The following is a 72,089-nucleotide window of genomic DNA, read 5'->3' as shown; positions in this document are numbered from 1 at the left end:
TTTTTTATTATTTGAGAATATAACAACATATTTCTATCAAAACATTCTTATGTAACAAATGTTAAGCCACAGCATGATAAGGACATCAGAATATTCCATCCAAAGCCAGGTACACTAAGTATTACTTGATATAAAATGGGCTATTTTACTATATTTTATTATAAAACAAAAATGTAATAATTATTAAGTATGCCATGGGATATCTATAAAAATCATAATTAAGTTAGCACCTTAAAATTTTGAAGTGTATTTTAAAATATTTTTATCCTTTTTGTTTTGTTTTGAAGCTACACATCAAAACTTTTAAAGATCATACAATGAAAATGGACCATAAATGGACATGGATCTAAAACCCAGTCTATACATCAGGTAACTGAGCAGGCACAGCTGCACCAGCACAAAAGGATGTGATATACCTCAGCGGAACGTTTGGCAATGTACAGAGGTCTGTTGCCCAAAGGTAATAAGGAAACAAAACAGGGTAAATAAGAGATGTTCTTATTTGATTCAAGCATCTTCTTCTGTCAGCAATTCATTTGAGGGTCTAGGCTCCTTTAATAAAACTTTGTCAATGTTAAAGATTTGGCTTTCTTGACCAGGTATCTAATGGGATTTACTATGGGGGTCCTAAGGGCTGGATAAGATTTTTTTAAATTTTTGGTCCCGTATCAAGATTATTTGTGGTAGTTTATAATCTCCTTAATGACTGGGAGTTGCTGCTTTACTGGTTGTGTAATCTCCAGTTACGCATTTCAAACAAACAACTTTTCAGTGCCTTCAGAGGTCTTGACCCTAAATTGAACATTAAATTTTTTTCTTCATGGAAAGATATGTAGGGCAACATTAACAAGTGTCATTGTTCTAACACATTTATTTAATTGAAATCATTGTGTTAGTGCACTGTTCTGTAAAATCTGTTAAGCTCTTCCCAACACATATACTGAACAAAGTATGAGTGATAACATTCCCTTCGTAAAATATGTAGGGTCCTTTTAAGATAATACTGAGCTCAGATCTGACAAACTATAGCTTTCAAATGTTTTATGATAAAAAATAATAGCTGTGAATTTAATGCAATCTTTCAGTCTAAGACATAACATCACAGATTATTGTGAGAGCATGTTTTTGTATGCATGTGTTCGAATTTTCATGATTGAATATTCTATTTAATTTACTATAGTATAAATTTGATTATAGGGCAACTAGTTCAGTAAGTTATCTAATATACTTGATAATCTGTTGAATGTAAAAAATTCTGTTTGCAATTTTGTGTAGTTAATAATTATTTTCAAGTTATTTTAATATTGTAAGTTTGGAAAACTGTAGTAAACTTAGAAATGCATAAAACACTAATAGTACTCATGGAAATTAACACACTATTTTTTTTTTACTTATTTATGAGCAAAAATTGATTTTCATTAAAGGAAATCCTACCTAAAATAAATAGTAAAATTGTACAATGGGAATATAATCAGCATCCTGATATAAGATTATCATTGCTGGCTATCTGGCTGACCTTAGAATACAGTTTACAATTTTTATTTTTCTCTCTGAAAAGATCTGTCAGAAGTTAGAGGCACACAATCAAATTACCCAAGGTAGTGATGGTTGATTATAAGGATAGACATGAAATAAAGAAACAAAAGAAATCATGTCAGCAGGCACAGAGCTAGGTCTTAAGTAGAATATTAGGGTGAATCCTTGCGTTTCAATATATGATAGGAAAGACCAGGAATCCTTTGGTTGTGCTGTCTTGTCTGTCACCCATAAGAAAAGACATCTGTTTTTCCTTATTCTCAAGACTGTCATTCTAAGGACTGATGTTCTCAGTACTCTGTTATTCTATCTAATTTTCTTTTTCTCTTTTCTATATCTTCTTCTACAATGACTACCATTCTTTCAAAATGATCTCTATATCTCTATCTGTCTGTCTGAAATTTGGGCTCCTATCTAAGTAAGAAAGATATTAGTTCAATCAATCATCATTCAGTATAGAACCCAGTATAGAAGTAATGTACAGCATTTACACTCGAGGTCATCTCAAAAATTAGAAACTTTCAATATTTTCTAACCTCTAGGGGCATGCCTTTTTTTAGAGTGTGAACCATCGGTCAATAAGCTGAGGCTCTTGAAACGTAATCACAGGATGCAAAATGAAACCAATTTTTCTTAAGTGTCAATATCTGCAATCACTTTCGTTAGAAGGAAATTAGAAGTCCAGGAGACACTTAAGAGCTTCTTCAACTTTTCTCTACATACCAACAACACTCACCTATACTTGTTCCTTTCCACACTTATTATACATTGCTCCCTGTATACTCATAAAACAAAAATATTGGGTCTATATACCAAGCATTGAACTAAGTATTGGAGATATAGCACTAAAGAGGAATAGCTCATTCCTTACTCTCACAAAGTGTACACTCTATTGGGAAAGGCTGATATATAATTAACAACACAGTTGATTATTTACTTAAAATTATTCTACAGGTTATGTTATATATACATTATGTTAGGAGAGTGCACAAAAGGAAGAAGCAAGACTTTTATGTGGAAGAGGTGTTTTAATGTGAGTTCTGAAACATTAGTAGGTGTGAGGGAGTGAAATTTTCAAGTGGTGTCAGATAGGAGCAAAGACCCTAAACAAGAAAGGAGAGTTGATATATCAAAATCATTGAGAAACAAAATAAAGATAATGATGAGAAAGGCAGAGTGCACATGTGAGGCATGCTTGTATGCTTGCAAGTGTGTACAAGATGCTGATATGAAAGAAACTAAGTAGACAGAAGACAGAGCACACTGAAAACACCATTTAGATAATGTAAATGATTTTATTTTTTTAACCACCAATAAAGCCTAAAGATAACTTCAAATAAGGAGAAGATATGAACAGATTTATACTTAAAAAAATCAAAATAAGAAAAATTAGTATTGATGAAATGTTATTATCTAATCAACAACTCATATTCGAATAGTCCCAATAATATTTTTTAGAGATGTTTTTCCCCCAAATCCATGATCCAATCAAGGATCACACATTGCATTTAGTTGCAATATATTTTTATTCCCCCTCAATTTGGAACAGTTTCTTATCAGTTCTTTGGTTATTTTTGCTTTTGTTTTTGTTTTCTGACTTTCATATTTTTGTAAAAGACTAGTTATGCTGTAGAATGTCCCTCAGTTTGGTTTTGTCTGATGTTTGCTCATGCTCAGATTCAGGTAATACATTTTTTGGCAGAAACGCCACAGTCACGATTTTTACTTCTCAATGTACCATGTCAGAAGATGCATGGTATTGGTTTCTCTTAATATTGATGATGGTAACTTTATTTGGTTAAAGAAATCAGGAGAAGATAACAAATAATTATATAAGTAAAAGTAAGGGAAAATTGTATATAGACGTCGATATTTGCAACATATTTATCATTTTTAATCCTTTCTGTAGATCCATCTTTCCATTCTGAGGAACTTCCTTATGCTTTTCCTATAGTACAGACTTCCTGGGGACTAATTACCTTAGTTTTGCTTTTCCTGAAATTGTCTCTATTTTCCTGAAATTGCCTATATTTATGGAGGATGATATCACTGGATATAACATTCTAGTTTGATAAGATATTTTTTTTTCTTTTCACATTTTAAAGATGTTCTTACCTTAGGCTCTGGCCTCCATTGTCCCTGATAAGAAGTCAGATTTTAGTTGTATCACCTTTTATTTCTCCTGTAGGTGCTATATAATTGCTTTTCTCTGGCTATTTTCCAGATAGTCTTCTTTATCTTTGATTTTTATTAGTTTGACTCTGACAGACATAAGTGTATTTTTGTTGGATTTATCTTGCTTGAGATTTACTGAGACTCAAACATTTAAGTGTGTGTGTGTGTGTATGTGTGAATCAAATTTGGCAAAATTTTTTCCATTATTTATTCAGATATTCTGACCTAATTCTTCTCTTTCCTCCAATCACATTCACATTATACTGCTGGTTATTTTCTTCCTGTCCTTGAGACTGTTTAATTTTTTAAATAAATGTATCTGTTTTTCATATTGAATGATTGAAACAAAGACCCCTAGTCCTTCTTTAATACTTAAAGAAAATGGCACATTACCTGAGATGTATATATTGTCTGTAACATGAAACATTATAATCTATACCACCATAAAAGAGATAAGATGCATCACTACCCATTCAACCTTAATATACTATTGATTGTAAGATGCATCCCAACTTTAGAGATATTAAGATCTGAGAAAAAAAGTCTCTCTGGAACTAAGGAAATCCTGTATTTTATAAAAAATATTTTAAAAGTAGTATAATGGATAAATTACTTTATTTTTATTCCCTGCAGAACCCTAGTTTTGTTCCAGAAACTTTAATTATGTAGCCATGTGACTCAGGGGAAGCTGATTTTGATTATCCTGAAGTTAACCATGGTAATTTCATCTCCCTTTTCAGTGACTGACTGAGGGACCCAGGTTTAATCCAGTTAATAAAAGATGTTTCTCAAGGGGCTGCTACTGATTTGGAAGTTTCCTTTTGCTAAGTTGAACCAATCAAACTCAAGGAAAGACTAGTTTTTGATAGGAGAAGGAATTTTCACATCATCTGGATATGCTCAAGAAATTATGTTGCAGCTACCAGCCATTTTGCAAATCAGAAGGGAAGCCAGTCTGAGGACCTAACCAACACAGAGAGATGGACAGAGAAATGGAGTCTGTATCTTGACTAAACCAATGCCTGGAGACCACTATACATTTAGGTTACTTACCAATATGTTTCCTTATTTTTTAGGTCAGTTTGATTTAGAGTTTTGATTATTTATATATGAAAGCACTCCAGCCAATACACTCTCCAAGCTAAAACCCAGCATCTCTAGGCTGGAGGTTCATTTACTTCTGACATTTTAAATTGACAACTATCTTCTCACTTTGTCTTCTCAGAAATTGGATCTATCTTTGCTTTCCTGATAACCACACCCTGACCTTACCCCAAATTTGCTGCCACTATCTCTCATTCATCCAGCTAATTTTCCATGACTCTGGCTGACCTACCTATCTTTTTCTTTATCTTTGCCCACTGTTGACAGTATACAACTCCTCTTCCTGAGACATGGCCTAGATAGGATTGTTCAACTGAAGTTATTTTGTATATGCTGGCAATAAATCATACTAATGATAAAGAGCTCAAATCTGGATGAAGCATAACAGTGTATTCTCATACTTGCTTTCCCATTTTCAGGGAATCCAGCAATTAAATATATCCTTTGTTAGAATTGTCCCTTTGATGTTACCCTTTTAGGGGTTTCAGAAAACACTTAACAATATTAAAATTTCTTGATCTAAACTTTATCTTATATTTTCAGTCCACAATTGCATTCATGACTAAGTGACATTTCTGTTTCACTTTTCTGTTTAATTCTACATTGTTATGTTATTTCAACTCTTTATGATCATATATTTTTTTTAAGAATGAACATGTATTCTTATAGTCTATAGTTTCAGGAGGAGACAATTTTTTTTTTTTTTTTTTTTTTTTGGTACGCGGGCCTCTCACTGTTGTGGCCTCTCCTGTTGTGGAGTACAGTCTCCGGACGCGCAGGCTCAGTGGCCATGGCTCATTGACCCAGCCGCTCTGCGGCATGTGGGATCTTCCCAGACTGGGGCATGAACCTGTGTCCCCTGCCTTGGCAGCTGGACTCCCAACCACTGCACCACCAGGGAAGCCCTGCACCCTCTTTTCTATTTGCCAAATAGAGTGCTAAGGGTAATAGAGGGAGATGGAGTTTTTGGAGGTGCTCTGGTCCTCATTTGCATCCAATATACCCTGAAAACATTAAAATATTTTGGGTCCATCTTATCTCCTGTTGCTAACACTCATGGACCACAGCTGTATCCCCCTACTCTATGCATACCTTCCTCTTGGAATGTGTGCATGTGTGTATATATCTGTATGTGTGTTATTGGATGTGTTTGAAGGCAGTTTTAGGTGACAGGTGGGGGAGGAAAGAGGAGAAAAGTCAATGCACTTCTTCCCTGAACGTTCTGTAGGCAAGAGAATTGTGACATTGTACCAGTTCATCTCTAACTAGACACACAGGTCAATTTTAATGGCAGAGCTGAACGCAATAAACCTCACTGTCTTTTTAATTTCTTTGCCTTGAACAAGAACCATGTCTTCTGGTGTCCTCACATCCATAATCTATATTCTCAAAATATCCTTTTTATGACATAAATGTATATCCCGATTTCCTCAAGGCATAGAATACTCCAAAGCACAGACTTTTGAAACTTATAATTTTTGTTACCTCATAGCAGTCCTTGACATAAATTTCAAATGGCTACTTTAATTTAAAGAAAAAATATTCTAAGTATTCTCTTTTTCTGATGTGTTATTCCTTTCCTGGAACAATAAACATAAAAATGCCTTAGATGTTACCTGATGGTAGGAGGGGGTCACTGATGAACAGAAGGTACAAGAAAAACACTCATTGATTATTGTAGCACAATATTACTTCATTATACCAATACTGATCTCCCCACTCTCAGTATTTCTGCCTGCAATAAGTTTCTTGCACCCATATATTTAAACAGAAACACCTATGATTGCCATATTTATCTTCATAAAATACCACTCTGGTCTAGTTATCCAACTGTTCCTTTGTTCCCCATTTTCTAGAAGATAAAGTTCAATAAATAAATATTGTCTATAAGTAAATATTTATACCCCCAACATCCTACTTGCTCTTTTTCTTCATCTATCTTAAAGTCCCTAATCTTGAAAATACCTCAAATTCTTTTCTTCCCTGCTGGCTTTTTGAATCACACCAGCCAGCAACAATTTCTTCTTACTGGAAACAACAGTAATGATTGCCTACATCAAAACTATATCTCTTAGGTATAGCCTGTCTTGACTATTTCTATTTTTATGTTCTTATAGCTTATGAAAATAATTCTCTAAAGCACATGTCCCAAGTCTGCTCTTATCTTACTGTCTATATCATGCTTTGCACTGAGTAGCCACTTGAATAACTGTTATTTGATAGATTTGTCTAAAACCTTAAGCAAATTTATTACAATAAAACCAGAGAAGACTTTACCACTTTTGTTCCCTAATTATTCTGGCCATTCAATCAGTTTTTTTAAAATACATAATTCCACTTCCAATCTGAGATAAATATTTGAAAACAGAACAAAGAATTAATAACCATTCACACCACTGTTTCATTTGCTACTCCAATCAATAAAAAACATCACAAAATAAACATAGAAAAAAATAGCCTAACTATCAAAAACTTCTGCAAAAAAACAACCAATAGATTATTAGTCATCTAGAACTGAGTATGAGTCATCTAGAACTGATCACTTCTTGTCTTAGAAAGGAAACTTTTAAAAGTACAGTGTTTTTCAATGTCCCTTAGGTAGGAATATGAAAAAAGTTCATTTGAGTCTCTTTTTTATGTCTCCTGTTGTATAACTGAATAATGCAATGATGAATATTGAAACAAGAGATGTACCCATAATGGGTAAATTAGTAAAAAAAATCTGCTGAGGTTGAGATATTTACCTTCTCTTTGGTGATTCTATTTACTCCTCAGTCCTCATATGATGATACCATAACAATAATAATAACAGCAATGACAACCAATTTTAGAACAGCTATTCCAAATTTAAAATATGTTGTGCTAGCAAATCTTCATGGTTATTAATACAATATTAATTGAATTTCATGTAATAATTCATCATTCTTGCATTTTGTTACATATATATGTAACAATTTTTGATCTTTTTGGACCTCATATTATGGAGTCCAAAGATCAAACTCAGAAAAGAATCACATGTATTAATAACTGTGGAAGGTATAAGATTTTTTTAAACATCTTTATTGGAGTATAATTGCTTTACAATGTTGTGTTAGTTTCTGCTGTATAACAAAGTGAATCAGCTATATGTATACATATATCCCCATATCCCCTCCCTCTTGCATCTCCCTCCTACCCTCCCATCCCACTTCTCTAGGTGGTCACAAAGCACCAAGCTGATCTCCCCCTGTGATGCAGTTGGGGAAGGTATAAGATTCTGATTAAAAAATTTTCCTGTGACAGACTCAAAAACTAAACAATTCTCATAAACACTGTATTAAATTCAAAATTAGTCACAAGTATGCTATAGAATAAGATTTGGAAATACTAAGACGAATTTCAAGTATGTTAATTAGTGTACATTAATATACTCAAGCTGTGTCAACTATTTTAGGTTTGCAAATATGGACTTCATATTATTGCTGAATGTTTTATGATTACTGGGTAGAATATTTAAGTTGAAATCACACTCAGCTAACCATTGGAGTGACATATCTACGTATCACATATCCAATATACAAGGACGATATTGGTAGAATTCAATTTGAATGCATGAAATTGGAGGATACTTAAAAATATTCAAATGAAGACAGCCAGCCAACCAGCCAGTCAAATAGGGAAGACAAATCTGGTTTTATATGCAACAAAAAGTCACTAAAGATGAGGGATGTGTTTATGGAAATATGGACATACTAGAAGCTATCCTTATTTAGACACACTTCATTTCCAATTCAAAAGTATATACACATAGAAATGTATATGTGTGTGTGTGTGTGTGTGTTTAGTGTATAAAATTGTTGCTTCATTCCTCTCTGAGAACCATAAAACAGAATGGTTTCCTAAGGCAACTAGCTGGGACAATAAAATAAGCATAAAACAAAGGCTACACAAACGTAGATATACAAATCAATTACATTCCTCTCTATATATTCATCCATTGACCCTCAGGAAAAGATATACATATTTTTAAAATGGTAACCTGTTTAATTGAAATAAAATGGCAGAAGTTACTATGACATGGATGGGAACAATCATATCTGTTTAAAGAATTAATCTGGAGAGTTTGATTTCCATTTGCATGGAATATCTTTTTCCATCCCTTCAGAGGGAACCTACCTCAACATAATAAAGGCCATATATGACAAACCCACAGCAAGCATCATACTCAATGGTGGAAAACTAAAAGCATTTCTACTAGGATCAGAAAAAATACAAGGGTGTCCACCCTCACCACTATTATTCAACATATTTTGGAAGTGCTAGCCACAGCAATCAGAGAAGAAAAAGAAATAAAAGAAATACAAATTGGAAAAGAAGAAGTAAAACTGTCACTATTTGCCAATGACATGATACTCTACATAGAAAATCCTAAAGATGTCACCAGAAAACTACTAGAACTAATCAATGAATTTGATCAGGTTGCAGGATACAAAATTAATGCACAGAAATCTCTGGAATTCCTATACAACAACAATGAAAAATCAGAAAGAGAAATTAAGGAAAAACTCCCATTTACCACTGCAACAAAAATAATAAAATACCTAGGAATAAACCTGCCTAAGGAGATGAAAGATTTGTACTCAGAAAACTATAAAACACTGATAAAAGAAATCAAAGGTGACATAAACAGATGGAGAAATATACCATATGCTTGGATTGGAAGAATCAACATTGTGAAAATGACTATACTACCCAAAGCAATCTACAGATTCAATACAAAATATCAAATATCAAATACCTATCAAAATACCAATGGCATTCTTCACAGAATTAGAACAAAAAATCTTACAATTCATATCGAAACACAAAAGACCCTGAATAGCCAAAACAATTTTGAGAAAGAAAAATGGAGTTGGAGGAATCAGTCTCCCTGACTTCAAATTATACCACAAAGCTACAGTAATCAAGACAGTATGGTACTGGCACAAAAACAGAAATATAGATCAATGATACAGGATAGAATGTCCAGAGATAAACCCATGCACATAAGGTCACCTAATTTATGACAAAGGAGGCAAGAATATAAAATGGAGAAAAGACAGCCTCTTCAATAAGTGATGCTGGGAAAACTGGACAGCTACATGTAAAAGAATGAATTTAGAACACTCCCTAACACTGTACACAAAAATAAACTCAAAATGCATTAAAGACCTAAATGTAAGACCAGATACTATAAAACTCTTAGAGGAAAACATAGGCAGAAAACTTTATGACATAAATCACAGCAAGGTCCATTTTGACCCACCTCTTATAGTAATGGAAATAAAAACAAAAATAAACAAATGGGACCTAATGAAACTTAAAAGCTTATTCACAGCAAAGGAAACCATAAACGAGACAAAAAGGCAACCTTCAGAATGGGAGAAAATATTTGCAAATGAAGAAACTGACAAAAGGTTAATCTTCAAAATATACAAACAGCTCATGGAACTCAATATCAAAAAAACAAACAATCCATTTAAAAAATAGGCATAAGACCTAAATAGACATTTCCCCAAGGAAGGCATACAGATGGCCAAGAAGCAAATGAAAGTTGCTCAACATCACTAATTATTAGAGAAATGCAAATCAAAACAATGAGGTATCATCTCACACTGGTCAGAACGGCCATTATCAAAAAAGCCAGAAACAATAAATGCTGGAAAGGGTGTGGTGCAAATGGAACCTTCCTACACTGTTGGTGAAAATGTAAATTGTTACAACCACTACAGAGAACAGTATGGAGGTTCCTTAAAAAACTAAAAAATAGAACTACCATATGACCCAGCAATCCCACTACTGGGCATATACCCTGAGAAAACCATAAATCAAAAGAGACATGCACCATAATGTTCACTGCATCATTATTTACAATAGCCATGACATGGAATCAACCTAAATGTCCATCCACAGATGAATGGATAAAGAAGATGTGGCACATATATACAATGGAATATTACTTAGCCATAAAAAGAAACGAAATTGAGTTATTTGTAGTGAGGTGGATGGACCTAGAGTCTGTCATACAGAGTGAAGTAAGTCAGAAAGAGAAAAACAAATATTGTATGCTAACACATATATATGAAATCTAAAAAATCTTTAAAAAATGGTACTGATGAATCTAATTTCAGGGCAGGTATAAAGAGGTAGACAGAGAGAATGGACTTGATGACATGGGGTGGGAAGGCAAAGCTGGGGCATCAACATATATACACTATCGAATGTAAAATAGTTGGCTGGTGGGAAGCAGCAGCATAGCACAGGGAGATTGGCTTGGTTCTTTGCGATGATCTAGAGAGGTGGGATAGGGACAGTGGGAGGGAGGCTCAAGAAAGGGGGGATATGGGGACATGTGTATGCATATGGCTGATTCACTTTGTTGTGCAACAGAAACTAACACAGTATTGTGAAGCAATTATACTCCAATAAAGTTCTATTTAAAAAAAGGATTAATCAGTATAAAACACTCTACATAAAGTCTTAAACAATGGAAGGGTATGAAGAATTGAAAAAAGTTAATTTAACTGAGGCATTCAAATTGGATATAAGATAGTGTGTTTTAGATGACTTCTGAATTTTACTATATGCAAGTTTCTAAAAATACACCCCATTCTGGACTGCAATAAAGTTATATGCATTAGATGGAGGCAAGATTTCTAAAGGGACTCTTTACTAATCATTCTTACTCCAGATCCAATTAATGTTACATTTTCAGTTGAAGGCAATGAGGAACAAGACCTCTCCTTCAAATATTTATCTTATTACACAGGATAATTTTTCTCCTTTTTATTAGCTCTTGGCAAGTAGTTTCTTTGTTAATTAACTCGTTCCTTGCATGCACATTTTAATATGTAGAATGAATGGTATATGATTTGCATTCCACTCATGTAAAAGTGCTTTCATTCATTGCCTCACCATATTATCAGAATTATGCTGTGAGATAGTCAGGGCTGGCATTACAATCTTCATTTTACTGATAAAAGACAATGAGGGGCAGACAGCTGACTTGATTTCCCAAAGATCACATGGTGAATCAGTGATGTGACTAAGGGAACTTGGGACCCCTAAGGGTACTCTTTCAAAGTACTATCTAAGTCTAGGCTATGAATATGGAGATGAATTTAAATTGTTCCCTCTGGGCCTCATTCTCTACTCTGGAGTATTTGAGTCTCAGATAATCTGTTAAACTCTTCTGAAAATGATTATATATGGCACAAAGAGGCAATAAAATATAGTGTTATATCTCTTTGCTACCATATCCATAAACCACAATTATCATTATTTACTTACTATTTTCTTTCTTCATTAAAAAAGAATACTTCACTCTCCCCTACATAATATTCAAGGTATCAACAATTTTATATACAAAAATATATGTTTGTCAGTATAGGAGTATTAGGGTAACTAAAACAAGAAATCTGACTCAATTACTTATTACTTCTGTGTTTCTGGAAAATAATTTAACCTAAATCTTAGTTTTTATATGTTATTTAAAAATAATAAAATCTCCCTTGTGTAGATTGTTTAGATTATTAATAATATATGTCAGGTGCCTGGAACATAAAAGCTGCTCAGTAAATTGTCTTAATTTATTTAAGTCTTTGGTTCTTCTTCAAATGATATGTTGGTTTTATTAAGCTTCTTTCTTCTAGCCATTGTTATTACCATTCTTATAATAATTACTTATTCATTTCCTACACTTTAAAAGCTTCCCAACCTGGCCTTTTTTTCAAGTCTTCTTCCCCTCAATGTATCTTATAAAATGTCTTTTAAAATTCTATCATGTTAGATGTATTCTAATTTTTTTTCCTCTACCTTACAGTAAATATAAATTCCTTATTTTCTGGTACCCAAGATATTTCATAATATGACCTTCATGTAAATGCCAGGCTTATCAGTACCTTCACCCCTGCACATCTTCCTCTTCAAGCAAGTGAATCTTTTCACATTTCTATTTTTCTAATTTCTTTTTCAAGTAATTCTCTAGCTTTAAAGTAAGTTCTAAACTATAGGAGAGTAATAGCCTCTTCAACAGTCTTTCTCTTCAGAAATGACTTGAGCTTTCTTGGCCCTTTAATCTTGCACAAAATTTGAGACTCAGATCATCAAGTTCCAAAAATAACACTGTTGGAATTTTCATTGGAATGGCATTTATAGATTGATTTGGGGATGAATAATTTCTCTATAATATTAATTCTGATTATCCATGATGGTATATGTCCATATTTATTCATTTTTTTAAAAATATACCTTGACATAATGAAAATTGTTTTCTTATAAAGGCCTTAAATATGCTTTATTAAATATTTTTAGATGTTCTGTTACTGTTATATATAATGTCTTTTTAATACCTGTGTACAGGTATTTGCTATTGGTGTACAGAAATTTATTTTTGTATTTTAATCATATATCCATCCAGCTTCTAAATACTTTTATTATATTCAAAAATATGTCTGTAGATTACTTTGACTTTTCTAATTAAATGATTATAACATCTGCATGTATCATTAGATTGTATTGCCTTCTTCCAATTCTTATTCTTTCAATCATAGTTTAAGGACCCCAACACAATATTGGACAGAATGTTGATAGCATTTGTCTTAGCCAGGGTTAACTCAGGAAAACAATTAATTTATTTGTGGAGAAAATCACAGGGAATAGGAGCAGATGAATGATGAGAGTAAAATGTATAAGGAGGGAAGGCCTATGCAAGGGTGAGTAATTGATTGATCACCTCTGTGACAATAGAGGCTTGATTATCATCAAGATTATATGAGATACTGTGAAGATTGCACCTCACAATAGTTCACTTGATAGAAGAGAGGAGCATTTATGGTCTGACTCCTGTCCCACATTGACCAAGAATTATCCATGAATTAGTAATCTCTCATTCTCCCAGGCTGCATTTACATAGATGCCAGTTAAATTTCTATGGTTCTCTCAAGTCATGGTGCTAGGAAAATCCCAAGACAGAAAGTGAAAAATGTGTGGGGTAACTGAGACAATGTATTGTCAGTTTATACCACGTGAAGCTGATTGTTATGATGACTAGAGTAAAAGGTGAGCCCAGAGGATGTGAGGCATGGTGTAAGTATCTAATACAATGGACATCTTTGTCTTAATGGAAGCAATCTCAATGTTTCTTCTCATTGAGGATGAGGTTTGCTCTAGTTTTCTTATACCTTTTATCATAATAAAAAGTCCCCTTATATTCTTAATTTCTTAAAAATCTTCATCATAAATGGGTATTACATTTTAAAATAAATTTTCTGTATATGTAGGGATGATCATATGATTTTTCCTTTTAAATCATTTAATTTGTTGGATTAAATTTCTGGATTGTCGAATACTAAATTACCCTTGCATACCTGGGATAAAGCCAAGATGGCTATAGTATATTATGTTTTGTTTGGGGGGTTATTTCTTAATATTTTCTTTAGAATTTTTTTTGAATCTATACTCGTGAGTGAAATAGACTTATAATTGTCCTTTTCTGTATAGTTTTGCCTAGTTTTTATATAAGGTTGACAATTGTCTCACAGATGCCATTGAAGGGTATTCTCTACTTGCCATTTTCTTGGAAGAGATTGAACAAACTTGGCACAATGTTTTTGAAAATTTGCAACAAGTCATCTTAAACTTTCTGAGCCTAGTGTTTTGTTTGTGGGAATATTTTAAACTAGTGTTTTCATTACTTTCATGCTTATAGAATTACTCATGCTATTTTTTTTCTTCTTGAGACAATTATAGGAAGACATAGTTTCTTAAGAATTTTAATTCAATCAAAAGTTTTCAAAATGATTGGCAAAAATGTTGGTATATTTTATTACTCTAACGAAGCATCTTTTATTACTAGCCTTATTTATTTATGTCTTTTTGGTTTCCTCTTGGTCTATTTTGCTAAAATATGTCTTCCTTTAAAAATTTTTTTTCAAAGATCTAATTTGACTTTGCTGATCTCAGTGGTAACTTGGTTTAAATTTTGGTAAATTTTGTTGTACTTTTACTACCATTTTCTAATTTGTTTAAGCTTAATCTATTTTTCTTCTTCTAATTTATTATGGTAAGATCTTAGCTCATAAATTTGGAAGTCTTCTTACTTTCTAGTAAATGTAGTTAGAGCATATATTTCCCTTAAAGTGTTTGTTTTGTTGCACCCTACAAGTTTTGATATATAGAGCTTTCATTATAATTTCATTACTGGTATTATAATTTCTTGTTGATATCATGAGCTGTTTAGCAATATGTTTTCACAATTTCTAAATATGTAGGGTTTTTCCATTTATATTTTGTCATTAACTCCAAACTTAATTACACTATGATCAAAGATTATCATCTTTTTTTTATTAGTTTCAGCTTTATAACAAAGTGAATCAGTCATACATATACATCTGTTCCCACATCTCTTCCCTCATGTATCTCCCTCCCTCCCACCCTCCCCATCCCACCCCTCCAGGCGGTCACAAAGCACCGAGCTGATCTCCCTGTGCTCTGCAGCTGCTTCCCACTATCTATCTACCTTATGTTTGGTAGTGTATATATGTCCATGCCTCTCTTTTGCTTTGTCACAGCTTACCCTTCCCCCTCCCCATATCCTCAAGTCCATTCTCAAGTAGGTCTGTGTCTTTATTCCTGTTTTACCCCTAGGTTCTTCATGACTTTTTTTTAAAATTCCATATATATGTGTTAGCATACAGTATTTGTCTCTCTCTTTCTGACTTACTTCACTCTGTATGACAGACTCTAGGTCTATCCACCTCATTACAAATAGCTCAGTTTCGTTTCTTTTTATGGCTGAGTAATATTCCATTGTATATATGTGCCACATCTTCTTTATCCATTCATCCAATGATGGACACTTAGGTTGCTTCCAGCTCTGGGCTATTGTGAATAGAGCTGCAATGAACATTATGGTACATGTCTCTTTTTGAATTATGGTTTTCTCAGGGTATATGCCTAGTAGTGGGATTGCTGGGTCATATGGTAGTTCTATTTTTAGTTTTTTAAGGAACCTCCATACTGTTCTCCATAGTGGCTGTACCAATTCACATTCCCACCAGCAGTGCAAGAGTGTTCCCTTTTCTCCACACCCTCTCCAGCATTTATTGTTTCTAGATTTCTTGATGATGGCCATTCTGACTAGTGTGAGATGATATCTCATTGTAGTTTTGATTTGCATTTCTCTAATGATGAATGACGTTGAGCATTCTTTCATGTGTTTGTTGGCAGTCTGTATATCTTCTTTGGAGAAATGCCTATTTAAGTCTTCTGCCCGTTTTTGGATTGGCTTGTTTGTTTTTTTGCTATTGAGCTGCATGAGCTGCTTATAAATTTTGGAGATTAATCCTTTGTCAGTTGCTTCATTTGCAAATATTTTCTCTCATTCTGAGGGTTGTCTTTTGGTCTTGTTTATGGTTTCCTTTGCTGTGCAAAAGCTTTGAAGTTTCATTAGGTTCCATTTGTTTATCAAGACAGTGTGGTACTGGCACAAAAACAGAAAGATTGATCAACAGAACAGGATAGAAAGCCCAGAGATAAACCCACACACATATGGTCAACTTATCTTTGATAAAGGAGGCAGGAATGTACAGTGGAGAAAGGACAGCCTCTTCAATAAGTGGTGCTGGGAAAACTGGACAGGGACATGTAAAAGTATGAGATTAGATCATTCCCTAACACCATACACAAAAATAAGCTCAAAATGGATTAAAGACCTAAATGTAAGGCCAGAAACTATCAAACTCTTAGAGGAAAACATAGGCAGAACACTCTATGACATAAGTCACAACAAGATCCTTTTGGACCCACCTCCTAGAGAAATGGAAATAAAAACAAAGATTATCATCTTTATTATACCTGTCTTTGAAATTTTGAGACTTTCTCTGTGACTCGTAAAAAGTTTGCACGTGTGCTTGAAAAATGCCTCTCATTGATTATTATATGTAGAACTCTGTGTCCATTAGGGCAAGCTTGTTGATTATGTTGTGGAGATCTATATACCTCCTGTTTATTTAGATTCCTTAACCATCAGTAAATGAGAGGTATGTGTTGAAACTACAACTAAAATTGTAGATTTGTCAATTTCTCCATGTATTTCCCCAATTTATGCTTCATTTATTTTGACGTTATTTTATTACATGTATACATGCATATAATAGCTCTGTATTCTTGGCTAATTGAAATTGGATCATTAGATAGTGAAACTCTCTGCCTCCATAATTTTGTGTCTTAAAGTATATTTTATCTAATAGTAATATAACTATTTTGTTGTGCTCATATTTGTGTGAAATGTCTTTAATTCTGCTTTTCCCTTCAATTTTTGCTTATCCTTATTTTCTAGGTGATTCTTATAATTAGCACATAGCAAGATTTTGGTTGTTCTCCACAATCTGTCAGAATTTGTCTTTGAATCAATTAAAAATTTCCATATATATCTATTACAATTACTGATTTATCTAGACCTGTAACTATCATCTTATTTTTGCATTATGTCCCATTTTTGCAACATTGATTTTTTTTTTTACTTTTTATTTGAAGTATAGTTAGTTTACAATGTTGTGTTAGTTTTTGGTGTACAGCAAAGTGATTCAGTTATATATATATATATATATATATATATATATATATATATATATATATTCTTTTTCAGATTCTTTTCCTTATGGATTATTATAAGATATTGAGTATAGTTCCCTGTGCTATACAGTAGGTCCCTGTTGGTTATCTATTTTATATATAGTACTGTTTACATATTAATCCCAAACTCCTAATCTATTTCTGCCACACAAATAATCCCCTTTGGTAACCATAAATTTGTTTTCTATGTCTGTGAGTCTATTCCTGTTTTGCAAATAAGATCTTTTGTATCATTTTTTTTTAGATTCCACATATAAGTGATATCATATGATATTTGTCTTTCTCTGTCTGACTTTCTTCACTTAGTATGATAATTTCTAGGTTCATCTATTCAACATTGATTTTTAATACTTTCTTTTCTAATTGACAACTATATCTCTCTTTTAATAAAATTAGAAATCAGCATATTTTCACATTTCTTGTTCTCCTTTCCCCATTTCCTCTTCTGATTTAAATACTGCATTTAAGACTTAATGAGTCTCTCAGCTATAATTTTTTGATACTTTGTATAGCTAATAGGTTTCTTTTTATTATGCTCTCACATTGGAATGACAATCTAAACTTGTTTCTTCTAAGAGACTTGTTATTTTGCCCTCTGAGTTCATTTTCCTCATAAGTATCAGCTCCTTTTTCAGGCAATGAGATTTAAGGAAGGCTAGAACCCAGTATTTGTCAGTTTGATAAATCTAGAGGTGTGGCATAGAAAAAAAGAAGCGTAGAAACATCTATGAAAACCAGATTCAATCACTCCCCATCTCATAATAGAAACCTTCATATCAGGTGTTTACTCTCCACAGCCCAGAAGGAAGAAATATTCACTTTTAAACCCTGTTGTTTTGAAAAGAGAAGTCTAGGGAAGCAGTTGATTGATGTCAGGTTTTCTCAGCTCCTCAAAGCACAGGTTTTCTCCTATAGTTACCACAATTATTCCTAATATACCTGGACCCCCATGTGGGTTCAAGCATTCATTGTTCCCAGGCGATGGTCAAGGAGAAGCAAGAGCAAAATTCCAATAATCCTTACCCTATTTTGAGCTCAGCAGTGCTTGACTGTCTCTGGTTCCCAGTCAATACCCTCCACTCACCAGTTTAAAACCTCCAGTCTCCCCAGGGGGTTGTCACACTTTTCTGCATCTTTTCTGCTCAGATTCCTCTGAAGCCCACCTTGTGGAAAGAAGCCAGCAGTCATGCCAGCTGAATCTCCTAGTCAGAACTTGAACTCATATTCACTCTTCATTGAGATTTGTGGCTATATATTTTCTTCTATCTGGCAGGAGGATGTTTAAATTTCCTGTTCCCCTATCATCCAAAACTAGTGACTCTGATGGCCAGTTAAATCTAAGACCACTGAGAGCAGATACCTATATATGAAATCTAATTAATCTCAATCATGGCTATCAGCAGGTAATGCCTTGATGGATCTACCAACTCTCTTTCTACTAATTTGTGACTTACTGTATGCAATCTCCTAAATGTCCAGACTACAGTCATTATATTTATGAATAATTGTATCCACAATTAAATTGATGGGATTATATGTATTTATTTACATAATTATATGTATAATACACAAATAATTATATATTTACACCTATACCCACATACACACACACACACACACACACACACACACACACACATTCTCTCTTCTACTAGAATATAACCTTCAAGCAGCCACGGATTTTTATTTGTTTTGTTCTATGCTGGACAGTGCCATACCTAAGGGGAAGAGGGGAAGTGGAGGGAGTGGACAACCTCCATGGGGACAATTACTTTATCACTATTATTATTTAAAATTTCCAGCACACCATGATGATAAAAAGCAAATTTTAGTTGAATTTATTGTTTTAAAAATCTCTACTGACAATGCATCCCTTATTGCTTGTACTCACCGCTTACCACTAGTTCCTGACACATCACAGGTGTCCTATAAATGTTAATTGATTGAATGAATAAATGAGTCTAAGGTGTTCCATGAATACCTGACGAAAGGATGGGAGGATGGATAGGTAGAAGAGAGAGTAAATGAATAAGTGTATTCTTGTCTGCAGAAGTAAATGAGTGAACTCCTTCAATATATTTTGACATTTTTCTTTAGACTTAGGGATTCTGATGTCTGATCCCATGTGCAGGGTAAAGATTGCTCTAATAAGAGAACAAATACTCTCTAAATATGTTATTCCATAGGAAACTGTCCCTTCCAACCTAGAAGTTAGTACAAAGTAAATGCAGGCAAAGGACACAGAAAGAAAAAAAATAATATCCATTATTTTAAAAAATGTAGTAAGAAGCAATAGAAAAAGGAAGGCCTATGTCTGAATACACATAGGAATAAAATCACATTTTTTTTTTCTTTTAACAAGAAAGAAAGCACATAAAAGAGAGTAAAAGGTAAGGGCAAACGTTATAAATAGCGTTGAAAATAAGAAAATGAAAGCAAGGGAAATGGAATACCATGGTGAAGGATAGGAAGAAATAGAATGCTTAAGGAAAGAATAAAACAAGCTAGCAAAGAAGCAGAATGTAAGCCTCTGATTGTATTTCATTTATAACTGTTCTTACATTTTATTATATTTCTCTGGCAGGAGTCCCACATCTCTTTATGTCTGAAGGAAAGGGATGGCAGAAAAATGTTGCTCTGGGGACTAGAGATTTATTGCCTTGTACACTTAGTGTTAGGCTGATTTTTTTTCTTTAAATTACATGCCACTGTCATGTTCAAAATAAAAGCTTAAGATGGACTGCATGCTATGTATCACCATAAAGACTGTTTATTGAGTGAAAAACTAATGCAAACTTGATTTTATTTTGAGCAAATCAGAAACTACTGAGGTGATACCAACTTCTATACTCTTTTTATTTTATCTTAACTGTGCCTCCATTGAATGATATGGAATAGGTGATTTCTTCAGTAAGTGAAACATTCTATGGGAAATATGCAAATATAGCCATTTAAAGCCTGGGTTTTGAATCCAAACAGACTTGAATTTATAGCTCAGTGACCTTGGGCAAGTTATTTAAGTTATCTAGCCTTCAGTTTTCTTAGGTGCAAAAAGACATAGTACTAAGAGCCTTTACTTCATTATGGTTGTTATGAGGATTACATATTATAATGTAAAGTTCTTAGCACAGTGACTGGCAGGCATTGAAAGTAATGAGTACTACTATTATTATTATTATTATAATTTCTTTACCATTCTAAGATCTTCTTCAAGAAAAATTAATTGAATCTTAAGTAAAAAAATTACATTCTGAGTTAAACCAGCCAATGAAAGGGAAAATACAATCAGCCACTTCCTCTATTTTTATAGCTAATTGAATGAAAAGGTATATTGATTATACTTATTTTATTGCCTATATGTATTTTTTATTGACATATATTTGGCATATAACATTATATTAGTCCCAGATATATTGCAAAATGATTCAATATCTGTGTATATTGCAAAAGGACCACCAGAGGAAGTATAGTTAACATTCATCATCATACATGGTTATAAATATTTTGTCTATATTCTTGTCTATATTCTTGATGCTCTGGCATTTGGGACCTTGATCCTGGAGAGACTGCCCCTCCCAGGTCTAATTAAATCTTAAAGCTAACAAATGACTCCTCTGGGAGTGTGTATTTGATATACAAACTAGCCAACCAAGAGCCCTATCTCCAACCATCTTCTTTATTAAACTCACACACCAGGCTAATATTTCTCCTGTCCTAAATCTCCCCAGGACCATGTATAAGACACCTAGCGACCACCTCTCAGGACAGAGCCAGACAAAATTATTCTAAGAGTTCAATCTTAAAAACTTTCTCAACATTCCTACCCTGCTTCACCCATATCATCCTATGAAAACCACAGTGAAGGCTCTGGGCCATGGTTTCCCCTCTCTCCCCTCTGCCTCCTGACCAATGTTGGTCTTTCCCCATGTGGCCCTGGGTGGCATGTTGTGCCTCCTATTTCTAGGAATCTGTAAATACAAACTTCTTTCTTCAATTATTTCCACATCTGCATGTCTTCCTACATATGATTAAAACAAATCCCAGGTACGTTTTAACACAGAAGGAAAGATAAACTTAGCACTGTCTCATTCAGGTAAGGATTCTGCCACCATTGGTCTCAAATCTCCCTTATTTTGAAATCCATCTTTTTCTTTTCTTTTTTTTTTTGCCAAGCCACATGACATACAGGATCCTAGTTCCCCTACCAGTGTTCCCATACAGTGCCCCCTGCAGCAGAAGCATGGAGTCTTAGTCACTGGACCAACAGGGAAGTCCCATCCCATCCTTTTTATAGCACCTTCTGCCCATCCTGAGACAGATCCAGTAGCTACTTACCTTGAGAGCCCTGTCTTAGCTTCTTCAATAACCTCTGTGCCCTGGTTCAGAGACATCTTTCACACAGATCCTATGTCATTTTCCTCAGCAAGTTCCTCTCCTACTTAATATTCCTTTAAGTCTGCTGACAATTTTTTTTTGCTTTTATTTTTAGAAACTTCACCTCTATGTAAGCCACTCTCTGAAAGAGCTTCAACCCAAAACATGACACAGTCTTAATCAGATCTCAAGCTCTGGGACCTGAAAATTCCCTACTCTGATAACAACCTCTATGCTCTATTTTCTTTAATTTTTTTCACTTCTAGTTGGAACTTCTTACACTTTGAATGACTTGTCCCTTGATTTCTCACTTTCCTTGTAGTAAATACCATGTCTCTGTTTTGACTACGTATTTCTCCTTTATCCAACTGAACATCATGATCAGACATGTTATTGATCCAAGCACCTCAAAATCCCAGAATTTTCTATCCTAGAATTTTTCTATCAATCTTGATGCATTACAAGCTTCATTACCTGCCACTTAATCTTTACTTCTGAGCTGCTACACATTTATAGAGTATATTGACATAATTTGGCCAAAACAAATAAAAGCAGCCAGCTTAACTGAGCTCCCCTATAACTTAGTAATTATTTAATCATTTCTTATTGGCTCTCTTATTTATTCTGCACAGTAACTGGCTTATAACATACCCATAATTTTCAATTCTCCAATCTAATTTGCAGATCCTTTATCTTCAGCAGCTATTCTTTTCTCATCTGTTAAGAATGGTGTTCTAAGGTTACTGTCTTCAATTAAAAACATATATATATATACAGAGTGAAGTAAGTCAGAAAGAGAAAGACAAATACCATATGCTAACACATAAATATGGAATCTAAGAAAAAAAAGTCATGAAGAACCTAAGGGTAAGACGGGAATAAAGATACAGAACTACTAGAGAATGGACTTGAGGATATGGGGAGGGGAAGGGTAAACTGTGACAAAGTGAAAGAGTGGCATGGACATATATGCACTACCAAAAGTAAAATAGATAGCTAGTGGGAAGCAGCCGCATAGCACAGGGAGATCTGCTCGGTGCTTTGTGACCACCTAGAGTGGTGGGATAGGGAGGGTGGGAGGGAGGTAGCTGCAAGAGGGAAGAGATATGGGAACATATTTATATGTATAAACGGATTCACTTTGTTATAAAGCAGAAACTAACACACCATTGTAAAGCAATTATACTCTAATAAAGATGTAAATATATATTTTCCCTCTCCTTTTCTTCCACTGTCTCAATACCCATATTCTACTTTAATCTGCTTCCCTCACCCTCCATGAGACCTGTGTATCAGCTAAGACTCTTTCAGCAACAAGTGATAAAAACCCAATTTAAAATTTAGGGAATAATAAGAATGCATAGATTCATTTAAATAAAAATCCGACAGGTGTAACAGGTTATAGGAATAGTCAGACACAGGGACTAAATTTTGCTGTGAGGACTTTGTTTCTCCTCCATTTTCTTACTGTGAGTTCTGCTGCATTGAATTCATTTTCAGTCCCCAGATAGAGGACCCAAGAGACCAAGATCATTTCAAACTGTCACCAGATCTAGGGAAAGAATAAGAGTCTACATCTCTTTTTTGTTTATAGCTCAAACAAGATCCCAAGAACTGGGTCTCAGTGTCTCTGATATGATAGATTTTAGATCATGTACCGCTTCTAAATTAATCTCTCTTACCAGTTGGAGAAGTGCTTGGGTGATCAGATGTGGATCCTATTCACCTGGAATTAGGGAATGCAAGGAATGAAGGGGATATGAAATCAGCTCCACCATAATCATAATGACCAAGAACAGAAGGGTAGACTTTCAAGATGAAATTGGGAAAGAAGTGGGTCAAACAACACTATATGGCCAAAAGACAAAAATTAACCAAGATACTTGACTCTGTCAAATTCTTCCCTTCTCTACATGTTTTCTGACCTCTCTCCTTTATACAGGACCTCATTATAGGAAAAAAGTAATTAGACTCTGTCTCTCTTTGATATCCCTTTGTAGTATAGTCCTTTCTTTTACCTGAAAGCCTTTTGCAAATGTTGTCAGTGTCCCCATTTTTGTATCACTGGTGTGTCTCTAAACGATTACATTCTGATTTCTCTGTTCTTCAATGTAAACTGATATTATCAAGTTTTATTAATAAATTCATTCTTGGCATTTCAAGAGGCCAATTTATTAAATAATGCTTTCCATTTTGGCTTTATGATCACACCTGATTCTTGAAATTCTGTCTTTCCTTAGCCACCAAGACATTGAAATACCTCACATCCCTAACAGCTATTTGATAAATTTTCCTCTCTCTCTTATTAGCATCTTTTTTCACTTTTCAAAACTTGAAATGTAGGAAATTATATAGGGGAGGCTTTTTTCTCTTTTCCTATATTTGTCCCTTCATTTATTCTCTACAGCTTCAAATATCATTTTTCTGTTATAAATCAACACCCACATTACCTATCTTGTCTCTTTGTGTTCTCCGTCTAGCCCTCCAAGTTTATAAATGTGTTTTAAGATCTACCTCCTTAATGTCTCTGCCATGTTAAACTCAACTTGTGCTCAAACCAAATTTATCAGATTATCCCCAAAGACAATTTTACTTTCTCTATTGTTATTGTGATGCTCTTGTCATGTTGGTTATATAGGTTACAAATTCTTTAATCAAATAACCCAAGATGTAACATATTTTCTAAAATAGCAAGCACTCAAAAATGTTTGCTAAATTGAATTCTTGATTGTATACTTTTAATGTTCCATCAATTATTTTGTCAAGTTTTATACATTCTGTGGCTGAAATATTTATCTTTATCACTACTGCTCCATTCCATAGATACTTCTATATTTCCAGACTTCCTCATACCTCAGTTCAATAACTTATTACATAGTCTCTGGCCTCATTTTTTTTTCACCATTTCCAAACTTTATGCTATGGCTAGATTAATCTTTGAAGAAATTAGGTTATAATTATGAAATACCCTCTATCCAACAAAACTTGTACAATTAAAAACCTTCTATTCATCACTTATCACATAAAATTCAATCAAAATATCCTAATATTTAAGTGCTTATATGATAATTACTGCTATTATCCTAATATACCTGGACTACTTATTATTTCTCAGAACCTATGTTCCCTAAATATTTGGTCATCGTTCATTTTCTTTTCTTAGTTAGATAGCCATGAGTGAAAACTTCATTCTCAGATGGAGAATTTTGTTCATACCTCTAAGAGATCAAATATTGCCTGCTATATCAGTAAACAACAGATGTCATAATCATCAGCGATTGCAGCCCTCCAAAAGTGATCTGGTGAGGCCTGAGGGAACTCAGGAAGGAAATAAAGAATACCTGCCATATAGCAGCCATCAGACTGCAGCCACTCCCTAAGGTGAGCCCTGAGGAAACTCAGGGTGTGAAAACACAGGATACTGGCCCCAGATAGCTGAGATACATATCAAAAGAATGACTTCAGTGAGCCCAGACTGTTGCAACTTCCCATACAAAGAAAAGTGATAAATTCCTTAGCTTGAGATATCCAGTTTTCTCTTATTAACAGTAATCATTTTTTTTCCTTCTACCTGCCCTTTATTTCAAAATCCCTATATATCCTACCTCTCCCCTCACCTCCTGGAAGCCATTTTCTCAGGGTTACTTGAGATGCTGCCTCTGGGGCTTGAAGTCCTTAGTGTGTCCACCCAATAAAACATAACTCTCAACTTTTAGGCTGGCATTTATTTTTTAGTCAACATCTCTATTAGAGTACTTACCTTATTCTACATTTTGTTTTAGATATTTTTGTACATGTGTTATCTGTTCTCCTTGAATCCCATCTTTTTGAGGGCAGAGGACATTTCTGATTTATCATCCTATCTCCCATAGTATCTTTCTTAATGCCTCAAAAAAAGGAGTTTATAAATAGGTATGGAATAAATTTTATGCTTATAATTTCAAATATTCCCATTTTGCAGTATCATTGCTTTGCTTTAAAAAGTTGTCTATGTTTTACTAAAAAGCACTATTATTAAATAGTGATGACTGCCTAATATTTTGTATCATTTTTATCATTAATTATCTAGCCATTTTCCAATTCTCCCCAGGGAAATTTTGGGGAAAAAAACCGACATCCTTTCACTACAATGTCACGTGGGATTTGTCTATTTCTCTCTAGAGAAATTTATTTTTTCTTCAATACAGCAATTAAAGAGAGAAGCACACATATTCCTTATGCTTAGGTGAAGCACCAGTCTCCAGATCTCAGGCCAGCAGTTTGATCACAGAACTCAGAAGTCTCCAGCCACACAATATTGTAAATAGGTGTCTGTGGAATCCTGAAGAACAAAGCTAAATTGGTAAAAGTCATCTACCTCAAGACAAGTTGGGCTGCTTTCTATTCTGCTTGTTCAGCCAAGAAGCATTTGCTTCTTAAATGAAACGTTAAGTAACCACATTCTGAGGAATGTTCCCTAGAGGTAATCTTTATGAAAGACTTTACACAGAACCTGATAGCATCCCAAAGCTGTGCCAACCCAGGAGTTACTCACAGGCTATTTTTCTCACAGGCATTTTGTTTGGTGCAGTAGTTAAAAAGAAGACAGTGTGTGAAATCCTGAGGGTGTAATCATGAGGCATGATGGGGTTTCAGGGTTGAGACTGAATGAGAGGAAGTGAAAAACAGAAAGAACTATATAAATAAAAATGCTTTGGCTTTAATGGGAGTTACCATTTATCAGGCCAATGTAGACTTTCTCTAGGGATATCCCAGATATCCTTAAAGGGAAATTGAGGGCGTGGCAGCAGGAAGTCCTGGGCACAGAAACACTTTGTAATTTTGGGAATACATTGGGAGTAGAATCCCTGTCAAGACGTTCCCTTTGTCTTTCTCTTTCCCTGACAGGACAGTGACAAACATCTCTTGAAAATCAGGTTCTCAGGATGGCAGTAAAGATACCAAGAGTTAAGGACACAGGTAATATTCCATACACATACCTGAATAGAAAAGTAAATCAAGGCTAAGGAGGCAAGTATGATTTCAGAGCTCACTTGTTGAGGAGACCAAGGTCCTCCTGTTCTGGTCAACTGTGAGCTACATCCAGCAGATCCATGCTTTATCCATCTTTGAACACACAGTGCCTGCCACAGAGTATAACAATAAACGTTTTGTTTTTGTTTTTGTGGTATGTGGGCCTCTCACTGTTGTGACCACTCCCATTGCAGAGCACAAGCTCTGGATGCGCAGGCTCAGTGGCCATGGCTCACGGGCCCAGTCGCTCCATGGCAGGTGGGATCTTCCCGGACCGGGTCATGAACCCATGTCCCCTGCATCGGCAGGCGGACTCTCAACCACTGCGCCACCAGGGAAGCCCACAATAAGTGTTTTTTAAATGATCATGTGAATAAAAATGAATGAACACATGAGTGATTTGCTCAGGGCCTGATAGGACTTAAGTTACATAGTTAATTGCATTTAGTTACATAGTTAATTACATTTAGAGGAGTTATGAAATGAAAAGGTGGAAGACAAGACCACATTTTTGTTCTCTACTTTTCGGCAAGACATAATCATTAATATTGATTCTTGGGTAGAAGGAGATGAGCAAAGTTTAGAAAGTAAACTAAAAATAGTCCCAAAGTTTCTTAAAGCAACACTTTCACTATTTTAGCTAGTTAATTAAACAAGTTGACAAGACAAGGCATTTATATTGCATGTGGAAAATACCACACCCTCAGAACTCTCATGCTGTCCACTACAGTTATATTTCTAATATTAAATTTGCAATGGCTATAATTTTCTTCTAATGTAGTTTATTTTTTGAAAGTGTATAGTTAAGTTATAGAAAGGGTTTACATAATAAAGCATATGACTATATATCTACATCCCTACTTTAGAAATAAAACATCATACTTGAAACCCCTGTGTTCACCTTCAAAATGGTCTCCATGATGCATTCTCCTCTTCTCCAACAGAGGTAACAGTGTAACAATATCTTGTGTCATGCTTACTATTTCCTTATTTTTATTTATAATTTTGTGTGTTTGTGTGTGTCTGTGTGTATGTTTGTGTATATTGCATATAAGGGATGGGTCTCTATGTATCTACATACATATACTTGGGTAAGATTTTGAACTTTATATAAAAATAATTTTACAATACTGATTCTTCTGTGAAATGATTTTTCACACTCAGTAGTTTTAGAGAAATTCAAAATGTTGAAGTGTAAATCCATAATTTGTTCATTTTCTCTGCTGTATAATATTTCATATGTGAATGTCCCACTATTTATCATTTTCTCCCTTGAGCATTTGCTTTGATTCTGGTATTATTTTTAATGAAAAAAAGATACTATCGAATACACTTTTACATGAATCTTTTCTGAACATGTTCAAGAATCTCTTCCTAGGATTGGATCATCATTGTGTACATAGTCAACAATACATGGAAGCTACATTTGTGGAGTGGCCTTGGCTTTTTATGGCTCTTTCGCCTTCTATACATATTTTGGATTTAATGCATCATTATCCAGGAAAAAAATTATCTATTGAGATCTGATTGAAAGTTAATCAATTTTAGAAGAATTTACATCCTTATAATATTAACTCCTCCTATCCAAGAACAACATAATCTCTCTGTTGAAACTTTCCTTAATGCATTTGAAAACTTTCATAAACTTTTCCATGAGTTTTGCATACCTTATATTACATTGATTCTTTTGTACACAATTTTGTTCCTATTATAAATGGTATCTTTTTGCAATGTATTGGTTACTTATTGCTATAATGTAGAAATGCAAAATCCCTTTGTGTATTAAGTTTGTGTGTAGCATCTTTACTAAACTTATTAATTCAAATAAATTTCCAGTATGTACTTCTAGTTATTACTTGTAGATAATTTTTTCTTTCCCAATCATTTTATCCTTTGATACTTTTCTTGTTGTAGTTTACTGCCAGAGATGTACAGGGATTGTTTCCTTTTTAATTTGAATTGATTTCATGAATTTAGAAAGTTTTTCTTGCCTTCTTTTGGACAAATTGAGTTTTTGAGTTTGTTTTTCAGTGCACATCTTTTACCCTTGATTCTTCCTCACCACACAAATGTGCATTTCCCAAATATAGATGTTAGAATTGACATTTCTATACTTTGAATGATTTCCCTAGAAATTATATAATGCATATGTAACATCTATAATTATTTATTGTATTTATTTTCTTACCAAATAAGAAAAGAAACTGAGACAAGCTTATTCTCTTAAACTTTGTGCTTTCTTTGTTCATTATTTCTCTTTGAACCATTTTTTAGTAACCCAAAGCTGCATTCTTGATTTTTATTTTTAGTTCAACTTCTAATTCAGAAATTTTTAATCTATGTCTAATTGTCCTTTGAACCCTTCCATGGAACATTTTATTTTAATTAGAATATATATCATTGAAATATTCTATTTAGTTCTTTTCAAATTATTCTAGTGATATACATTGTATATGTCATAATTTTATTTCATGTTTTATTCTTCTAAACGTGTATTTGGATTTTATATTTTTATGATGTTTTCTATTTTTATACAGTAATTCTAATGTCAATGTATGTATGGATCCTAAGTTTATGTTTTCTAATGTCTTCTGATTCCACTTGTTTTGTCGTATGTTTGAGGTATTTTTAAATTTTGAGATCATATTCATTGAAACTTTGTGTGATTTCTTTGAGGTCTTTGTTGTTTGGTAATGGCCCAGAGAAGACTTACCTTAGTTTCTAAGATATATCTTGGGTCCTATCATCCAGGACTACTTTAAATTAAATTCTCAGTCTTTTTTCCCCTGGTCATGTAGGTAGTTTGAATCCATGTTTCAAACCTTTGTTAGTTTTCCTTTTTATGTTGGAGATAGATATATTTCCTCACTATTTCCCATTTCTTGCTATTTGATTTTCTTGTCCAAAATTTTACTTGAAGTTGTTCTTTTCAAGGTCTTGATTTTATGCAATACTCTCCAAGTTACTTCTTATATAGTGAATCCTGTATTTTTAAAACTGAAGTCTGAGAACAGTGAAGACTGTCAGACCCCTTTAGGCAGCCATCTGCTTTGGGGCTTGCTTACTTGGATTTATGCTTTTTTAAAAAATATTTTTGACTCCCAATGATTTTCTTTATTGTCTTATCCCATCTTCCATGCACTACAGTTATTCATCTTAAATTCTATTTTATATGTGTTTTATAGTAGCAGAATCTTATCAACATCTTGCTTAGTATATTACTGTAAATAAGAGTAGATTTTCTTTAAATTTTTAAAACCAAGCTTTTCTTATTGAGTATGTTTATATAGTTATCTTTGGAAACATATATGTAACATACATGTATTCATATATATTATAAAAACTATATAGTAAATTAATCCAAAATTATTGTTTGATATTTCATTGAAATATTTTTGTAAAGTTTGTTCATATTCCCCTGGTTTATGAACTTTAATAAAAACAAAGTGACAAAAATAGCAAACTTTGAAAGATTATCAGTTTATGATTCATTTCTTTTAAATTTTTTTTCCTTAATGGAAACACTATTTGTAAACTACTGCATTCATTGAAAATGTGATAGAAAGCGATGGGCAGAGCTAATGTAGGATGATGGTGAAAAGAGGTTATTCTAAGGAGAGGGTATTTGAACAGAGATCTGGATGTCAAGGCGTTAGTGAGGTGAGAGCTTAAAGGGAGTATACAGCAGGTCGTCTTAGTACATTCAGCCTGCTATCACAGAATTCCATAGACTGGGTAGCTTATAAACAACAGAAATTTGTTTCTCACAGTTCCAGAGACTGGGAAGGCCAAGACCAAGGCAGCAGCAGCAGATTTGATGTTTGGTAAAAGCCTGCTTCCTGGTTTAGCCATCTTCTCACTGTGTCCATATATGGTGCAAGGGGGCAAGGGAGCTTTCTGGGGTCTCTCTTATAAGGGCACTTATCCAATTCATGAGGGCTCACCCTCATGACCTAATTACCTCCCAAAGACCCCACCTCCAAATGCCATTACATAATGTGTTTGGATTTAATATGAATTTGGGGGAAACACAAACATTTAGTCCATAGCACAGGAAGAGAGAGAAGCAAAGGCCTTCAGGTGCGAAGAGGTCAGGATGTTAGAAAAATAGGTCTGTTTTCTTAGTGTAGCTGTTAAGAGAAAGAGTGGGATGATGAAATGAAAGTTTCTCCTAAGTCAGCAAGAGCCAGATGATATAGGGCACTGACATAAATAGAAGTGCATTACATTTTATCTTAATGGCTGAAGGAAATTACTGTTGGTTTTAAACTCTTATAAATTTGTACCTCTTTATTCTCCCCCTACTTGTGTGGTTGGTCTAAATTTTTTGTCCTTGTGAAATTTATGCCATGCTACTTTAAAATCAATGCTGGAATAGACCTTAGGCAGGAATCACCTCAGTCCTACACAGGCCTTTTATACTTGGAAGGGCCATGCTGCCTGTGCTCCTACTTTCCAAAATATACGTTCTCTCTTGGGATGTACCCTGGACTAGACAAAAGCATAGTCAGACTGGCAAGCAACACCTGTGCAGGCAGCAGTTACAAGAAGTTTGCACTGAAGTGGAGTTTAACATCATAAGGGTAATAATGTCAACTCATAGAAGTTGGCAAAACTCACAAAAAGAATATAATGCACTTATGTCCAATACCCATTATGAACTGTGAATAGACCAGTGATGAGATCTTTCAAGGAAAAATGGACTTGGTCTAAAAGCATGTAGGTTGACATGATATTGTTGTTCTAGTACAAAGCTAAAAAGCACAGATCTATTTATTGTATGGATATTGAGGTATTCATGATTATTATAACACGACATAGCCTATCCTTGGCCTTAAATTTGTACTTCTTGTGCATTCATTCTGTTTCTCAAGTTTCAATGATATAATTTTTTTCTGCTCAAGAGCTCCAGTCTTTTATTTTGGTTTCTGTGCAGACCTCCAGAAATAGCAACTCTTTTACTTTTCTTCTGAGTCTTCTCTTGCATTTTTTATATGCCAGGTGAAAATATTGATGAAATTGAGAATGATGTTACTCAGACAATTTGATAACTTGGACAGATCTTCAATTTGGAGCATGGAGGCAGCAAATTATATAACAATACTCCCACAGTAACAACTGCTCTCTACTGATTTGTTATAATAGGATAGTTTTCTGATAATGTATAATTTATGAAAAAAATTCCATCTTTTATATAGATATGGTTAAGTGCTTGTTAGTTGTCAAAATAAAAGCATATTATCAAAAGAAAGGTAATTTAAGCAATAATCGCAAATATAATAACTAGGTTTTTCTAGCACTTTTAGGATTTTAAAATTTGTTTTGTTATTTTCTATTTTCATATTCTTTGTCATCTTATTTAGTTGATAACAGATGTATGTGGGAAGACAGACGTCAGACTGCACATGTGGGAGGACAGAATCTCAGGGGATTCATTAAGCCTAGGATTTCTTCATGTGCTAATAGAATAATTTTGAAACCAAAATTATGAATATTTTGAACAAAGTCACTACCTTAACTAGTACCCTGAAGGGTTGCATCAGGAGAGGAATATGATACCCAAGGGATGTTAGCAAAAATTCAAGGGAGACGTGTAGTTGTCAGAAGTATGTCCAAAATTGTTATTGTTTCAATTTGGTTTCAGGTACAATCGATTTAAGTAGTATTAAAAGAGGGTCAAAATTTCATGTGCACCAAACTGCAAATTTTATGCTAATCAAAAGAAGCATGGATAAAAATAAAAACCATAATTAGGGTCTTCCCTTGAATAATCTTAATTATTATAGTTACCTGTACCACATTTGAGTCATACATAGTTCCTTGCAAAATTTTATGTTTTCTAGAAAGATGGACCTAGAGAAAATATGTATAATGCAGGGCTTCCCTGGTGGCGCGGTGGTTGAGAGTCCGCCTGCCGATGCAGGGGACGCGGGTTCATGCCCCGATCCCGGAGGATCCCGCGTGCCGCGGAGCGGCTGGGCCCGCGAGCCATGGCCGCGGAGCCTGTGTGTCCGGAGCCTGTGCTCCGCAACGGGAGAGGCCACAGCAGTGAGAGGCCCGCGTACAGAAAAAAAAAAAAAAATATGTATAATGCAGTGTGAAAATGTCCTGTGAGGTACAGGCTTCTACATAAATCTGAAACAATTCCATTACAAACTTTCTCTCTTTTTCTCAGTCTACTATTTCTTCCAGGGAAAACTTTACTTGAATAACATATGACATCAGCAGAATTGGAGATTTGCCATTGATCTATATATTTTGATTAATGTAGATACAAGTCAGGTAATCCAAACACTAGAGAAAACCCCTTGCTTTTTAAGTTATGTGCATGCACATAAAGCTTTTCATCTGCAAAGCAAGTAATAAACTCTGGCTAAATAAACTCAAGGAGGATATACAGAATGGCAGGTCATACCTTCAGGTAGCATGGGATTACTAACCCAGTAAAATAAAGGAAGCTAGAGTGTACAATTATAGAATCAAAGTTTTAGTTGGAAGGGTACTTATAGGAGACCTCTTATTTTACATATATTAACATTTTCATAATTGTTTCCTTTACTGAACTAGGTCCACATTCCAACAACAACAACAAAAAATGTACTGAACCACGAAATAACATATTTGAACTCTGAAAACATTATGCTAGTTGAACTAAACTAGTCACAAGAAGACCATGTATTATATTATTCCATTTATATGGAATGTCAAGAACGCATAAATCTATAAAGACAGAAAGTAGATTAGTGATTGCCTATAGCTAGGTACTGGGGCAAATGGGTAGTGATTGTCAATGGGTATGGGGTTTTTTGGGGGGTGATAAAAATATTTAAGTCATATTTGAAGATTGTGCAACTGTGTGAATATACTATAAACAGTTGAATTGTACACTTGAAATGGGTGAATTTTATTGTGTGTGAATTATATTTCAATCAAACTGTTAGAAGAGAATGAAATATTAACAATATTTAAATTAGCAACTTCTTTGTAAAAGAAAATTTATAGGCAGCAAAAGGGAAAGTCATACAGTTGAATAAGATATTTATAACACATGTAAGCAAAAAGGATTACTGTACAGAATATGCAAAAATATCCTAAAAATAAGTAAGAATAAAACAGATAGTATAAAAAAAAAAAAACAGGCAAGACAGGAACTTGACAAAACAGCAAGTCCAAACAGAATAAACACTAAGAGTTACTTAACCTTAATAATAATTATAGAAATGCAAACTAAAACCAATTGAAATAAATTTTACTGTTAACTTGGCCAAAAATTTTAGTCTTACCATAACACCTTTTGACAAAAAGGTAAAACAGTAGATGTTCTTACATACTTCTGGGGAAAATATAGTGTGAATCTGTTACAATTTTTGTGGAGAGACAATAATCATGAGATAATTTAAGAGAATAGCTATCTCCACTTTATGGGCAGATGTATATTTCAAATTTATATGAGGATTAAATGAGCATATATTTGTAAAGCACATAAAACACTGTCTGGTATTCATTAAGCATGTAATAAATATTAGCTGTTATTGTTTGATGCTCAAATGTGGTTTTCATTGTGGCTTATTAGGGGTCCCAGAATATGTAGCACCATATTCCTTCCCTGTGTTCTGAATATATATATATTTTTGAATTTTGTTTTATTTATTTTTTATACAGGAGGTTCTTATTAGTTATCTATTTTATACATATTAGTGTATATATGTCAATCACAATCTCCCAATTCATCCCACCGCCACCACATCCCCATCACTTTCCTCCCTTGGTGTCCATTCATTTCTTCTCTACATCTGTGTCTCTATTTCTGCCTTGCAAACTGGTTCATCTGTACCATTTTTCTAGATTCCATATATATGTATTAATATATGATAATTGTTTTTCTCTTCCTGAATTACTTCACTCTGTATGACAGTCTCCAGATCCATCCACATCTCTACAAATGACCCAATTTCATTCCTTTTTATGGCTGACTAATATTCCATTGTATATATGTACCACATCTTCTTTATCCAGTAGTATGTCGATGGGCATTTAGTTTGTTTCCATGACCTGGCTATTGTAAATAGTGCTGCAATGAACATTGGGGAGCATGTGTCTTTCTGAATTATAGTTTTCCCTGGATATATGCCCAGTAGTGGGATTGCTGAGTCATATGGTAGTTCTATTTTTAGTTTTTAAAGGAACCTCCATACTGTTCTCCATAGTGGCCATATCAATTTACTTTCCCACCAACAGTGTAAGAGGGTTACCTTTTCTCCACACCTTCTCCAGAATTTGTTGTTTGTAGATTTTCTGATGATGCCCATTCTAACCAGTGTGAGGTAATACTTCATTGTAGTTTTGATTTGCATTTATCTAATAATTAGTGATATTGAGGATCTTTTCATGTGCTTCATGGCCATCTGTATGTCTTCTTTGGAGAAATGTCTATTTAGGTCTTCTGCCCATTTTTTGGATTGGGTTGTTTGTTTTCTTAATATTGAGCTGCATGAGCTGTTTATATATTTTGGAGATCAATCCTTTGTCTGTTGATTCGTTTGCAAATATTTTCTTCCTTTCTGAGGGTTGTCTTTTCATTTTGTTTATGGTTTCCTTTGCTGTGCAAAAGCTTTGAAGTTTCATTAGGTCCCATTTGTTTATTTTTGTTTGTATTTCCATTATTCTAGGAGGTGAGTCAAAAAAGATCTTGCTATGGTTTATGTCAGAGTGTTCTTCCTATGTTTTCCTCTAAAACTTTTATAGTGTCCAGCCTTACATTTAGGTTTTTAATTTATATTAAGTTTATTTTCGTGTATAGTGTTAAGGAGTGTTCTAATTTCATTCTTCTACATGTAACTGTCCAGTTTTCCCAGCTCCGCTTTTTGAAGAGACTGTCTGAATATATATATATATATATATATATATATATATATATATATATATATATATATATTAAGTAAATACCAAGGCATAAAAAACATTTTAATTACTGGTATAGATCATATTAGAGGATATAGTTTATGTCCTTGTGCAAATAGACCTGCTAGTAATGAACTCCAGAAAGAAGACAAGTTTTTCTCCCTCCCAGTTTTGGCACTGCCAAACTAGGGTAAGTTTTCCTATAGAAGACGTTCAACAAAAAGGAACAAAAGAAAATGCAAGCTTCCTGCAAATTTCACTTGAAAGCAGAAAGTTGCGGAACCTAAGCAGAATCTGTTGTTATTCTTCCCAAATTTTCTAGTCATTTGAGTCACACCTAAGATACACAACAAACTGCTTGAGAGGGACCAGGAACAGGCTGAGGTTCTTATGAAACAAGAGCTTTTTCCTATAAACCTAATTGCTATATTTGTCATTATATTTTTGACATTGTTAGATGTAGGCATTTACCAGGTTTTCTACTTGATGATGGAGCACCAGAGACTCCTAGTTACAATTCTTTTTTTGTTTTAACTAATGGAGGAAAAATGAGAAATCTTATCTTGCTACTTCAGGACTCATGGGTTGACATATGTTGATCATACACATGGTACCACATCATATTTTTGGCCTGTATCTAGTAGGATACTCAGGACAGAGTAGGCATTCAAGCTGTCAGCAATATTTGAACAGGTACCATTTTGGATCTCTTTAATGTAGCAGCTGCTGTGCTATATAGCAAAACACAGTCACTTCCTGGTAAATCCCCTTAATTCAATAAGTGATTGTTGGATAAATGACACAATCTAAACTTAAAAATAAATGTTTGAAAAGAGAGACTCATGAGATGAAAAACAGGATGGGGGAAAATTATCTCTACAGTTACTTCTAGCTCTGATTTTTTTGAATGCACTAAACCTTTTCTTCTCAAGGGTCTTACTGATAAGGACAAGATAGATATTATTTATCAAATTTCCTATTTCATTTTCTCTTTAATATGTGAATGATGTATTGATAGGAGAAAAATGTAGCGTAATTCTTCCCAGCATCTCATAAGGGAATAAATAAAATTGTGACATCATTAATAATTATACTTTTTTCTTATTTTCATTTTTAGTGCCCTATCCCACTGTCCTCATGTTTCACAGAGTATTCTGGGATGATTCTCATTCCCAGAAGAAGTTAATGTTCCACTCCAAGTCCTCCTGTCCTTTAAACTATCATCCCAATATTCTGCTCTTGATAGGGAGCTTGACCAACTGTATAATTAAATTGAAAGTTTATAACAACAGACTTAAGACAAATACTCTGCCCAGTCCAGATAATTCTTGCCCTTTAATTAGTGTCTTTGATGTTTTAAGAAACTGGAATTTAAAGATGCCAGTCAGAAGGAATAAAAGGAGATAGTTAGGTCAAGGAGTTTTCTTGGTGTTTCTCAAATCACATCCTTTACATCACTTCTTCTTTTATCTGCAAGGAAAGTTGAACCTTAAAGGTAGCAGTACTTCTTGAAAACAATTGTAGGCAGATAAGAAGGAGAAACAAAGGGATTCATGAATCATTTACCACTAATTCATCTGTTAATATTTTTAAGAATTTAATAGTGAAAATAATAATCTCATAAATATATACAAAATTCATTGAGATTCAAAGGAATCTCATATATATTAATTTGCATCAAGTTAAAAGCATGTGTACACATTCTAAAAGCCATGTACCACCAAATAGCAGATGGATGTCCTTAGAAGAGAAAATCCTAAGTAACTAAACCCATGAGTGTAAGTATATTATATTTTGAGGTGCGTTTATTTGCTTTTCATGAGTTTTTCTTGTCCTTGTCAGTAAGATCCTTGAGAAGAAAAGAAATGCATGACTCAGTACATGTAGAATGAATTAATGAACTTATAATGGCCAAATAAACTTAATATAGAGGAGAAGCTGTAGATAACCTCTAGTAACCAAATTTTTGATGGGCATAACTAGCTAAAATTCTTGCAACATATCTTTTTTTGAGTGCCTCATGTTACTTTGTATTGAACTTTGGTTAGAGAAGAATGTGCCACAACCTCTATCCTTAGGAAGCTCACTTTCTAACAGTCACTAACTCTTTTGAGACTACAGCTGCTCACAACCTCCTTAAACTTCCTTTCACTATTTTTGAGTAGTTCTGAAATACTCTCTTGTTAGTTGCTGTGGACCTGACCATCTGCAAGCAAGCAGGGGCAGGTCTAAACAGAAAGAGTATGGGAGAGGGTTTTTACCTGTTAAGCAACCAGAGACATCAGTGTCAAAGGAGAGGAATTTCTCACTGCAGGTTGAGGAAAATTGACTCTTGAATGTTGTCTTGGTTTTCCTTACAGAGTAAGAAGAAGCTAGTGAATTAGTGGATACAAGAGTAGAAAGTAATGTGTGGTTTGTTGAGTGAGAGTTGGGGGATGGGGATATTTGGTTTGCATTTCTTCTAAGCCTAAACATATGACAGGAACACCAAACACCCACATGCCTGGGTTATTTTTAACCAACTACAAATAACATGCCAACAGTATAATGCCTTTTTAAAAAGAATGTTCTGCTCCTTCCCAGATGGTTTCATAGAAATATAGATGTTATGCAATTATCACTATGACAACCCCATATCTAGCAGCAAGAAGTAAGCATGTCATGTATTCCTAAGCTTCACTTGTCTTTTTTGAGTAACAGAATACTGATCAATGTATCTCTCTTTTGGAGCACTCCCAGAATCATTTAATTCCTGTGTATATTACCTCATCTCCGTCCCACACTGCCATCACACACACACACACACATACACACAAGAAAAAGTTAAAGACATAGTGAGGATTTCATGATAAGGGAATGTCATATAAACATATTTGATTCTCAAATAAATGAATTATCTATTCTGGAATCTCCCCCAATTTTGCAAAGAGCAGTCAAGCAATGATTTTCTGAACTGCTTAAGCAGTGTGTAATTCCAATATTCAACAGATATGAGTTTCAGGAACATAGCTGCTGATATATCAAGGAAATACCATTACCTTTATTTTCATTGTAGCAGTCCAGTATGCCACCAATATTAACTGAGAGCAGCTGCAAATGGAAAGAAACTTCTATCTATATTCACAGGGATGTCTTGTCAGCTGAGTCCAGCACTCGTGAAATGCTTAAGGAAAACTGTGAACCTTGCATATTCTCTTTTGTAGATGCAATAGTTCCAGTATATCTTTTCTATTGTTATAAAGAAGATATAAACATTCAGGTAGGATTATTCAACTTGGATCAGATAATCCTTTCAAATTTATCTACATTCACAAACTTTTCTATTCTTCATCAATGAGCCCAAGCACCAACTTCCCTTCTCTTACAACTCAGCTTCTGTGTTCATCATCTATTGCTGTATAACAATTATTCTTAAACATAACAGCCTAAAGAAACATATTCATTAGCTCACGTTTTATCTGGGTCAGGTAACTGGCTTGGCATTATGCACCTGATACAAGCTCTTTCACAAGGCTGTACATAAGCTGTCAGCCAGGGCTGAAGTCATCCCATGGCTTAGCTGGGTAAAGTATGTTTCCAAGCTCACTCCTGTGGTTGCTGGTGTATTTCAGATCTTCAGTGGTTGTTGGAGAGAGAATTCAGTCCCTTTTCACATGGATCTTTCCATGTGATTATTCACAATATAGCAGCTTGTTTCCCCAAAATGAGGGGGGCAAGAGAGATTGAGAAATTGAGAGATTGAGAGATGAAACAGAGAGAAAGGGAGAATAATGAAGAGATAAAAGAGTGAAGCCAGAGTCTTTTTGTAACTCAATCTCAGAAGTGACATTCCATAAGTTATTGCCATGCTCTGTTTGTTAGAAGAAAGACACCAGCTCATACTCCATGTCCCGCTCCCAGCCCAGGGGAGAGAGTTACACAAGGCTGTGGATACCAGGAGGCAAGAATTACTGAGAAGCATTTTAGAGGCTGCCTACCACAGATTAATTCTGAAATTGCAAATATGAAAGGATATTCTATTTTAAATTTGTGTCTATCAAAAAATTAGGTGAGAGTTTACTAAGGAAATTGCATAATATATGCTGACGCTTAAATATAAATGATTTAGAAGTTATCTGATGTTCACTTTAATCTTGCTGTCACCATCTTCATTACAATCAGTGATGTTAACTAAAATCTGATGCTTGCATATGGTGATTCTTATGTGCAGAGAAAATTAATTATGTCTCAAAATCTGATGTGTGGGTAATAGAAGGATGTCAAGTCAAAATTGTTTTAGACTCTAAAAATCTCTAATCTCTCAATATAAAAAAATGATTTTATTCTTTAGAAGACTGAGCAGCTACAGAAAAGATGAGCATGAAGTTGTAAGGGAGAAAGCATAAATGTGCCCACTTAACCAAATGAATCCAAACAACATAGTTAACCAATAAGACTACTAATGGTACAGATTAATCATTTTATTTTATAGTATCCCTAAAGCTTGTGAGTTTCTCTTTTAATCTCCATTCTAGTTTTTTCAGGGAATCATAACCTACATGGGCCTTTAGGTTTGACATCTATAGTAGATATTAATTGGAGCCACCAGAAAGTATATATGAAAGATTGAATTCATTTAAAAATTCCTGTTTAATCTGAAGTTCTCTTCAACTCTACTGGGCTGGAGAGAAATTATATATTAGTCATCTGAGGGTCAACCTCCTCCTTTCCAGAATTATGAAAAGGTCCAAATGGTTTTACATAGTCCAAAATATTTAGGGAATCCCCTCTAGCCTGGATCCGTGCTGGTGACATTTGTCTTTTCATTTTTCCCAAGCTGTGTCATGTCTTGAAAATTAACTGTATCTGTGAAAACCTAAATCTGGATCTTGGAGACTTTGACCAAGGCAAGAAATCCCACTGAACAGGGTCAGTGTCCCTAGGCAAACCACTCAGCAACTTCCTTCTGAGAAGCTCACATTTCTGAGAATCAACAGGTTTCAGGCTCAGGACACTGTCATCTTGGGACACTTACTATTTCTCATTTTCCAAGCCTGGAGGCAATGTTCACCTCCCTGACTCTCCTCCATACACTGCTCCTCCATTAACACAATTCTGCTCTTTTTCTCATAAATATTCCTTTACTCTGGAGTAAAGCAAGTACCAGGTCTTTAAAATACTAGCTTTATTTAAGCCATAGCTGATTTCAACTGGGAAAGACAAGAAGTTAAAAATGAGCATCATTAGTTTTTTCTATAGCAATATAAACAAAACATAAATTAATGTGTTAACACATTTTGCTATCACGTATCAAATAAGATACTCTATTTTGTTATAGTGGCTGGACACTTACCATCAAGGGTGACATTTTTTCAGTAAGTTATGAAAGATTCAGGTTCATCTTTACCACAGATAGTCATACCACCATCTGCTGGGGTAACAGGAAGCCTGGTTTGTCTCTGAATCTAAGGCACATAACAGTCTTCTTTAAAATCTCCTAAGTGATCCATAATCCTGCAAGTCTGGCTGGCTCCCAAAGAGAACAAATCACCGACCACTGGGAAAGAAAGAAATAGAATTGTAAGAAGGACTCTTACATTGTGGTTGGCACTTGCTCAAAATTGAAGGCATCCTTGGCATTTTTTTCATGTTATAGTTAAAAATGAACCCATAAATATGCCTTATGGAGTAATTCAGTTGGAGATGTACGTTGACATTAGTTAAACTTACAAGCACTCATTCATGGCCCAACTAGAAGATCAATTATATTTTTTCCTGTAACACTGGTTCATTACAATAAAGTTTATTAAATAAGAAAATTGTTAATTCCAATCTAAGCACAGTTATTCATGACATTTTATATTTGCTAGATAGCTCATGTCACAATGTATTATACTTATTGGTTAGTCCCCAAATAATATTTTTTCTCATATTATTGTGCATTCTGCAAGGCTGCAAGGGCAGCAAACATATTTTGAGCATCATAGAAATACCAATGCTTAGTTCCTAATAGCTATTCAATAGATACCCCTTAATAAATGATTATGGGTAGGGAGGAATGTGAGATCTAAAGAGTGGGGAAAGACACAGTGTAGCAAGTCTGTTTTTTCAAGGCTTCTACATATTAGAACAAGGCCAGGAAAATGAAGCTGCAAATCAGGGCCTTTTTTCCCTGCCCCACCCAATTTTTAATTATATGAAATATGCTATATTTGTGATAAATTTAGCCTGTGCAAAGTGGATTTATGAGTTTTGGAATTAATATGATTCAGGTTCTATATACTGCCATTTACTAAATGTTTGACTTTGGATATGTTACTTAACCATATTAAGTCTCATTTTTCTTGTTTCTAAAATGTGAATTATAATAGTAACTAGATCACAGGACTGTCCTGAGGATTAAAAAGACAATATTTTTTAACAGCACTCAGCATAGTGCCCAATACAGGGTGAGCCTTCACTATATGATATAATGGTAGATATATGAATATTTCTATTTCTCTTTGCAGCCATGGACATGGGCTGTTTATATTGCCTTTTTCTCCTGAGAAACAGTAAAGCTCTAATGAGAGATGGAAGTAGCACCCAGTAAGGGAAAAACATGAAAAAAGTGGTACACATATTATAGTAGTTCTGCTCTTGAATTTCTGAAAGTCCTAAGGAGCTATTACCATTAAGGATACCCCATATGGGATAAAGAGGCCCTGCTCAGTGGCCCGACTCTTTAGGTAATATATTGCAATGTTATCTTCCAAGCACAATGACCCAAACTCAGGGTTTGTTATAGTAACACATCTCCTAGCCCAATCAAGTAGCATGATAAAAATTAAAACAACAGTCATTCTCTGAGGATCTTTTAGCTTCCAGGCTCACCTCAGCAAGATAAGTTTATTATTTAAAAATTTTCATCCAGAAAACTGATACTATGCAGGTTTTGTAATGTCCTCAAAGTCACCCAGATAATCAGTAGCAAAGTGAGGATGAAAAACAGTCATTTCTGATTCCAAAGTCCATACCCTCAATTGTCCAGCCACTTAACCTCTGAATATTGAAAGGAGGAAGTGTCATTTCCATGTACCTGAAATAAAATTTGTTTCCCTCATTTCCATATATTTAAGCATCTCTGTAGTTCTTGCTTCATATTTATGTATGTAAAGTTAATTGCTGAAGACAATTTAGCTTAGTTCATTGGAACATCCTCCAAGATCAGTCTTAACTCCCCATATGCAAAGCTGGTGTCACCTTCCAAAGGCCTGATTCTCCAGCTGATTCAAATTGCTTCCCATTCTGCAAAATTATCATGCTTTGATTTTATCTTAGCACATGTGTTTCCTTCTGCTAGAATCCCCTATCCACCGTGTGGAAATGTCAGTTTCTTTTCTTTACTAAGACTCTGGATGAGCATCTCTATAAAGCTTTCTAAGAACTCTTCACTCCAAGACATGTGGCTCATTTGCATCTTCACCCCACTTTATACATATCTCATCTATACTATTTTCTAATGTTTTAAAGTAATATTTTTATCTGTTCTTCTCCCACTTTGTCACACTAAACTTTGATCTTTTTAAGAGAAAGTTTGGTTTATCCTAGATCTTCTCAATGTTCTTTACATACAACATATGCTCCATAAATATAACTGAATAAATATTCGTACAAGATAGTGGAGTAAAAGGATGTGAGCTCACTCCCTCCTGTGAGAGTACTGGAATCACAACTAACTGCTGATCAATCATTGACAGGAAGACACTGCAACTCAAAAGAAAAGATACCCCACATCCAAACACGAAAGAGAATCCACAATGAGATGGCTGGAGGGGCGCAATCACAATAAAATTAAATCCCATAACTGTTTGGTGGGTGACACAAAAACTGGAGAACAATTATACCACAGAATTATACCCACTGGAGTGCAGGTTCTGAGCCCCACATCAGGCTTCTCAACCTGAGGGTCTGGCAATGGGGGGAGGAATTCTCAGAGAATCAGACCTTGAAGGCTAGTGGGAATTGATTGTAGGGCTTCAACAGGACTGGGGGAAACAGATACTCTACTCTTGGAGGGCACACACAAAATAGTGTGTGCATCAGGGCCCAGGGGGAAGGAACAGTGACCCCATAGGAGACTGAACCAGACCTACCTGCTAGTGTTGGAGGGTCTGCTGCAGTGGCAGGGGGTGGCTGTGGCTCACCATGGGGACAAGGACACTGACAGCAGAAGTTCTGGGAAGTACTCTCTGGCATGAGCCCTCCTGGAGTCCACTGTTAGACCCACCAAAAGGCCTGTAACTTCCAGTTACAGGTTAACCTCCAGTTAACCTCAGGCCAAACAACTAACAGGGATGGAACTCACACCCACCCATCATCAGACAAGTGGATTAAAGTTTTACTGAGCTCTGCCCACCAGAGCAACATCTAGCTCTACCCACCACCAGTCCCTCCCATCAGGAAACTTGAACAAGCCTCTTACATAGCCTCATCCACCAGACGGCAGACAGCAGAAGCAAGAAGAACAACAATCCTGCAGTCTGTGGAATGAAAGCCACATTCACAGAAAGATAGACAAAATGAAAAGGCAGAGGGCTATGTACCAGATGAAGGAACAAGATGAAACCCCAGAAAAACAACTAAATGAAGTAGAGATAGGCAAATTTCCACAAAAAGAATTCAGAAGAATGGCAGTAAAGATGATCCAGAACCTTGGGAAAAGAATGGAGACAAAGATGGAGAAGATGTAAGAAATGTTTAACAAACAGCTAGAAGAATTAAAGAACAAACTCCTAGAAGAAATAAAGAAGAAACAGAGATGAAGAATACAATAACTGAAATGAAAAATATACTAGAAGGAATCAAGAACAGAATAACTGAGGCAGAAGAATGGATAAGTGACCTGGAAGGAAGAATGGTGGAATTCACTGCTGTGGAAGAGAATAAAGAATGGATAAAGAGACCTCAGGGACAACATTAAACACACCAATATTCACGTTATAGGGGTGCCAGAAGGAGAAGAGAGAGAGAAAGGACCCAAGAAAATATTTGAAGAGCTTACAGTTGAAAATTTCCCTTACTGGGGAAAGGAAATAGTCACCCAAGTCCAGGAAGTGCAGAGAATCCCAAGAAGGATAAACCCAACAAGAAATACACCAAGACACCAATCAAACTGACAAAAATCAAAGACAAACAAAAAAATATTAAAAGCAACAAGGGAAAAAGGACAAATAACATACAAGAGAACACCCATAATATTAACAGCTGATTTCTTAGCAAAAACTCTACAAGTCAGAAGGGAGAGGCACGATATATTTAAAGTGAAAAAAGGGAAGAAACTACAACCAAGATTACTCTACCCAACAAGGATCTTATTCAGATACAACAGAGAAATCAAAAGCTTTACAGGCAAGCAAAAGCTAAGAGAATTCAGCATCACCAAACCATCTCTACAACAAATGCTAAATGAACTTCTCTAAGTGGGAAACACAAGAGAAGAAAATGACCTATAAAAACAAACCCAAAACAATTAAGAAAATGATAATAAGAACATACATATCAATAATTACCTTAAATGTGAATGGATTAATGCTCCAAACAAAAGACACAGGCTCACTGAATGGATACAAAAGCAAGACCCATATATATGCTGTCTACAAGAGACCCACTTCAGACCTAGGGACACATACAGACTGAAAGTGAGGGGATGGAAAAAGATATTCTATGCAAATGGAAATCAAAAGAAAGCTGGAGTAGCAATAATCATATCAGACAATATAGACTTTAAAATACACACTATTAGAAGAGACAAATAATGACACTACATAATGATCAAGGGATCAGTTCAAGAAGAAGATATAAAAATTGTAAATAATTATGTACCCAACAAAGGAGCACCTCAATACATAAGGAAAATGCTAACAGCCATAAAAGGGGAAATTGACAGTAACACAATCATAGTAGGGGACTTTAACACCCCACTTTTACCAATGGACAGATCATCCAAAATGAAAATAAATAAGGAAACACAAGCTTTAAATGATACATTAAACAAGATGGACTTAGTTGATATTTATAGGACATTCCATCCAAAACAACAGAATACACATTTTTCTCAAGTGCTCATGGAACATTCCCCAGGATAGATCATATCTTGGGTCACAAATCAAGCCTTGGTAAATTTAAGAAAATTGAAATTGTATCAAGTATCTTTTCTGAACAACAGCACTATGAGATTAGAAATTAATTATAGGGAAAAAAACATAAAAAGCACAAACAATGAAGGCTAAACAATACATTACTAAATAGGCAAATGATCACTGAAGAAAGCAAAGAGGAAATAAAAAAATACTGAGAGACAAATGACAATGAAAACAGGATGATCCAAAACCTATGGAATGCAGTGAAAGCATTTCTAAGAGGGAAGATTATAGCAAGACAATCCTACCTCAAGAAACAGCAAATAACTTAAATAAAAACTCTAACCTTACACCTAAAAGAATTAGAGAAAGGAGAAGAAACAAAACCCAAAGTTAGTAGAAGGAAAGAAATCATAAAGATCATAGCAGAAATAAATGAAATAGAAACAAAGAAAACAATAGCAAAAATCACTAAAACTAAAAGCTGGTTCTTTGAGTAGATAAACTAAATTGATAAACCTTTAGCCAGACTCATCAAGAAAAAGAGGGAGAGGACTCAAATCAATAAAATTAGAAATGAAAAAGGAGAAGTTACAATGGCCACTGCAGAAATACAAAGCATCCTAAGAGACTACTACAAGCAACTCTATGCCAATAAAATGGAAAACCTGGAAGAAATGAAAACAAAAATCTTAGAAAAGTAAAGTTTTCCAAGACTGAACCAGGAAGAAACAGACAACATAAAAAGAGCAATCATAAGTAATGAAGTTGAAACTGTGATTAAAAATCTTCCAGCAGGGGCCTCCCTGATGGCGCAGTGGTTAAGAGTCCGCCTGCCGATGCAGGGGATACGGGTTCGTGCCCCGGTCTGGGAGGATCCCATATGCCGCGGAGCGGCTGGGCCCGTGAGCCATGGCCGCTGGGCCTGCGCATCCGGAGCCTGTGCTCCGCAACGGGGGAGGCCACAACAGTGAGAGGCCCACATACCGCAAAAAAAGAAAAAAAAAAAAAATCTTCCAGCAAACAAAAGTCCAGGACAAGATGACTTTGAAGATGAATTCTATCAAACATTTACAGAAGAGCTAACACCCATCCTTCTCAAACTCTTCCAAAATATTGCAAAGGAAGAAACTCTCCCAAAATCATTCTATGAGGCCACCATCACCCTGATACCAAAACCAAAGATACTACAAAAAAAAGAAAATTACAGACCAATATCACTGCTGAATATAGATGCAAACATCCTCAACAAAATACTAGCAAATAGAATCCAACAACACATTAAAAGGATCATACACTGTGATCAAGTGAGATTTATCCCAGGGATGCAAGAATTCTTCAATATACACAAAGCAATCAGTGTGACACACCATATTAACAGAAAAATAAAAACCATATGATCATCTCAATAAATGCTGAAAAAGCTTTTGACAAAATTCAACACCCATTTATGTTAAAAAACTCTCCAGAAAGTGGGCATAGAGGGAAACTACCTCAACATAATAAAGGACATATATGACAAACCCACAGTAAACATCATTCTCAATAGTGAAAAACTGAAAGCATTTCCCCTAAGATCAGGAACAAGACAAGGTTGCTCACTCTCACCACTATTATTCAACATAGTTTTGGAAGTTTCAGCCATGGCAATCAGAGAAGAAAAAGAAATAAATGGAATCCAAATTGGAAAAGAAGAAGAAAAACTGTCACTGTTTGCAGATGACATGATGTTATACATAGAGAATCCTAAAGATGCCACCAAGAAACTATTAGAACTAATCAATGAATTTGGTAAAGTTTCAGAATACAAAATTAATGAACCAAAATCTCTTGCATTTCTATACTCTAACAATGAAAGATCAGAAAGAGAAATTAAGGAAACAATCCCATTCACCATTGCAACAAAAAGAATCAAATTCCTAGGAGTAAACCTATCTAAGGAGGTAAAAGACCAGAACTCAGAAAACTATAAGACACTGATGAAAGAAATCAAAGGTGACACAAACAGATGGAGAGATATACTATGTTCTTTGATTGGAAGAATCAGTATTGTGAAAATGACTACACTACCTAAAGCAATTTACGGATTCAATGCAATCCCCATCAAATTACCAATGACATTTTTTAGAAAACTAGAACAAAAAATCTGAAAATTTGTAAGGAAACACAAAAGACACCAAATAGCCAATGCAATCTTGAGGGAAAAAAGCGGAGCTGGAAGAAACAGACTCCCTGACTTCAGAATATACTAAAAAGCTACAATAGTCCAGCCATTAAGGTACTGGCACAAAAACAGAAATATAGATCAATGGAACAGGACAAAAAGCCCAGAGATCAACCACCCATATATGGTCACCTTATCTTTGAGAAAGTAGGCAAAACTATACAAAGGAGAAAAGACAGCCTCTTCAATAAGTGGTGCTGGGAAAACTGGATAGCTACATGCAAAAGAATGAAATTAGAACACTCCCTAACACCATATACAAAAATAAACACAAAATGGATTAAAGACCTAAATGTAAGACCAGACACTATAAAACTCTTAGAGGAAAACATAGGAAGAACACTCTTTGACAAATCACTGCAAGGTCGTTTTTGACCCACCTCCTAGAGTAATGGAAATAAAAACAAAAATAAACTAATAGGACCTAATGAAACTTAAAGATTTTTGCACAATAAAGGAAACTATAAACAAGATGAAAAGTCTACCCACAGAATGGGGGAAAACATTTGCAAATGAATCAATGGACAAAGGAATAATCTCCAAGCTATATAAACAGCTCATGCAGTTCAATATTGAAAAAACAAACAACTGAATAAAAAAATGGACAGAAGCCCTAAGTAGTCATTTCTCCAAAGAAGACATGCAGATGGCCAAGAGGCCCATGAAAAGTTGCTCAACATCACTTATTATTAGAGAAATGCAAATGAAAACTACAATGAGGTATCACCTTACACTGGTTAGAATAGGCATCATCAGAAAATCTACAAACAACAAATGCTGGAGAAGCTGTGGAGAAAAGGGAACCCTCATGCACTGTTGGTGGGAATGTAAATTGATGCAGCCACTATGGAGAACAGTATGGAGGTTCCTTAAAAAACTAAAAATAGAACTACCATATGAACCAGCGATCCCGCTACTAGGTATATACCCAGAGAAAACCATAATTCAAAAAGACACATGCTCCCCAGTGTTCACTGCAGCATTATTTACAATAGCCAGGTGATGGAAGCAAACCAAATGCCCATTGACAGATGAATGCATAAAGAAGATGTTGTACATATATACAATGGAATATTACTCAGCCATAAAAATGAATGAAATTGGGTCATTTGCAGAGATGTGGGTGAACCTAGAGACTATCATACAGAGTGAAGTTAAGTCAGAAAGAGAAAAACAATGACTGTATATTAATGCATATATGTGGGGTTTAGAAAAATGGTACAGTTGAACCGGTTTGCAAGGTAGAAATAGAGACACAGATATAGAGAACAAATGTATGGACACCAAGGGAGGAAAGCATGGGATGGGGTGGTGGTGGTGGGATGAATTGGGAGATTGGGATTGACATATATACACTAATATGTATAATATAGGTAACTAGTAAGAGCCTGCTGTATAGAAAATTCAATTAAATTTAAAAATATTACTGAATAAATTATCATCTTCATTAATACATGTATTCTCATATTTTTCTACTTTTACAAATGCCTTCTCCAAAGTTTAATAAAATGATCTGTACTACATTTCTACATTCTGTGCCATTCTCTACTACATGACATAATTCTGTAACATTATCTAATACGAACCAAGTCTAAAACCTCAGGTTCTCTAACATAAATCAACATTTCACTTGTGAGATTCACTGAAATATAAACTGTTAAAAGGAGCCCCTTGAAATAAGTCCTCCCTTATTTTTAATAACCAATCACCAGGGATGTTATCATACCAGCTTTAGTTCTTCATAAGTTTCCTGATAGTATTGATCCAAGTATGACCAGAGGGCTTCTTACAAATAAACTCCAGGTGGAATTATATTTGTTGATTTTTAATCATTCCTCTTCTAAATATGTTTTGTTTTTCTTTCACAGAGAAACAGAACTGAATCAATCCTAGACTGTTTGGAGCCAGTAGAACTTACAGAAACAATGGCTATTGGGGAATGGATTTTTCAATATACATTTATGCATTAAATATATATTTAATCGTATATAATATGATTTAGTTGACAATAATTATTAAAATTCAACCTAATATCATGAAGACAGTATATTGTTATTCCGAATAATCAAGCCCTGGCTCTACAGAGTTGTTCCAAGAACATGATGATTCTAGGTGATACTGATATATGAAGTTATCCTCAACACATAGCCTGAAAGATTATTAAACATATACTTGGTCAAACACTTAAGAACATTCATTCACTTAACTATTTATTCCTTCTTTTCTTCATTCAATAAATCCAGGAGATAGTCTCATCCCTGGGGAACAAAGACACACAATATGCAAGTCTGAACCTTCAATGTCATGGCAGTGTGTTGGGAGATGTGTGCACATGTATGAACAGCTACAGTGATGTATGAACATGTTTATACAGTCCTCTGCAGGCAGAGCCATGCCTGGCCAGAGAGGGAGTATCTCCCAGAAAGTTTCAGGGCAGAGGTGGTATATGAGCAAAGAAGATAATTAAAATGTGATTCCCTTCTAATTTCTAAAACTTCAGTGCTTTATAATTGCTGAATCTATAAACGAGGTAAACACATCATGGTATCATGGTATCAGAGCTAGAATCTCTTCCATAGAAACAGGGATTCAGAGAAGAAAGGAGGCATCTCCTCTATGTTGTCCGGGAGGAGTGACAATCAGCCAGGCAATTAAGGTGGGAAATAGCATTCTAAGCCAAACCATAAATCACCTGGGAGATAAAAGTGGGACATTAGGGAAATTTCTAGCCTTTAGACTAGAGTGATGCTTGTAGACTGCTTCTTTCTGCTATGTGCCACCTATCTCTGCTGCATTCAGCAAATTGATGCTATTGCTGATGGCTGCAGCTAGATGCAAGTGTAGAAACAGCAGAAAATTGGGAGTTAGCTTTGCTATCTATAATTTGATTGACTTTTGGCAGATGGCATTTTCCCTGTTTTCTCCAGCTACAAGATGGGAGTAAAGATAATCAGCATTCCTTTCATATGTCTTTTAACATGGTTAAATTTATTTTTAAAAGTACAACTTATGTGAAAGGGCTATGCAAATTACCATTCAAATGTTAAATAACATTTTCTGGATTAAAAAAATAAAATGAATAATTACAGCTAGTAAAAATGTCAAAAAAAGGGAAGGAGAAGAGCGATGAGTGAAGAAAATGTGTAAATGATAACCTGGGACACTATATACACTCTAATATTTGCAAGGCTGCTATGTAGATATTTTCACCTTTCTAAGATGAGTACTCATAATGTTGCAGAGATTGACTGGGGCCCTGTATCTTCAATTAACTATAACAGAATAAGTCTAAGTAAGGAATTTACCCTAAAATTCAGTTATTCTTTAAGTTAATTCTATTTATTTCCCCTTACTTGGTATCAGTGCTTTTTACTGTCACAGTAGCCTTGTCAGACAATAACAAAAACTAAGTTATTCACACATCATTTAGTTCTTGTTGAAAAGAAGCCTAGATGCTTTTGAATGATGCATTCTTACTTTTATATTCAATGACATTTGTTTACCTTGATTCAGAAATGGCAAACTCAGGAAAAAAAATTCTATAATTACTTTTTTTCATTAAAGGGAATATTAAGTTTGAACAATACCACAAACCAAACAAGGCATAGTAGGTTACCAGGGATATATTGTCCTTTCTGTTACAAAATGAACCAATCAATCAATCAATCAATGAGAAAGAGAGAGAGAGACAGAGACAGAGAGAAAAGAGAGAATGAAGGATAATCTGTGTCTTCCAATAAATTTAGAGAAAGGGAAAAATATCTGTCGGAGTTGAAAGAACTGAGGGAAAAAATATCAATAGGAGTTGAGAGAACTCAGCAATATCAAAAGTTGTGTGCATTTCCCATAAGAATTTGGTCTATAAATAACTGTGCTGGCAACACTATTTTAAAATCAGTTGCAGAGCTGCAGACTGTGTTTTTAAGGGATTGGGGAAATTAAAGAAAATTAATATTTGTAAAATTTGAGCCTGGTGACCTGAAATGTTCCATTAAATTAATCAAAGATTCAAGAAGATGTTGTCTTCTGGTCAAGTCTGTGCATTCCCAGTCCCTTTCTTAGCATCATTTTTTCCATGTATTCACTTAGGCTTGTAGGGCCCATGGGATGAGCGAGTTGCTTTTGTTAAATGTTGTATTTCTACCCTATCCTTACTGCAAGAAATTTGAAAGACACTGCAATGATTTCACTAACTATTTTATATAATCTACTATTGTAAATTCTCCCTGAAATTTTGTCCATACAGAAAAAATCTTTGAACCAGAAAAGAAGGTTAAAAAAGATTAATCTCAAAAATATACAAATTAATCACATGCAGCTGAAAATCAAAAAAGCAAACAACCCAATCAAAAAATGTGTGGAAGACCTAAAGAGACATTTCTCCAAAGAAGACATACAGGTGGCCAAGAGGCCCATGAAAAGATGCTCAACATCACTAATTATAAGGGAAATGTAAATCAAAGCTACAATGAGGTAACACCCCACATCAGTCAGAATGGCCATCATCAAGAATTCTATAAACACTAAAGGCTGGAGAGGGTGTGGAGAAAAGGGAACCCTCTTTCACTTGTTAGGAATGTAAACTGATACAGCCACTATGGAGAACAGTATGGAGGTTCCTTAAAAAACTAAAAATAGAACTACCATATGACCCAGCAATCCCACTACTGGGCATATACCCAGAGAAAACCATAATTCAAAATTACACATACACCTCAATGTTCCTTACAGCACTATTTACAATAGCCAGGACATGGAAGCAACCTAAATGTCCATCAACAGAGGAATGGATAAAGAAGTTGTGGTACATATATACAATGGAATATTACTCAGCCATAAAAAGGAAAGAAATTGGGTCATTTTCAGAGATGTGGGTGGACCTAGAGACTATCATACAGAGTGAAGTAAGTCAAATACCATATATTAATGCATATCTGTGGAATCTTAAAAAATGATATAGATGATCTTATTTGCAAAGGAGAAATAGAGACACAGAAGTAGAGAACAAATGTATAGATACCAAGGGGTTAGGGAGGGATGGGATGAATTGGGATATTGGGATTGACATATATACACTATTGATACTATGTATAAAATAGATAACTAATAAAAACCTACAGTATAAGACAGGGAACTCTACTCAGTGCTCTGTGGTGACCTAAATTGGAAGGAAATCCAAAAAAAGAGGGGATATATGTACACGTATAGCTGATTCATTTTGCTGTACAGTGGAAACTAACACAATATTTTAAAGCAACTACACTACAATAAAATTTAAAATAAAAAAGGAACTAGGAAAGTATTAAAGCAATCCTTCCTTAAATGTAATTGGGAATCTGAAAATGTGTATTTGATGCTCAGCGTTGTATTTATCTTTTATAAGGAAAAGTATTAAATGCTGTTTATTTGCATAGTAATAGCCACTAAAATTTAATGATCCACTATTATGTGCTAGGTAGTGTACTACGCTTTAAATCAAGTATCTCGTAATTTTCTCAGAGGTCCTGTGAAATAGAGCATTATTATCCCCATTATCTGAGTGAAAAAATAGGATAATTTGAAGGATTAGGTAACTTGAGCATCATGGCACAGCTAGAAAGTGTTGGACAATTTAGAACTCAAGAGAGTCTGACTTCAAAGCCAGTGTTAAACCATATGGTTTGCTGTCTCCATCAACCTTGTTACTGCACTTTAGTTCCTGGCCACCAGTCCAGTCCATCCTATTGGCTGAGGTCAATGAAAGTATTCTAAGGAGATGCGCAAACACCTAGATCCAAAGAGCACTATGCCAGTACCAATCATTGTCCTTTCTCTTTAAGTCCAGAATATGTTTAGTTCTAAGTTTCTTGTAGGACTAATTCACAAATGCACTACAAAAGAACTGTCTCCAAACCTACCATCAAAGACATGCACAGATCCACAGGATTCTCCTTTTCTTATATTAGGAATTCATAGATGATCTAAAACAATTGTGCCTACATCTCTTGCTCCACAATCCAGAAAAGTTTTTATTACCTGAAATAGGTTGATCTGATGTTTTTTTCCATACTCCTGATTTTTGTAAGCTGCCGAGATCGCAGTTGCAGCTCCCAAGGAACTCCTTGATAAGAAAAATGCAAATTACAAATAAATAAGCAAGATAAGAACTTGGGTCTTATTATACATTTCTTTCCTAACCTGACCTTGAAAAATCACCCACTTACTTGACCTAAGAAATCTTAGCTTTTCATTTGAATAATGGCAAATTAGGAAATTCCATTTCTCAGAACTCCACAGTCTCTGCCTATCTCCATTAATAGCTATCTTCATTAATAGCTACCATATATTAAGTTCTTCCAAACTGCAGAAAATATGATACTATACCTATATATGTTTTTAAATTTATTTATTTTATTTATTTTTATCTTTGGCTGTGTTGGGTCTTTGTTGCTGCAAACGGGCTTTCTCTAGTTGCAGTGAGTGGGGTCTACTCTTCGTTGCTGTGTGCAGGCTTCTTATTGTGTGGCTTCTCTTGTTGTGGAGCACTGTCTCTAGGCGTGGGCTTCAGTAGTTGTGGCACGTGGGTTCAGTAGTTGTGGCTTGCAGCCTCTAGAGTGCAGGCTCAGTAGTTGTGGCACATGGGCTTAGTTACTCCGTGGCACATTAGATCTTCCTGGACCAGGGCTTGAACCCGTGTCCCCTGCATTGACAGGCAGATTCTTAACACTGCTTCACCAGGGAAACCCTCTACCTATATTATCTCATTTATTTCTCAAGAAAACTCTAGAAACGTGATGATCCCCATTTCACAGAAGAAAAATCCACTGTTAATGAGACTCCATGTCGCACTTATGGTGAAACAGCTGAGACTTGGTTATTTTAATCATGGTCCTCTCACCGTAAAAACCCGTTTCAAGCACTATTTTTGCACCATCTCTCTACTTATGCACTTGACTCTTTCAATATTTTTATTAAGAAAACATAAATGTATACTTATAATTCCCTTATAAAACACTTTAGTGCTTGTTGCAGAGGGTTTTTTTTTGATTTAGCTTTTTAATATAATGATCAGAGAACTGAGCTTATTAACATTCATTTGGAAGAAATTTGCTGGAAATTAACTAGAATTAAAATTAGTAAATTTGAAGTTAAAAGTAGTGTGTCCTTTCCTCACTTCATTTTGAATTCTTCAGAGTTGATACAGCTTCACATAAATTAAGGAAAATCCTAGAACCCACCCACAGAGCTGACAGAGGCAAGACAGAAGAATGTCCCCTGTCCCTTTGCATTATCACAATTACCTTTAACAATGTTGCTTTTAGGCATGTTGACAAAGCCCAGACATTGTTAGTGGCTCTCTCCTTCCAGAAGTGCAGACTGCAGAGGTTTACTGAGAACAGACATTTTATTTTACAGAAGGAGAGGGACATTGCACACTCTTTAAAACTATTAATAGGCACCTGACCCACTGACATAAATGTCTTGCCAAAGAGGACTCATTAATCCCACTTTTGAAAAATGTTTAAGAGAATTGAAAGCAAGCAATTCTGTGTATATACAATACCTAATGTTCCTATAAAGCAGGCGGGAGTTAGTAAGTTGATCATTGAGAATTCTGTTTATATTTCTATTAGAAAGGGAAATGATTTCCAAGATTAAAGACCATGTTTCTCATAAAAAAGTACTCGTTTGTTTAAATACGGAGTGAAGACCTCTTCTCCCAGAGCTATTTTTGGAAGTCCGATATTTCTTGAGGATTCCACATCCATCTTTCCCACTCTCTAAAATATGAAGATATTTCAATGTCTCCTACAAATCAACATGTCCAAAGCTAAATATCAGAATTTGTCCCAAACCAGCAATTTTTCTCATGTTCTATATTCATCATATTGAGTAACCATTCTTCAGAAGTACTACAAGCTATTTTAATTGTCTGTAAATATTCCTTTTTGTCTTCAATCAGTTTTTACATTCAAAGTATACTTGTTGATTTCCTAAGATGTGTGCCATGCTGTTTTATGACTATGTGGGGGCTACAGCAGTTGAAAAAGAGAAAAAGAAAATCAAACTCCCAAATTGCTTACATCAGTGAAGATATTGTAGTAGAGTGAGTGATACAATTAAGAAATAAAATATGGAGAATATCAGCTGATGATAAAAAGCCATGGAGAAAAACAAGACAGGAAAGGGGGATACATGTGCTAAGGAGAGTTTTCAGACCTGGATGAGACATGGCATGGATGTCAAGGGCTCCTGGTGGTAGCTGCCAAGATAAGCTAAAAGATAAAAAAAAGTTTGCTCTGTTGGTTTCAACAAGGAAGAAAGTAGTGAGCATGTATATTGGGGAGGAGAGAGGAGTAGTGGTCTTGAGCTGTGCACAGACATTCTCCAGCTTCCTCTTCAAACTTGCCAAAGGTGACTTATGAAGCCAGGGATGTGAATCCCTATCTGACTTATTCAGAGCAACTGGAGGCCAAGGATTCCTTCATGACATCAACAGCCAGGGGTGTGGAGGTCAGGGGAGGGGGTTGCAGGACACATTTCATCATATTTCATACTCACCAAACTCCTTTGATTGTGTGTCTCTTACCACAACTACTTTACAATCCCAAATTCCAGATTCAGAAAACTGCTTTTTTAGTTGTTCTTCCATCCTTCATACTAGTATGGGGGTAAAAACTCAATCCTAAAACATCTGACTGCATTGAAACTGTCACTTTGTACATAACCCATTAGAGTGTAAAATCCTCAGTGAAAAAAAGGTGTGTTATTCAACTTTTTATCCTGTATGCCTTGACTTAGAGTAAAAGTAAGCAATTATTTGTTTGTCTTACCTGAAGGGATAGGCTATAGCACTGCCCTCAGAATTTTCAGCAGTTAGTTTTCGCCTATAGAGACTACAAATCTTAACTAATCCTCCCAAATTATAAACCAACTATGTTTCTGGCCTGACCTGACTGCTATTACATTATTCCACACAAACCATATTCAAACCATATTGAACTGACTTCTTTTCCCCAAACACAGTCAGATATATTTTCAGCACTGTTTTGCTCAAGTTCTTCTCTGAGCCCGGCATACTATCTCTCTCACTTCCAATATGTCATTCTTATTTGCTATTCTAAGCTAACACCAGTGTTTTTTTTTTTCCTATAGAGTTTTTCTTATTATCTATTGTATTCACCTAAGTTATTAACGGTTTCCTCCTTTGGGCTCTCACAGACTGATGTCATAAAACTTAATCCATCACACTGTGATTATAATTAGTTGTTTACACAATTGTCACACCAAGAGAAACACTTTCTTATCTATCAGCATTTTTTTTCTTTCTTGCTTCTCCTAGGTCTCAGGGGAATCAAGTCCATTTTAAGATGGACATGACTGATGAAATTCCAGAAAAGAAGTAAGGGAGGGAAAAATAAAAGATTTAGGATTTGTTGGTTTGGGCTGCCTTGCAACTAAACAAGATGTCTATTGAATTTTCCCCTTTCAACACTTTGAAGGTCTTGGAGGAAGGAAGGTATTGTTGGAGAAGGTTTTTGAATAAAGTTTGGTCCCAGACTGAGGCATATAAAGAGAGTTATTTCTTCCTTCCTTTGTTACTTAATTACATTTTTAAAAATCAGTGTTTTTCCCACAAAAGAGAACAAGAGAAAACTCTTCTCCAACAAGGAGAAAAGAATCAAGGGCATGTGTGGGTTACAAAGAGAATGTGAACAAAAGTGAATATTTTGATAGGTAATAATTTTAAGATTGATTTCACTGGGAGACGTATATGTACTGAGTTAAAAATTAAATAGTTACTTTTTGAATCCTCATTAATAGACATTACATTTTGTAATCCACTTACATATAGTCTCAAGTAAGTTAGTGAAAAGTCTAATAAATAAGAGATATCAAAGAGAAGAGGTTCCAGAAAGTCTGTTATTTTCATAAAAAGAACATTGTACTGTCATATGCACATAGAGAAATACATTTCAAAATAGAACAGTTATGTAATCTGACATCAGTACCCATGGCAACCTGTAAGGAAAACTGCCAGTTTCTTGGATGAGGGCAGAATCTATAGTGACATGCCTAAAATATTCTAGTTAGGTCTCTCAACAAAATGAAACCAGTTAAATGTTTTATGAAACTTTTGTTGTTGTTGTCATTGTTCTCAGTGTTTTCCAGGTGATCCAAGAAGAAGTTTTAACATGTATGTTGCAAATTACTTAGCAAATCTGTGCTAGCAGACCTTAACAACCCCCTGTTCTGGTCAGCCACACCTCAAACTTTAGATTTCCGCCGCTGTTTCTTCCACAGTTCTGTTCTCCCTTCTTCCATTTCTACATTCCCTAGTCCATCCTAATGTCTTACTACCCATCAGAATTAAAAGCCAGTCAACATTTTTTGAATACTTACTACATGCTCATATATATTATATTAAGTCCTTTGAAGACATCAATACCATACCTTCCATATTATCTGTTGGAAATCGTTTTTATGGGCTAATTTAAAACAGAAGCTCTGGTTCAATTTTACTTGTCCACTCTTAAAGTTTCAAATTAAACATTTTTTTTTATGATGAGAATTTAATGATCAGTACAAAATTACTTCTAGGCTATTATGTACTTTTTTGTGTGTGTGGTACACGGGCCTCTCACCGTTGTGGCCTCTCCCATTGGGGAGCACAGGCTCCGGACGCACAGGCTCAGTGGCCATGGCTCATGGGCCCAGCTGCTCCGCGGCATGTGGGATCCTCCTGGACTGGGGCACGAACCCATGTCCCCTGCATCGGCAGGCGGACCCTTAACCACTGCACCACCAGGGAAGCCCTATTATGTACTTTCTATTAGCAATGGTAAACACATACTTAAAGAGGGTAGATACGTAACATAAATATGTTAAGGAGACTATATTTAAGAGAATAAGAAATAGCAGGGACTACAGTAAACTGGACAATGTGTGCATCACATACAGGCTTTGAAATTCAAATTTTATACTATTTTTAAACCACTGTATAGGTTATGATGAAGGCTAATAGTTTCCCAATTTTTAAAATGAGAGTTTGTTTATTATTATGATTATAATGAAGAATGAGGATTTTAGGTAAATATTTTATGTTAGAAAAATGTTAGATTTACAGAGTGGCTTCAAGGGTGGTACTGAGAGTTTCTGTATAAACTGAACCCAGTTTATACTCTTGTTAACATCTTACAGTAGTGTGGTACATTTGTCAAAACTAAAGAACTGATATTTTACTCATTATTAACTAAAGTGCACGCTTTATTTATATTTTCTCAGTTTTGACTGTGATTTTCCTGTTTTAAGATCCTATAAATATATCACTTTTAATCATCATGCCTCATCTTAGACCCCTCTAGATTAAGATCATTTCTCAGTTTTCCTTATTTTTGATGATGTTACAGTTTTAAGGAGTACAGATCAGGTATTTTGTAAAACGTTATTCATTTTGAGTCTGTCTGATGTTTTTTTCTTGTGGTGAGCTGAGGATTAGGGGTTTGGGGGAGGAAGAACACAGATACAAAGTATTAGTCTCATCACAACATGTAGAGGGTACATACTATCAATATCACTGATTATTGCTGATAATCTAGGTCTCATGACTGAGGAAGTGTTTGTTAGATTTCTCCACTGTAATGTAACTCCTTTTCCCCCTTTTCTTATCGCCCCTTGGAAGAGTCACTTTCAAGGTGTTCACTCCTTAAGGAGCCCATCTTTAGCAAAAATGAATTAGACTCCATCTCCTTGAGAAGAGAGTCTCTACCTAACTAATTTGGAATTCTTCTGTATGGGATATTTGTCTATTCTCCCTCCTTTATTCATTTATTTAAACATTTGTTTATGTTAATACAAACTCATGGGTATTTATTTTATATGTTGGGTTATAATCCAATGTAGTTTTATTTATTATCTCCCTCAAATTGTCCCAGCTTTGGTCATTGGGAGCTCTTTCAGCTATCTTTTGTGTCCCTTTGACACAAGCCCATCATTATTTTTTGTTTGTTTGATTTTGTTCAGCACTTCCTTACTTTCTGGTATTATAAATGTTTGAGGCCAACCTTGCATATTCCCTACTCCAGATGTAGAATCAGCCGTTTCTCTGAAGAGCTCAGGTTTCTTTTGTTGTGGAATAGTACTAGAAACCAAGATCTGGGCACTGGATTTGTTCACTGCTACTGGAATGTCATTGCTTCAAGGCATCTCAGCAGACAGAGCTAACAAATATATGAGTGTCTAATCACCTGTGTATAATACATCTATAATTACTGATATTTCATCATCTGACTCTATAGTAAACTAACCATGAGTAAATATTGATGTCTCTAACTCTAATCTAATACCTCATGATTCATTCTTGCCTTCCCCCCTTGCTTATCTGTAACTCCAAACTCTAACAGTAAGAATCTTGTCTCCCACCACCCAAGATACATCAGCTTACTTGTTCAATCCCAGTATCTATGTATAGTGTTTTCAAAAATTTTAACCTATAATCCCATGGGAAACAACTTTACCAAAGCAAGTACAGTGTTTATATATAATTCCCTTTGTCTTTAGTTTTACAGTTTCCACTAATTTCCAAGGGTACTGAGGTCAGTACCTTTTTACATTTCCTGCTTCTGTGAGGTTATGTCATGAATTTTTAATAAGGTTGGATTATTTTATCAGAGTCTGCATCCCAGCCTGGATTCCCAGATCTCCTCACTTATTTTTAAAATTTGCTAACATTAAGGCTCCACTCTTTGTACTGCAAGGTACTATGGGTTTTGACATAGTATCATGTATCCACTACTACAGTATCATACAGACTAATTTCACTATCCTAAAATTACTCTGTGCTTCATCTATTCAACACTTCCCATATCTAAACCTTTGCAAGCATCAAACTCTTTTCTACCTCTATAATTTTGTCTTTTACATAATGTCATGTAGATGGAATCATACAGCATGTAGCCTTTTTAAACTGGCTTCTTTCATTTAGCTATAAACATTTAAGATCTTTGAAGTTCTCATCACAAGAATAAAGAATGGAACTATGGGAGGTAATGGATGTTAAATAAATTATTGTGGTAATCATTTTGCCATATATACATATATCAAGTCATTATACTGTACACTTTAAATTAATATGATCTTATATGTCAATTGCATCTCAAAAAACTGGGAAAAATAAAGTGGGTCTCTTGTAGACAGCAAAAAAAAAATCTACATTGTTGCATGCATGAATACTTCATTTTTCTTTAAATCACTCAACAACATTTCTTTTTTATGGATTTCTCAAAGTTAGTTTATCCATTTACATATTGAAGGATATCTTGATTGCTTCAAGTTTTTGGTGATTATGATCAATCTGTTATAAATATTTGTATACATGTTTCTATGTGGACACAAGTTTTTTAATCAGCTGAGTAAATGCCCAGGAACAAGATGCTCTATGATGAGTATGGTAAAAATTTGCTTAGTTTTTTTCAGAAACTGCCAAACTGTCTTCCAAAGTGGCTGTACCACTTTGCATTCCTGCCAGGAATGAATGATAATTCCTGATGCTTCTTATCTTTGCCAGCAATCAATATTGTCCATTTTTTGGATTTTAGACATTCTAATAGATGTGTAGTGATATCATATTTTCTTGTGCACAATTACGTAGTAACAAGTGATGTTAAGCATCTTTCCATATGTTTATTTTCCATATGTATATATTCTTTGCTGAGGTGTCTATTCAAGTTTCTGCTACACTGTTGAGTCTTAAAATTTTATTTTGTATTCTGGACATAAGTCCCTTATGAAACGTGATTCGCAAGTACTTTTTTACTAGTCTATGACTTGTGTTTTTCATTCCTTTTTCAGCTTTTGCAAAGAAAATATGTTTAATTTTAAAGTTCATTTTACATTTTTTCTTTTATGATTTATTTTTTTTATTTTCATGAATTGTTCTATCTAAAAACTTACATAAAATTTGATTATTTTTTTCCTGACATTATATAGTTTCATGTTTTAAATTTAGGTGTATTTGTATAATACATTTTGAGTTGATTTTTGTGAAAGGTGCAATGTCTGTGTTTAAAACCACTTTTTTTTTATATACAGACATCATCCAATTGCAGTACCATTTATTGGAAAAAGATTATCCTTTTCCCCTGGATTTGCCTTTGTGCCTTTATCAAAGATCATTTGGTTATATTTTTGGTTCATTTTTGGCATCTTAATTTTAATCCATTGGTTGATGTGTCTGTTCTTAAGGAAATAATACAGTGTCTTGATATGGTCACCTTGAAAGAGGGTAAAGTGACTCCTCCACATGCATTAGCTATTCTAAACCTTTTGACTTTCTAGATGAATTTAAGAATCAGTTTGTTGACATATGCAAAAGAATTGCTGGGGACTTGATTAAAATTGTGTTGAATCTACAGATACAGTTGGGAAGAATTGTTACCCTAAAAATATCGAGGCTTCTAATATATGAACATGGAATATCTCTCCACTTGTTTAGATCATCTGTGATTTCTGTTTTCTGAGTTTTATAGTTTCTACACACAGATTCTACATATATTTTGTAATATTTATACTGAGCTATTGAACTCTTTGGTGCTACAGTAAATGGCTTTATTTTTTATTTCCAATTCCAATTGTTTATTGCTGGTGTCAATGGACTTTTGTATATCAACCTTGAAACCTGCAAAGTTGTTATACTAACTTATTATTTCCAGGATCTATCTGTGTGTGTGTGTGTGTGTGTGTGTGTGTGTGTGTAGATTTGTTGGAGTTTCTATAGAGAAAATCATCCATCATGTCATCTGAAAATAAAAACATTTTTAATTCTTCTTTTCCAATTTGTATATATCCTCTTTTTCTTGTTGTATCTAATTAAGTAAGGTTTTCAGGATAATATTGAACAGGAGTAATGAGAGAGGATATTCTTGCCTCATTTGCCATCTTAAAAAATTCAATTTTTCACTATTAAGTATGATGTATATGATGTTAGAGTTTTTCAAATATATTATTTATTAGGTTAATGAAATTCCATTCTATTCCTAGTTGGGGGGAGTTTTATGTTTGCTTGTTTTAGAACCAGCCTTACATTCTTTGAAAGAACCACACTTGTTTGTGGTATATAATTCTTTTTCTATACTGCTGGATTCAATTGACTAATATTTTGTTAAAGATATTTACATTTATGTTCATGAAAGATATTGGATTGTAGTTTTCTTCTCTTATATGTTTCTATGTAGTTGTATTATTAAGGCAATGCTGGCCTCATAAAATCGCATGCAATATGTCCCCCACTTCTATTTTATGGAAGAGATTGTTTAACATATGACATTGGCACTATCTCTATTTTAAATGCATGGTTGAATTTAACAGTAAAACCATCTGGGATTTGTGTTTTCTTTTGGGGAGGATTTTTAGCCATTAATTAAATGTTGTTACTAGATATGGAGATATTTGTTTCATCTATTTGAGAGTTTGGGTAGTTTGTTTCTTTCAAGGAATTGATTCATTTCATCTAAATTATCAAAATTCTGGGCATAGAGTTATTTGTAGTGTTAATTTATTACCCTTTGAATGTCTAGGGGATTAGTAATTATTCTCTTTTATTCTTGATATTGATGATTTGTGTCTTTTTCTTTTCTTCTAACCTGAGAAAAATTTATCAATATACTGATTTTTTTCAAAGAACCAGCTCTTACTTTCATTGTGTGTGGGGGTGGGGGGGTAGGGGATGCTGCAAGGTTCAGACTTATCTTGTTTGGTCTTCTCTGAGTTTCCTAGATCTTCTGCCTGGTTCTCTTTCCTTCCTTTCTGGTGCTCCAGTTACATGTGTTACACATTTGGTTATTGTCCCCCAGTTCTTGAATCTTCTGATTTGCTTGTTGTTATTGCTTTTGTTGTTTCATCTTATTTCTCTTTGGATTTTAGTATGGGAAATTCCTATTGACCTATCTTCAAGGTCACTAATATTTCTTCAGATGTGTTGAATCTATTGATGAGCCTGATGAATGCATTCTTTAATTGTTACTTTTTTCCCCCCTAGCATTTTCTTTTGATTCTCTCTTATTATTTCCATGTCTCTGCTGACAGTAAACACCTGGTCTTGAATATTGTAGTTTTTTCCCAGTAGGACCCTTAATATATTGATCATAATTATATTAAATTCTTTTTTTGATAATTCCTATATTTGTTTCATATCTGAGTCTGGTTTTGATACTCACTTCACCCTTTGGACTATTTTTTTTTTTTTTTGCTATTTGGCATGCCTTGTGATTTTTTGTTTAAATCTGGACCTGTTTTATTGGATAATATGTTCTGAGGCCTTTAGCATTTATTTGGCTAGGGGTTAGGCTGTTTAATGTTTTTGCATCTATAACTACCAGAGGCTTCACATCTCTCTGTTGTCCTTGTTTTTGCCTTCTCGCTTGGCTTTGGGCTTGTACTGTTTTTTTTGTACTCTTGCTTAGAAAGGATCTGTGCCACTCTTTCAGCTGCAATCCATTATTATTATTATTACACTAGTGGCTTGCTGTGTCATGGTATGGTGTGGATGAGAGGGAAATTTTACAGTGTTCTGATTAAGTCTCAGTCCTTCAGTGGGCTAGTGTCTCAGGGGTATGACCTTCACAAGAATTTTAGTCTCTCTTCTGAGGTCATAGTTGTTACTACTGGTTTTTAAAATTGTTGTTGTTTTTCTCTGCTTACCCACTCTGTTTTCTGGTTGTGGCTGGTGGGTTTTACTAGAATGAAAGCATGTGACAGTGTAGGGATCCCCTTATGCCTGGTCCCTAGAGTTTCCCATTCTTATGTTAGTCTGTAGTTAACTTTCAGCACTTCATTAAAATTGCCACTTAACTGTTCCTAACAGTTTATGATGTCCAGCAACTTTTGCTCCTGATGAGTAGATCTCAGCTGTGTCTCTTTGCACGTAATTCTTTGTCCAGATTTTAGAAGATGCAATTTTCCCTGTAACTTCAGTTCTATGATAGGTCCAAGTAAAGTCATGTAACTTTTGTTCTATGATAGGTCCAAGAAAAGTCATCGATTTTCAGTTTAGTCAGTTTTTTCTTGTTGTGAGAGTGAAAATGATGACTGCCTCTCTACATGTTGGACCTGAAATGGGAAGTCCTAGGTTACCGATTTTTAATTGAAATATTTTTAATATCTGAACCCTTCTATAAAATAGCATTATCATATCTGTTCCTTCTATAAAATAGCGAAGGAGTGGGAGTACTGGAAATATTTAACAATCTCATGACAATAAAATACAAACTATAGAGAGTCTAACTTCAGCTGTCTAACCACCTAGGTTGAGGAAACAGAATTTGAAAATATATTTATACCTTACTAATGTAGTAAAGTCTCAAAATTCAATTGTACTAAAACTGGGATATACAGAAAACAAACAAACAAGATGCATAATTCTATCTGTAATTAATCTCTTATTCCTTAACATGCCACTGATTAGTTACTTGGAAAATCAATAATTTCATTTAGACTCATTTAGTAAACTCCATCTGAGGAAGTAAACAGCCCTTCTGGGTAACATTATCACATGGCTGAAAAATTGTCAGTATTTCTCTGGGCCCCTGATGTTTTCCACAAGACAACAGTCAGCTTCTTAATGGAAGAGATGTGGCTTAGGACAGTCCAAGGCTTATTTTTTTATTGAGAGAGATAAGATCTTCAGATTCTTTTGCTGACATTGTAACATTTGGTAACATTGTCTTTCTTATGTGGTTTTATCAAGAGTTTGGTGGTCTGAGGAGGACAGAGACTGTGTATTTTAAAAGTTTAAACAGAAAACATGTATTTAACTTTCAAAGGATCACACTCATTACACTAACAACCCTCTGAGATAGGTTTGGCCTCCACAGATGAAGAAACTGAGATTTGTAAAGAGTGTGTTTTCCATATTCATTCAAGGAACAAGGTGTAATGGCAATTTTGGTATCTAAGGCTGAATGCAGAGCCTGAGTTATTTCTTCCTTGATGCTTCAGATTTTATCACCTGCAAGGTTCTCCTCATCCCTAAATTCAGAGAAGAGGAGAGTCCCATGTACCTTCATAGCACACATTCAACATTCATGAAACACAATTTATCAGTCATGTACTATGTACCAAACACAGCACTAGCCACCAGAAGTGCAAAGGTGAGAAAGGCAGGCAGAAGTAGTTTGTGAACTTAGGAAACTGATAGTCTTCCAGAAGATTCAAGAATGTGAACACACAATTATATGCATCTTTATGAGCTTTCCAATGGAGAAATAACAGTGTATTCTTTGTATTTTGTCTTTACTTTCTTTCCAAAGCTTTTATTTTCTCCCTACCTTATACCTCAGGCATTTTGGTAATTGTCTTATCTATGTGCAGGTCTTTTCTTCTCTGCTCTTTCTCTGCTCCTTCAGGCTTCAGAGGCCTTAGTAAGAACTTTCACTAAATAGAGAGCCATGGAGTTGACATAACATTGGTTTGAGAGTCAAGAAATCTTAGGTTTGACTCTCAACTCAGTTGCTTTATTAGTTGAATAACCTCAGACAAGTCACTTGACCACTTTTAAAACTTAATTTTGTTCATCTATAAACTGAAGGTGATAATAACCACTTTAAAGAATTGTTATTCTAATTAAATAAGTTAATATATGTGAATAACACTTTTAAATATGCAGAAAGCTACAGACATATAAGATTGTAAAGAATTATTCTGCAAGTGTTTAACATTCAAGAGAGTTCAATTACATACTGGAAAGCACTGAAAAACAGACCATAGTTGAATATTACAAACATTTTTTAACAAAATATCTTATTAAAGTCGTTTAAAAATAAATAGTAAAGATTTTCTTATAAATGCAAGCCAACCTAGTTTGTACACAAATAAGGATTTTGCCATTACAGTCATGACTGTATATACAAAAGAATTCCTTAAAACTTCACTTCCTTCAGAGTGAAATGTGGTCTGTTTATGGTTGTTTTCTATAGAGTTTATCTTTCAACATATTAAATATTGTCAGATAAAATATGACAGAAATATTCCTAGTACCTCAGTTCATTGATTATCAAAGAAGGTTTCCTTGAAGAAATGGCTCCTCTGACAGGGTCCTGCCATAGAATCTCATATGACAAGATTTAAGAGGCAGTTGCCTACAGTTCTTTTGTAGCAATAATGAGACCTAGAAAGTTGTGCTCCAACATAATTAATGTTGCTTAATGTTTCTTCTCTCTGTATAACATGTGCTTCCTCTCCTTAAACCCCAGGCTACTTTGGAAAGCATCATTATCCTTGTGTAGATGAGTCTGGGATCAACTAGCATAGTTCTGTTCATAAACATCTAGAAGAACTAAAGGCAAGGAATGTTCAAGGACAGAGACAAGAGAGGGATGGTTGGGGATGACACACACAGTTAACTCCTAAACTAGTAACCAGTCCTCTCCTTGCAGTGACTTACGTTATTGAAAGTCAATTCAGAATTCAACACTCAACTAACTTTCTGGATGCCATAAATTTGATCTAAGAAAAATTTATAAGATGGCTAGTGACCCAGATATTGGAATTAAATTTGTTGTTGAGGCTTACAGAAAGAAAACAAGGTTTTAAAGACCAAATAACATATACAACTTTTTTTAAAGACAGTGATGATGGTAAAGGGGAACTATAAATATGATCAGACCAGAAGCAGAATATCATAGGGAAAGGGCTTATACAGTTTTAGAAGATCATGAAACTAGATAATATGTCATAACATAGCATCACAAGCTTAGTTTATTGAACTTGGGAGAATATTTTTATTCATAGTACCCTGACGTGGGATGCAGAAAGTCAAAATCAAACAAGCTGTCTTCAGGCATATCCTCAAAGAACCTAAAACAGGTCAGATGGATACCTAGAATTTTAGTTAGAAATTACCCATGGAATGTGTTGGTCACTTCAAATTTCTCCACGAATCTCAAGAAAAGTCATTTGTAAGGTCAAACAGAAGAGTAAACAAGAAAGTCATGAGCATATGTCACTCTCACTAGCAGGTCTGGTAACTCCCACATAGTTGATACTGGAGTAGGGGTGGCAAAAAGCTGATGTGTTATAAATTTAAGGAGTTGCATGGGTCACACTACTGGTTCCAAAAAATAGCTGGAGAAATCCAGAGATCAATAATGAAATTTCCATTTTAATAGCAAGAGCCATGGTGATTGAACTCAAACAAGAATTCTGCTGTTAAATAAACATTTGTTCTTTTCACATAAACATGAAATATATCTAAAATTACTTATGAGATGCAGTCATGAATTCAAGCACAACATTCTCCCCTGGCACCTTTCCTGCACATTGCCAAAATGCTGGCTAGGGATAGTGCCTAATCTGTGACTGTGCCAGGTACCCATCCAAGGATTGCACTTTGTTTCTATGGCCTTGGTCAAGCACTGAGTTAACCTACCATATAATCCCCAGTAAAATATGAGCCAATATCATATAGCTGTCTGGCCAGAAATGTCTAAAGAATTTTTGAGTCTCTATTTCTGGAAAAATGGTCTGAGTCTACTGAGTTAAAACTTGAGAAAAGTGAAAAGATTGCATTTGGGTCTAACCATCAATTATGTAAATACAAGGTGCGAAGTTCAGAGTTAAGCACAAAAAATAGAAAGCAGAACCAGGGTATTTAGTCAGTATAAGTTCCTAATCAATCAACTATGTGATATGGTTGCCCAGATTTGAACAAAGGAGCAAGCCAGTTGGACAGTTGTTAGAAGCATCCATCTATAAGACACTTTGTGTTGTTTTTCAGAAGAGGAAACAGAGACATGAAATTTAAGTAACATGTCCAAAATCTATTCTTATCGCTGAAAATGGAGCCAGATCTGACCCCAAATGTTGTATGTTCTTTCCTTTTCCTGAAATCACACTAATGAGGGAATTCAAAGCCATAATGCATAAGAAGTAATATGATTGGAAGAACTCTAGATGTTTCCCCTAAGGATTAGAAAGCATGGAAAATACAAGACATGGTGAAGACAAGGAAAAATCATGATTCTATGATTTAAATATCTGATGATCCATTAATAACACAAAAGATAATAATGGAGGAGCAAATGGATGAAATTTAAGGATGGCAAGGTATCTATTGAGCTAGAAAAATCAAAAGAAATGAATGAGTTACTAACGTGGTTATGAGTTTCCTGACAAGAAACGTGCTCAGGTAGAGGCTATTTGTCAACAGAATTATTATGGAAGGGATGTAAATGTTGTGAAATCGTCATGCTAGGTGATATTAAACTCTGTCCCTCAAAGTTTTTGATTCTATGATAGTCTGGAAGCACACAGATAATATAGGAACATCTCCAGACTATCCTGTGAGGACTTTTGTACTGACGCCTTTCCTTGATCCAAGTTAACTGAAGAATGACTATCAAAAGATAAATGAAAAAAGAAAGAAGGAAAGAATCCCTGTTGGCTTCAGCCATGCAGCTTCGGTTTCCATGTTACATAACACCATTGCCCATGATGCTTGGTTTCCCAAGAGATGTTCAGTGATATGATTTAGGCTAGTGCATTATGTTACTCACCTCAATACCTGCTTGATTTCTTGCTTCCCCTGAGGACCATATAACAGCTTATTGTTGGTCTAATAATACTCTGCTCTGAGGTTTCCTACCTCTGCTTCCTTCCATTACTGATTGGCTGCATTACCCTGATCAAGTTACAAATGTCTCATGGGTGTGCTGAGCAGTGCTAGCAGTCTTTCATTCTAATTTACTGTAGGAATAAAAAGTAACTCAAGAATGATGTATAGAGTGGTGACAATGCACAGGAGACTTGGTGAACTCTAGAGTGTGCTGTTTGTAGCAGAAGAGATATCCAGGTTAGTAATTTACATTCAACTCAGAAAATAAAAATGCAAATATTCAGTTTATCACATATATATTAGGTAATTTGGATATGCATTGCAGAGAGCTAAGTTGTTATAAGGACTCAATATGGGGTCTTTCAAGATTTTTAATCATGGGAGCATCTCACATGGATACAGAATCACTAATAGGGTCCTGGAATTCTGACAAGGGGTATTTTCCAGAGTAAGAAAAGATAAAGGCATAATAGTTCTAAACAAAACACTATCATATGCTACTTGTCTGTATTATTATTACTGATAATCCTCATGATGACCATAGAAGGTACGTAAAATTATCCCCATTGTGGGGAAAATTTCATCAGTGATAGATAATGATCTGTCCCAGTTCAGCTCTTATTATGTTATTTTGGGCATATGATTTAACTCCATTTGAGATGTAATTGTTAATATATAAAGCATGTATGATAGTAATGCATACATTTTATTATATATGTATACATAGTATACAGTACATACATACAATCATAAAATCTGTAAAAAAAGTAAACATACTACTATGATAATGATAGCAAAGCATTGTAGCACAGCAAAACACCATGATAACATAAGCTGAGAAAAGGCAAATTTGGATAAATGTGATTAGCAATTGCCCATCTTCTTTCCCTCAGCCACCCCATGCTCTCAAATGGCGGCAGGATAAAGTTCTTGTAATTGATGGGAAAGGGGTTACAGTGAAGGAATTAGAAGGGAGGGGATAGTAAAAAGAAGGATGAAGAAGGAAAAGTCAGGCTGAGAAATAATGAGGCCCCTTCTCAGGAAGAGAGTCAAATTGTCCCTGTGTCATCAGCAATCTCTTGGCTTAGACTCCCCCAGTAGAGCTGGGGAAACAAGTGTCAACTAATCATGAAGTTCCTGGAAGTCCCAGATAGCTGAAGGACTCAGAATGATTCCCATAATTATTTAATCTACAGCATAAAAACACCACCAGAGTACACTAACAGCAGCTGTAACTGAGGCATATTTGGGTCACTGCAACTACCCTGGAATTCCCATTTATCAGCTGTGCAAGTTTATTCAAGTTATTTTGTTAACCTCCTAATAATCAATCCTTCATTTTACCTGAATGAGATTTTTTTGGCCAAATCTATCAAACTAATACAGTGTTTTCTTTTAATAATAACTAACACTGAGATCTTCTTCTGTGCCTATCACTGCCTCTCAATCATCATTCTTGCATTGTCTTGTTTAATAATACTAATCCTGTGACATTTGTTCCCTTATTATGCACTCCTTATAGATGAGGGAATGGAGGCATAGAGATGCTAAACTTAAGGCAATCCACAAGGTTACACAGTGTTACAGTTATCTATTGAAGTGTAACAAACCACCCTAAGATTTAATAGCTTAAAAACATCAGCCTTTTTATTTGCTCACAATTACAGGTCAGAGTTTTGGCTGGATATAGGAGGACAACACCACAATCTGGGGCCTCAGGTGGGGAGCTTAAATGATTACAGCTGGATGGGATGCCTGGGATGAACCATATGTCTGGTGTCTGAATTCAGGCTGTTATCTGGGTTCCCTGGTATTTCTCTATAAGGCTAGTGTGAATTTCTCTGCACGGTGATCTCATGGTTGAAGGAGAAATTTTACCAAATGGCAAGTCCACTGTGAAAATGCTTATTAAGCCTCTGCTTGCATCATGTTTGCTAATATCTCATTGGGAGCAAGTCATATGCAAAAGTATGGTCACTATGAGAGGAGACTGTTTACAAAGCCTAGTAGCCAAGAAAAATAATATAGGTATTTTAGGGGGCTATGAGACCCATGGGGGGAGCAATTATACCAGACTTGTGTGTATGTGTGTGTGTTTTGTCATATAAGACTAGAGGGGAAAAAATCATAGAACTATAGAGTTTCAAAGAGAAATCATCTATCTAGCGCAGCCTTTCATTTTGCACAAAAATATATTAGGTCCACAATAGGAAAGGAGCTAAAGGCACAGATCTAATTATTGACAAAGACTAGCCTCAGAATGCACATCACACCAAAATCCAAAGGAGAAGTTCTAATAGAGAGTTTGCAGCAGGAGATAATATTGGAGAACACAAGAAGAATGCAGGGGCTGAATGAGACTCACGAAGAATGAGAAGAGAAAAAGAGTAAAGTCTCAAAGTCCAGTCCTAAGAAGTTTCAG

The sequence above is a fragment of the Mesoplodon densirostris genome, chromosome 7, assembly GCF_025265405.1.
Source record: "Mesoplodon densirostris isolate mMesDen1 chromosome 7, mMesDen1 primary haplotype, whole genome shotgun sequence".
In the NCBI taxonomy this organism is placed as follows: domain Eukaryota; kingdom Metazoa; phylum Chordata; class Mammalia; order Artiodactyla; family Ziphiidae; genus Mesoplodon; species Mesoplodon densirostris.
This window is presented reverse-complemented; position numbering follows the sequence as displayed.